This window comes from Cupressus sempervirens, chromosome 7 (genome assembly GCF_028749045.1).
Source record: "Cupressus sempervirens isolate cs-2001-9-10 chromosome 7, ASM2874904v1, whole genome shotgun sequence".
Lineage (NCBI taxonomy): Eukaryota > Viridiplantae > Streptophyta > Pinopsida > Cupressales > Cupressaceae > Cupressus > Cupressus sempervirens.
Window position 1 is genome coordinate 744,210,857 of NC_143124.1, and position 72,089 is coordinate 744,282,945.

General features: G+C 34.7%; 1 protein-coding gene and 1 long non-coding RNA gene across 3 annotated transcripts; one reads left to right on the forward strand and one right to left on the reverse strand.

Moving 5' to 3' along the window:
- Positions 1-23,347: 23,347 nt before the first annotated feature.
- Positions 23,348-37,920, reverse strand: LOC149549410 (PRA1 family protein B1-like). Of its 2 annotated transcripts, none has more exons than XM_089792794.1 (2): positions 37,210-37,920; positions 23,348-23,733 (listed from the first exon to the last, which is right to left on the reverse strand). In XM_089792794.1, exon 1 carries the CDS (start codon positions 37,867-37,869, stop codon positions 37,222-37,224), a length of 648 nt encoding a protein of 215 aa, XP_089648920.1. In that variant the 5' UTR covers positions 37,870-37,920; the 3' UTR covers positions 23,348-23,733; positions 37,210-37,221. The 2 variants fall into 2 exon arrangements, with proteins under 2 accessions (XP_089648920.1, XP_089648921.1); XM_089792795.1 differs by lacking the exon at positions 23,348-23,733 and adding an exon at positions 24,177-24,662.
- Positions 37,921-44,198: 6,278 nt separating this feature from the next.
- Positions 44,199-44,765, forward strand: LOC149549411 (uncharacterized). The gene is made up of 2 exons (XR_016354470.1): positions 44,199-44,272; positions 44,422-44,765. It is a non-coding gene; the product is annotated as an uncharacterized LOC149549411 (long non-coding RNA).
- The last annotated feature ends 27,324 nt before the right edge of the window (positions 44,766-72,089 follow it).

Consider the following 72,089-nt stretch of genomic DNA (forward strand, 5'->3'; position numbering starts at 1 on the left):
GATTAGTATAAATTTTGTGAAGAGAAGCAAGTGACATATCAAATATTGAAGATATTAGCAGGGAGCAAGAGGTTATTATATCTATCTTTTTGTATCAAGGAATTGCATTGTAAGTTACATGTTTGGAAAATGGGCTTATCTTGTACATCATTTTGAATATGTATATGTACCAACTCCTAACAAGGTTAAGGCTTCTGACAAGGCTTATGTCCTCTAACAAGGACCAAGACACTATACATATGTAATAGACTCCTGATAGGGTCAATATTTTTAACCAAATACTTTTGATTAGTGGATCATTTTGTGGGTGCCATCTCCACCGGGGTTTTTCCTTGGCTAGAGTTTCCCTAGTTAACAAATATGGTGTTATGATTTTTCTTATTGCATGGTTATGTTTACTATTCAGCATTGTTAGTTTACTTTCATATGCAAGTTATAAGGTAATTAATAATATCCAATTTTGGGCTATAGTTTGTAGAATATTGATTGACCCTCCTACCCCTCAACGTATTCCCTATTTCTAAAAAAAGTAGAATCATAGGCTTCCATTCAAAATAATTTAATGACATGAGAATGATAGTTATTGAAAATTCAATTCTTGAGAACTCTAATCTTCATTTCTTGCAAACAAAAAAAATGCACTTCTCCTTTCTAGTAACTAAGTCTGATACCATGTAGAATTTTTTTTTTTAACATAGATCTAGCTAGAATATAGAAGCCAAATTTGTAGGAAAGAACAGAGAAAAATAGAGTAACACATTGTGAAAAAAATGAATAATTCTAGAATGGAAAATAAAATTGAATGAATTACAATGATGGAATCCACCATATATAACAATACATTACGGTGATGATGTTAATAACTAACATCAAGTTTTGTTCATGATCAATGCATGAAATCATGCAGTTACAAAGAAATTTATGCAATAGATTTCATGATAGATTGATGGATCCATAAAAAACCTTTCAAACTAAAGTGTCTCCAACACATCATCATTGTCAAGATTGAACTAAATTGATGGTTGGAATTAAAAACGCTAACACAAAGACACCAAGATTTAACATGGTTCACCCAAACCCTAGGCTACATCCACCAAATAGAAAATCCAATATTATTACGATCCAGTGATTACAATCCGTAATCCCTTACAGCTCAATACCACCGCAAGAACCAATTTTTGCATCACACCTTATGAAACAATCCCTAATCCTAAGCCCTTTTATACAAGTATTTTTCCCGCTTTAGGGTTAAAATTACTTGCAACATGTCGTCCATAAATTGGTGAATATAAACAATAGCCAATTGGAAAATATCCCTACACCTAAGAATGTGGGTGAGGTAAGATCATTTTATGATTTGGCTAATTTTTACAAGAAGTTTATAAGGAATTTCAATTCTGTTTATAATGCTATGACTAAGACAATGAGAGGAGATAAAAAAGAATTCAAGTGGACACATGGAGCTAATAATAGTTTTGATACTTTGAAATAAAAGGTTGTTGAGTTACCTGTATTGGCTTTGCCTAATTTCAATAAGGTGTTTCAAGTTGCATGTGATGTGAGTGGTAGTACAATAGGAGTTGTATTGAGTCAAGAAGGTAAACCTGTTGCTTGATTTAGTGAGAAGTTGAATGATGCTAAAAGGAAGTATTTTGTGTATGATCAAGAGTTTTATGGTATTGTTCAAGCTTTGAAGAAGTGGAGACATTATTTGATTCCTAAGGAGTTTGTGTTGTATACTAATCATAAAGCCTTATAGTACTTGGGAATTCAACATAAGTTGAATCAGAGACATATGAAGTGGGTTGAGTACTTGTAGAGTTTCACATTTGTGATTAAGCATAAGAGTGGAGCCACTAACTAAGTTGTTGATGAATTGAGTAGAAGATGTTCTTTGCTGACCAAGATGAAGGTTGAAGTTTTTGATTTTGATGAGATGGGGGAGTTGTATGGTATTGATCCTGATTTTTCTGAGATGTGGACAGAGTGTAGAGCACCTAGTTTAATAGAACAACCAAGTAAGTTCAGTGAATATTTTATTCAAGAAGGTATGTTGTTAAAGGGAATTCAGTTGTGTATTCCTAAGAGTTCTATGAGGTTTAATTTGATTAAGAAAAATCATAGTGGTGGATTGGTTGGACATTTTAGAATTGACAAGACATTGAGTCTGCTAAAAGATAAGTATTATTGGCCTCAGATGTATAAGGATGTTCAAAAATTTGTAAAGAGTTATGGAGTTTTTCAAGTTGCAAAAGGAGTAAGTCAAAATATTGGTTTGTATACACCTATTTCTGTTCTTGAAAAACCTTGGAGTAACATCAATATGGATTTTGTTATTGGATTGCCTAAGACAGTAAAGAGGTATGATTTTATATTTTTTGTTGTGGATTGATTTTCCAAGATGACTCATTTCATACCTTGTAAGAAGACATCAATTGTTAAGCGTGTTGTTAAGATTTTCTTTAAAGAGATTGTTAGATTGCATGGATTACCAAGAAGTATTATTTCTGACAGAGATGGTAAGTTTGTTGGTTACTTTTGAAAGAATTTGTGGAAAAAGATGGGTACTAAGTTGAAGTTTAGTTCTACACTCCATCCACCGATAGATGGACAGAAAAAGGTTGTGAATAGAAGTTTGGGTAATTTTCTAAGATGTTTAGTTGGATATAAGCCAAGTAATTAGGAGTTGGTATTACACAGGTTAAATTTGAATATAACAATTTCATGAATCGGAGCATAAGGAAACACTTTTTGTGATTGTTACTGCAATACAGCCTAAAAGGATATCAAATTTAAGAGATATTGTTGGTGAAGAGAAGAGAAGTGTTGCAGGGAAAGAGTTTGTTGATTTTATGAATTTTTTACATGAGGAAGCAAATTTAAGATTGGAACAAAGTAATCAAAAGTATAAGGAGAATGTTGATAAGTCTAGAAGTGATGCAAGAAAAGGATAAATAACTAGGGCCAAAGGCTCACCCAATTATCCAAACCACCCTGCAAGAGTTAACACAATGGAAGCAAACATAAGGAACAGTAGCCAAAGGAGGAAGAAGAGTGAAATATTTTTATTGATTCATCAAAACATCTTCATACATGCCCAGTTGTAAGGCCTTCTGAGTTATGGTCAATTACAAATACATTCACATTCAAGATCCAACTGCAAATTTTCACTTTCAGTTCCGCTCCCATTCCTTTTCCCAAAAACTTGCCTAACTCTAAACCTAAACACTCTATAGATACTTGCCAAACTGGCTTACAGATCATTCTAGAACATTACATAAGAGGAAGGCTGACTCAACAACGGTTTGGACACATCCCAAGAAGAGATCTTAACATAAATGTCGCAATTGAAATAAATCCTGCAAGTTGGCTCGCAAAAATTATGTCCAAATGATGTTGACACTAGGTAACTCGACAGATGAAGAGTCACTCAGCATACACTGGGTAACTCGGCACATGAAGGAATTGCTACAGTAACTCAGCACATGAAGGAATTGCTAGGCACATAAAGGAATTGCTACAATAGCTTGGCACATGAAGGAATTTTTAGGCACATGAAGGAATTGCCACAATAACTAGGCACACGAAGGAATTGCTAGGCACAACACATGAAGGAATTTCTAGGCACAAGGAATTGCTAGGCACCAACTTGCAAAATGAACAAAAATGAGCAGGATAACAAGGCAACCTAGGATGCTCCTGCATTAGACAACTGGGGTTGAAAGAAATGATTCTCTTGAATCATTGAGATGTCACAACTTGAGCTAAATCCAACTCAAATTGAGAAATCCATGAAGCATCTTCAATAGGTTTTTTCTTCCACTCTACCAAATATTCATAGTAATCTTTTCCTCTTGTGCTCTTGCCAACTCTCTAATCCAATATCTATTCAACTTGTTCAATCTGCTTCTTAGGATAATCATCTAATACAACAACTTCATCCTCTGACTCATGATACTTATACAAATCAGAAATATTGAATATAGGAGATATCCATGTCATCAGGCAACTCAAATTCATAAGCATTACCACTATCAAACTTCTTCAAGATCTTACAAGGTCTAAATTTCTTCAACTTCAAGATCTTACAAGGTCCAAATTTCTTCAACTTCAACTTACTGTATGTTCCAACTTGGAATTTTTCTTTCTTCAGATGAACCATCACCTCATGACCAACTTGAAAATAATGGTGTCTTCTAGACTAATCAACGTTCTCCTTATACTTTTGATTACTTTGTTCCAACCTCAACTTCACTTCCTTATGTAAAGACTTCATAAAATTAGCAAATTCTTCTCCTGCAGCACTTCTCTTTTCTTCACCAGCAACATCTCTCAAATCTGATATACCTCTAGGATGCATTCCAGTAATAATCTCAAAAGTTATTTTCCCTATACTCCTATTCACAGAATTATTATATACAAATTTAGCTTGTGCCAATACTATCTCCTAATTACTTGGTTTATTCCCAACTAAACATCTTAGCAAATTACCCAAGCCTTTATTCGCAACCTTTGTTTGTCCATCTGTTTGTGGATGGAATGTAGAGCTAAACTTCAATTCAGTATCCATCTTCTTCCACAAAGTCTTCCAAAAATAACCAACAAACTTACTATCAGAAATAGTGCTTCTTGGTAATCCATGCAATCTCACAATCTCTTTAAAAAAATATTCAGCAACATCCTCAACATCTGATGTCTTCTTACATGGTATAAAATGAGTTATCTTAAAAAATCTGTCCACTACAACACATATGGAATCGTACCTCTTCACTATCTTAGGTAATCCAAAAACAAAATCCATACTGATGTCACTCCAAAGTTTCTCAGGAACAGTAATAGGTGTATACAAACCAGTATTTTGACTCACTCCTTTCGCAACTTGACAAACTCCACAACTCTTTACAAATTTTTGAACATCCTTATACATTTGTGGCCAATAATACTTCTCTTTCAGCAAACTCCATGTCTTATCAATTTCAAAATGTCCAGCCAATCCACCACTATGCTTTTCCTTAATCAGATTCAACCTCATAGAACTTCTAAGAATACACAACTGAGTATCTTTCAACAACATACATTCTTGAATGAAATATTCATCATACTTACTTATGTGATCTTTTAGATTTGGTGCTCTGCACTCTCTCCATGCCTCAAAAAAATCAAAATCAGCATCATACAACTCTTTCATTTCATCAAAACCAAGAACTTCAACCTTCATTTCAGTCAACAAATAATGTCTTCTATTCAATGCATCAGTAAATTTTTTAGGAACTCCACTCTTAATAACAAATGTGAAACTTTTCAAGTACTCAACCCACTTCATATGTCTCTAATTTAATTTATGTTGACTTCCCAAGTATTGTAAATCTTTATGATCATTATATAACACAAACTCCTTAGGAATCAAATAATGTCTTCACTTCTTCAATGATTGAACAATAGCATAAAACTCTTGATCATACACAAAATACTTCCTTTTAGCATCATTCAACTTTTCACTAAAGAAAACAATAGGTTTACCTTCTTAACTTAATATAGCTCCTACTACATTACCACTTGCATCACATTCAACTTGAAATACTTTGTTGAAATCAGGCAAAGCCAATACAGGTAATTTAGCAACATTTTGTTTCAAAGTGATGCAGGAGCATCTTGCATGGGAAAATTATTGAAAAAAAAAAAATCTGGAGGAGAGACAAAGTGACGAAAATTAGAGGAGAAATAATTTTTTTAAAAAGGGGAAAAAAAGGAGAAAAGAAAGGAAAAGGGGATTTCTATTTTCGAGGTGCATAGGTGGCATAATAGAAAAAATAAAAAATAAATGGTTGTCATTCCATTTATCAAGGTGTGTGGGAAGAATTCTAGAAAGTTATGAATATTGTAGAAGGTTATGGAAAAGTTGTAGAAGGTTGTGGATATTGTGTAGGTGAAATTCTAGAAGGTTGTGGATAAGTCATGCATGGGGTGGTAAGTGCCTATTTAAGCAAGGCATATGAGCATTTCTAATCAAGCTTGAGGAGTAGAAGCTCAAGAAGGTGAAAGCTTGAGAAGTGGAAGCTTGAGAAGGAGAAGCTCGGGAAGTAGAAGCTTTGGAAGGAAAGCTTGGAAAGGTGAAAGTTTTGGAAGGTGAAGCTTGGAAAGCTTGGAAGGCTTCAAGGTGTGAAAGAGAAAGAGGAAGTGAAGAGTGAGTTTTCCTAAGTCTGTGGAAAGAGTTCCGAATGTGAGGCAGTTTACAGCAGGATTATGGTGGAGTTGTGAGTGTAGACAGAGTGCCAAATGTGAGGCAGTTTACGCTTGGATCTTGGATAAAGTTGGAGAAGAGCTAGTGACTGTGGTTTAGAAATAAGGAGGTTGCTTGGTGGCTTGCGAGCACAAGTTGAGATCTTGGAGGTTTCTACCAAAGTGTGGATCTGGACTAGCTTGGATTTGGATTGGATCTTGAGAGATCTTGCAGAAATGTTATTGTAATTGCTATTGGATTTTTCAAGTATAATAAAATTGCTTGGGAAGTATTTTGTTATCTCTTTGTCTTCATATTGTTGCATTTTTTGTTGTGAGTTGGTAAGGGTGGTGTGGCCCTTCGTCAGTGGTATCAGAGTGTACCTTCATCACAAAGTCTCAAAACTCTTATCAGTTCCATGTGTCCACTTGAATTCATTTTTATTTCCCCTCATTGTCTTAGTCATAGCATTACAAATAGCACTGAAATTTTTTATAAACTTTCTGTAAAAACTAGCCAAACCACAAAATGATCTTATGTCACCCACATTCTCAAATGTAGGCCATTTTAAAATTGCTTTAACCTTCTTAGGATCCTTCTTCAATCCATCAGCTAAAATCATAAATCCTAAATACACAATTTACTCTTGCATAAAAGAACATTTTTTTAGATTAATCAACAACTTTTCCTCTTTCAACCTCTACAATGCTTGTCTAATATGCTCAAGATGTTCTTCCTTAGTCTTATTGAATATCAGAATGTCATCCAAATAAATAATCACAAACTTTCCCAAAATTCTTTTAAAAACTTTATTCATCAACCTCATGAAAGTACTAGGTGCATTAGTCAAACCAAAAGGCATAACCAACCATTCCTAAAAACCATCTTTTGTCTTGAAAGCAGTCTTCCATTCATCACCTTCTCTGATTCTGATCTAATGATAGTCACTCTTCAAATCAATCATGGTAAAATACTTTGCTCCTCTCAAACAATCCATTATGTCATCCATCCTTGGCATAGGAAACGTATATTTCACTATTATCTTGTTAATGGCTCTGGAATCAGTACACATTCTCTATTCTCCATTCTTTTTAGGTGCTAATATAGTAGGTACAGCACATGGACTCAAGCTCTCTCTAATCAAACCTTTTTGCAATAGCTCATGCACTTGTCTATTAAGTTCTTCATTCTTTGCAGGTGTCAATCTATATGGTGCTTTGTTTGGCAAACTAGCTCTAGGAATTAGATCCATACAATGACTTCTACTTATTACTAGAGGTAAACCATCAGGAATATCATCAACAATAATGTCTTTATACTCATTGAGCAATTCTATAATTTTTACTGGTACTCGGCTATCACCATATGTTGTCACTCGGTCATTACTAGTTTTTGTTGCTCGGTCATTACTACCAACACATGGTCCTCTAGGAATTATGAAAAAATAGACTTGATTCTTCTTCACTTCCTTTTCAAATTGTTTCCCATTAACCATGCAAACTTTTATTATAGTGCAAATAACCTCAACTAGACTTTTAATCAAAGACAACAATATTTTCTTATTCCCATTCACCCAAAGAGTATATTGATTCAATCTTCCATCATGTACAGCATATCTATCATATTGCCAAGGTCTACCTAACAAAATATGGCAACAATCCATAAGAATAATATCACACAAAACTTCATCAAAGTAATGTCCAATCTTGAACTTCACAAGGCATTTCTCACTTACCAATATCTTAGACTCATCTTTGATCCATGAAACATGATAGGGTTTAGGATGCTTCAACCTCTACAATTGCCACTTTGTAACCAACTCTTTTGATGCCAAATTTGTAAAACTTCCACTGTCAATTATCACTTTGCACCATTTTCCAGCCATCTTTCATCTTGTTTTGAAAAGACTTCTCCTTAAAATAGGTTCCTCATCACTTCCCTTATTACATAAGATTCTTCTCACCATCAAATTTTCTCCAGCCTCAGATCCACTTGGTGAACCCTCATCATCTCCTTGAATCACAACATTTCTATTATTCTGCCCACTTTCAAAAGATCTATGCCCTTCATTGCCACATCTAAAACAATTATCATAAAATCCACCTCTAGAATAAGAATTACCTCTTCCTTGGTAAGAATTACCACTTTTCCATTCGGTCTTGCCTTTGTCATCATTCTTCCATTCATATTTGTCTTTATCATGCACAAAATTGTTAGATATGCCACCTTCACCATAAGATCTACCTCTGCCTCTCTAGAATCTAGCACCTCTACCTCTTTGTCTTTGTTCATGCTTCTTTGTAAAGATCTCCTCAATTTTCAAGGCATATTGATATGCATCTTCTACACTTTCCAACTTCATAAAACTTATTTCATCTTGAATTTCAAATCTCAATCCATTTATGTACCTTGCAATTTTTTCGACATCATCATCCACATGTCCAAATCTAATGTCCAATCTATAGAATTCCTCGGTATAATCTTTCACAGTCATATCTTTTTGTTTTCAAATTTTGCATCTTTCTCAACAAGCTAACTTGGTAATTAGAAGGAAGGAATTTTTTCTTTACCTTGTTCACCATCTTTGGCCAAGTTCTGATCTTCTTCTTTCCTCTCCTTTGTCTATTAGTTTGCAAGTGCTCCCACCATAGTGATGCATGACCTTTCAACCTCATGACTGCAATCTTCACCTTTTTATTATTACGAGTGTCTTCATACTCAAAGAACTTCTCCATATCATAGATTCAATCCAATAGAGCATTGGTATCCAATTTTCTATCATAAGGAACAACTTCTACAGCAAGCTTTGAATTTTCCCTAGACAACACTCGCAACAATCTTTCCTCATCTTGATCTTCTTCAAATTTTGGATTATGGTTTGTTGTTGTTGCTTCATCATCACTTACATCATCAAGATGTGCTCCTCTCCTCTAGGTTGTCTCTGGCATCTAATTTGGCTGCAATTTGTCTCAACTGATCCAATATAGCATTATCAACATTGTTTCCTCTACCATGAACCATCTTCACAAATCAAGTTCCTACAAGATCATAACCCTCTATAAGTTATAGGTCAAATCCACAAATTTGCAATCCTACAACCAAATCTAAATCAAGGTTCTACACGATCCAATCTCCACAAGGATGAACCTCAGGCTTTGATACCAACTGATCTAGGCAAAGGGATGAATAACTAAGGCCAAAGGCACACCCAACTATCCAAACTACCCTGCAAGAGTTAACACAACGGAAGCAAACACAAGGAACAGCAACCAAAGGAGGAAGAAGAGTCAAATACTTTTATTGATTCATCAAAATATCTTCATACATGCCCAATTGTAAGTCCTTTTCAGTTATAGCCAATTACAAATACATTCACATTCAACATCCAACTACAAATTCTCACTTTCAGTTCTGCTCCCAATCCTTTTTCCAAAAACTTGCTAAACTCTAAGCCTAAACACTCTATATATACTTGCCAAAATGGCTTATAGATCATTCTAGAACATTACATAAGAGGAAGGCCGACCCAAAAATGGTCTAGACACATCCCAAGAAAAGATCTTAACATAAATGTCACGATTGAAATAAATCCCGCAAGTCAGCTCACAGAAATTATGTCCAAATGATGTTGACACTCGACATACACTAGGTAACTCGGCACATGAAGGAATTGCTAGGCATATCACATGAAGGAATTGCTAGGCACATGAAGGGATTGCTAGGCACCAACTTGTAGAATGAACAAAAATGAGCAGGATAACAAGGTAACCCAGGATGCTCCTGCGTCAAGAAGACGTCATATTTTTGAAGATGGTGATGAGGTGATGGTTCATTTGAAGAAAGGAAGATTTTTTGTTGGAACATACAGTGAGTTGAAGATGAAGAAGTTTGTACCTTGTAAGATCTTGAGAAAGTTTGACAATGGTAATGCTTATGAAGTTGAGTTACCTGATGACATGGATATCTCTTATATTCAATGTTGTTGATCTATAGGAATATCATGAATCAGATGATGAAGTTGTATTATATAATTATCCTAAGAAGCAGATTGAACAAGTTGAACAAATATTGGATCATAAAGTTGGTAAGAGCGCAAGAGGAAAAGATTACTATGAGTATTTGGTAAAGTGGAAGAATAGACCCGTTGAAGATACTACATGTATTTCCCAATCTGAGTTGGATTAAACTCAGGTTGTGACATCTCAATGATTTAGGAGAATCATTTTTTCAACCATAGTTGTCTAATGCAAGAGCATCTTGGGTTTCATTTCTATCCTACATTTTTTTGAGTTCCTTAGTTGCTGCCGAGTTGCAATGCCTTGCATTATTGAGTTCCTTTGGTTGTTGAGTTCATAGTTGATGTTGAGTTCACAGTTGATGTCAAGTTCCTTTGGTTGTTGATTTTGTTTGATTGTTGAGTTTGCCAAGTTACAACACTTTGTTTGGTCCTTCGTTTACTGATTTGTCTGTGTGCAATTTCTTGTTGGAACCAACATTTGCATTCAATTTTTTGATAGGTATTTGTTGAAAGCTTACTTGTGGCTTGTTTTCGCATTTAATGTAAGGATTTAATTAGTTATTATTTGCAACAGGTCGACTTGTGGTCATGCATGTATTTAAAGGGGTCTTTGGTAGAGTTTAAGGGTATAAAGTTAGAGGGAGGTAGCGTGGGAAGAGCATAAGCAAGTTGGGAATGCAAAGTTTATCATTGTGGATCAAATTTGAATTGTAATGTTGGTCGTAACCCATAAGGCCTTACAATTGGGCATGTATTTGTTATTTTAATGAATCTATAAGGCATTTGGTTCTTCTATTTCCTCTGGTGGTTTTTATTTGTGTTTGTTTTTCGTTGTGTTACACTTGCAAGCGATTTGGATAGTTGGGTGTGCCTTTGGCCCTAGTTATCTCATCCCTCCCTGCATCACAAATTGTAATGCTATCTTCTATTATTATCAAAATGTGAATGGCTAAGATTAGTTTCATCTGTAGCATATATATTGTATCAAGTTCAAATTGTCTGAGAAAAATAGAGGAAAAAATGCTAGTTAAAAATGGATATAGATTTTTCCCCAATATCTAATTCTTAACCTTAATTGCATTTAGTTCAGCATATAAATAGTTTTAGATCATCACGAGGTCTCTCTAAAAACTTGACCTGGTGATAGTTAAGGCAGTTATAAAAACTAGCAATGTATGGAGGATAGATGTCCCCATAGTTCAAACATATCAAGAAACATAAAACAAAGCCAAATTAAATGGGAAAGTCACCTCCTACTTCGTCAGCTTGGTCATCCTCTCCAATGGTCTCATGTGTCAACTTCCAGCTCCAGAACACATTCTCTAATTTGTGGATGGTACTTGTACTTGGGTTTTTTAAACTTAGGATCCTTATCTTCCATGTGTCCTTGTCCTGTCTCATCTTTAGAAGCGGATTTGCATAATTGGGAAGGTGAGTTGTACACAAACTAAGAATCAACTCCACCTATGCAACCTTAGTAAAAATATGACACCATAAAATTAACTTCTTTCTTGATTGCTTTCATGGTGGCTTTGAAAGCCTTGACAACTATTTCTTAATCTAAAGTTCCCTTCTCATAATGTGGTAGCCCAGTTGGATTGAAATTTTAATATCTTTAATTAGATTATCATACATACCTTTTGTTAGTAAACAGATTTCTCCTTCAACAATAATGAAATAAATTGACTCATAAATGCCCAGAAAGAAGAACAAACAAAACTAATAGTTGGATGAATTATGATAGGTTGATAACTCTCCTCTGAATTGAGAGGTATAGCTCCCTCATTAAAAGATTTACAATGAATTGAATAATAGGATGTATCTTTAACCTGAAGATACTAAGGGTTTCTGACATTCATTCATAGACATGAAATGAATGTGATTTCTAGATTTATAAGTTAAAATAAAGAGAGAAAGATCAGCAAATAGCCACACAACCATTCATTCAATCCTTCTTTAAATTGCAAAAAAAATAAAGGAAAATATTATTTACTCTACAAACTATAAGCGACCACAGGACTGCATCCAAAACATGAAAGAAGTGACCACATGATTAGTATCAATCCAAGAAAGATATCTTCAAACCACAAGACCTACTAAATATAAAGTTTTCTTCGTTTTACACACAAAACAAAAGAAACTACACAATTTCCCTGTCCCTATGATTACAATCAACATTTGTAGTAAAAGCAAATATTCTTCCCCATTTCCCTCTTACAAAACAAAACATATGCCCCCTTCCTGATAGCCACACGACATGCGGAAAAGAAGCCCCTGTAGCATCATTCAGTTTCATATTTAACCTTTTCCTTTCCCATAACCTTTCAGTTACCAATATAACTGATTCTTGAAATTCCTTCTAACCATTCCTTCCCCTTTGATATTCCTCGTCTTTCCCTCCTTTATGAACATCATCTCTGGTCGATAACAAAGATGTCAGTCAACATTTGGAAAGTGATTAAATATTTGTCTTTCGCTTATCTTGTGTGATTGATACTTTTACAAATGTTAAAAGTTTTTTTCACCATCAATTTGAAAGGCAAATATAGTTAGGGGTAAAGGATTGGCATTTGAAATTATAACATGTTCTAAACTCAATTTGGGGGTGAAGACTTTATCAATATCTTTGACATACTGACGGCAGCTCCTATGCTTCACCATCACTATGAATACAACTCCCACCTGCAATTTCCATATTTGTGCCATTTTATTGCAACAAGTGTTACAAATACGATTAGTGATACTCACGCTATTGACACCCGAGCACATAATCATTAGTTATCATTGTCAATGGGTGGCATTCTACCAAAAAAATTGTGGGTTATGTCTTTATGACCTCTGAAATATGCAAAAGACACTTGTTTGTACCCGTCTACGAATGCTCCATTTCTTTCTTCCAAACAAAAATCCTTCACACCATGTGGCAGGAGTACATGAGGGTCGGTGGTCTTCTGAATCGGTCTTTTTGTCATACAGTTCACATGCACTATCTGTGCCCGTGTATTTTGATTAGACACTTAGTGCTATGACTAGGATTATGTCACTTCTAGCCCTCCACGCTTATCACCTCATGCAAGTGGCATTGTCGACATTGGAATCGATCAATGGGAACGGTTTGGTGTTGCACTGTGTTCATCATCGAACTCCTTTACCAAGGTTCTCATGCATCTTTGTTATCGAGAGTATTACCTATGCCATCATTCAAGCATTATGTCAAGTCGTGCGGCCCCACCAAGTTTCTACCTTCAATTTTGAGGAACCGCATACATATTACACGTATCTTTATAATTAAGGGCTCCAACTTTGGAAAAATAGACTATGTGTGAAATAGTTGATATGGCTTTATAATTAAGGGCTCCAACTTTGGAAAAATAGACTATGTGTGAAATAGTTGATATGGCTTGAAATGTATGATGTATGCCCAATGACCCTTAACTCTCCAAACCATGCTTCATGCTGCAGATATGCATGTTCTAGATCTATCTCAATTAATCCACCATGGTATCTACAGGCATTGATCACTACTTGAAACATGTCACTATGAAAGAATTCCTCTTGGTCATTCCATTAATGGAGATGTTGATCATGCTCTATTTTGACATCTGTACTTTCATAGGTTGATGATTGTTGAATGTAAGAGACTTGAATTGGCAAGTTGCAAATTTCAGGAGGAGGCTTGATACTTTTGTGTATAACATTGGTATGCCCAACTTCTATGTTTCAAAGAGTTACTAGCCTTCAAAACATTTTATAGAATTCTTCATTTTATTACCATTTGAGTTCTTTGTCTCCATATAATTAAATGAAATAGATGGACGACTTGAACACTGGCTTTCTGGCTCATGGATGATCCTTGAATTGTTATGAGCCAGAATGAAGTATTTGAATCTCGAGGCCCAACACATACCTTGAAATCGATGAATTGCTAGCTCTGAACTTCAAACTCTGAACATTTGAACCTGAACTATGTGACCCCTTTGAACCATTATTTCTACATTGAACCTCTGAACATGTGAATTTTGAACTTTGAACTTCGAGGTTCAAAGTTCAAGTTCAACATAACCTCAAAACACCACCCTCTTTACAAGTCAAGATTTACAATGTCATCACTAGCAATAAAAAATCACCAAAGATTCTTCTTATGGGGAAATGTTGAAGGTTAAAACTCGGCTACAAAAGTATGGTAACAGTTGGCTCTGACTAGGGATGTGGGTCATAAGGGACATGAAGAATCCAGCAAGCTTTGGTAAAGACCACAATCATATCCATTGGGAAATAGAGTCATGGGTAAAATAGAGATCAAAGGGACTACTTGCGGAGAGGGGAAGAGCATGAGGATAAGGAAGACCAAGCACCCAAGCACCCAAACCACTAACACCACAAAAGTGAAACTAAAACCAAAACAAACAAACAAAGCAAAACAAACCAACAAAACTAAACACCACCAAAAACTCAGAGAGCAACAAGCTATTTACATGTATATGCAGGTGAGAAGAACTCACCATAGGAATTAGAGCTAAGGAAAACTTACACAAAGCTATTTACCAATTGAGAGAAGAAAGATCCCTTTCGGAACAATGGGCAACTCTCAAATGAAATAACTTGATGTAACCTACAGATGGCGACCTCCTTATTGCTGCAAGTTGAGTTGGAATGCGTGGAAGAGCCTCGTGAACCAATGCTCAACTCCAAATAACCATAATTCATCATAGACCTCTACCTTTACTTGTCTCCATTGTGTAACTCTCTAGACCATCTTCAATTGGTGGCTAAAAAAAATTAGGCTCAAGGATCTTCACAGAGAAATTCATTTCATCTATATTGTTAGTATTCGTGAAAACCTGACTTTTGGAAAGACTTTCAGTATTAGCAGCATACTTAGAATGGGGAAATGCTTCATCTAGCATAGGATCAACATGAAATAGGTAGGCTTCATCAAATTTTGTTGCTACTACTTATAGAAAATATTTCATCCAAGCCAAATGTATCAATCAAGTAAGCATTTAGATTTTACCTTTGGAATCTTCATACTTGATCATTGATAGGAGTTCTTCAACAATTTCTTCCTTATTCAAAGAATCATTATCACTTGCAGCTGCTAGATTTGGAAATTTTCTATTTAAAACAGAGAAATGAGGACTTATATGTGGAGCTTTCAAAGAAGAAACCCTTTCTTTATTGAACGAGAAGGGTGAGGGAGCATCTTATCTAATATCCACTAATGTGCTTGCTAATATATCTGATGGTTCTTTAGACTATATTATCTTGGAAACTTGGCATTCTCCTCGCATGTTATTTGTCTTAGCACTTTCTATCCCAAGAGAAAAGAGACTATCATTCTCATCCAAAGATGATAGTTGTAATAGAGGGTTGTCTATGTGTTCATAAGATTCTATTGGTGGCTATAAAGGGTTGGGCCCGCTCTAGGTAACCTTATCCTTTAGTGCTATGCACATTTTCTCTACCTTGCTTGTTGTTGCATCTGAACTTGAAAACTCCTTGACCAGGTGGGCTGCATCATTATTATCCAAGAATTTACCTTTGGAATCTTCTTTCTTGATTGCTAACAAGAACCCTTCGATAATCTCATCTTCATTCAAAGAATCACCATCCAACTGAATTGTAGATGCTTGAGCATGCTCAAGCTTATTTCCATCACATAATACTGCATACATATCAACTTTTTCTTTTGGTATTAAACTTATGGAATCCAAAGGACTAATATTTTCATATTGCATGAGTGGCTAAAAATATTATTTTTTGAGTTGGTGAGAGGAAGAAGAAATACCAAAACTTTTATCCTTAGGAAGAGGAATGGACTCAGGAAGATTTCCTCCACTTATGCATTCAAACCTTGTTGATGTTTGATAGTCATGAGGCTACACCTTTTCTTTTTTGGTGGTGATGAGCATCTTCTTTGTAGTTTCATCTTCACCACAAGCCTGACCAAAAGAAAGTGGAAGAGCATAATCAAGAAGGTCAAAAATATTATTATCTTTAAAGGAGAAAGATTCCAGAATATGATCATTATAGATTTTTATGCAAAGAGGGTAGTTTGCATCACTAACTTTGTATTGTGGAAGTAGAAAAGAATCACATGCAATATTCTCTTCCAAGCGTATTGTGTTTTCAGAACCTCGCTGATTTGGATTCACCAATGCTTGTTCTTCGTGAGTTTTAGAGATTTCTTTTTAAACCTCTTTCTCATTCATAACAAGGTAGTTGTATGAGAGGGATGAGACTTGAATAATTGGGGCCTCAATTTCATCCATTTCTAGCTCTTTTTGAAGTTGTTGTACTCTTTTCTTATATTATTCCAAGTCTTTCAGTTTGTGGACCCTATGACACAAGCTCCTCCATAGCAAGGTAGAAGTATGATCATCTTCAAGGCTAAGATTAGTTTTCATAGCATGTGAAATACTCTCTTTGCAGTGCTTCCAGAAATCTCGCAACACTTTTTTATTGATCTTGTTGATGTCCAAGATGGTAGGGTTGGGTCTTTTCTTCTTTAAGAGCTTTCTTCCAGGCATGGTCGTTATATGCCAGTCTCCTATACACAGAGACAAAATAAAAACCAAGAAACCAAGAGACAGACACTAAATCCTTGTTTTCGGTCCCCACTAAAGTAGCCAAAAATATGTTAGTAAACAGATTTGTTCTTCAACAATAATGAAATAAATTGACTCTTAACTGCCCAAAAAGAAGACCAAACAGAACTAATAGTTGGATGAATTATTATAGGCTAATAACTCTCCCCTAAATTGAGAGGTACAACTCCCTCATTGAAAGATTTACAATGAATTGAATAATAAGATGTACCTTTAACTTGAAGATATTAAAGATTTCTGACATTCATTCATAGACATGAAATGAATGTGATTGCTAGATTTATATGTTAGAATAAAGAGAGAAAGATTAGCAAATAGCCACACGACCATTCATTCAAACCTTCTTTAAATTGCAGAGAAGATGAAGGAAAATGTTATTTACAAACTATAAGTGACCACAAAATTGCATCCAAAACACGAAAGATGTGATCGCACAATCAGTATCAATCCTAGAAAAGATATCTTCGGACCACAAGACCTGATAAATATAAACTTCTCTTCATTTTATACACAAAACAAAAGAAACCACACAATTTCCCTGTCCTTGTGATTACAATCAACATTTGTAGAAAAATCAAATACTCTTCCCCATTTTCCTGTTACAAAATAGAACATATGCCTCTTTCCTGGCAACCACACGACATGCGAAAAAGAAGCCCTTGTAGCATCATTCAGTTTCCTATTTAACCTTTTCCTTGCCTGTAACCTTTCAATAGGTGTGCATGCTTTGTTTTTTCCTTTTCATTGGCCACACTTAGTGGTTTCTTGGTTTGCCTCGATGTTGATTTTTTCCTTGTTCTTCTATTTGTGGTTTCACTTATTTTTGGTGCCCCCTTGCTTCTTTATTCATTTACACTTTTATATATTTTTATATTTTCTCTTACAGTCTTTTTTATTTATATTTTTGCATGTTTTGAGTGGATTACTCCAACCAATGCTCTTTAGTCTCTTTGATGAGGACCCCTAAATCCACTCAGTTATTTCAAAATTGCCAACACTCAAATCTACACAATCTCCCTTAGGTTTGTAGTGGTGAATTTTAGTAGTAACTTCCGCTCTTTTTGTGTTGGTGAACATCCTAGCAATATTCTTGGTCCTGGGAGTTTTGATAGCATCTTTAATGGGAATAGATACAAGGATGTGCTTCTTGGCTATGGAATCATATAACTAATTTGGTACCGCTTCTTAGGTCTCTTTAATAGATGTGTCCTTAATCGGACTTTAGTATTAAATCAAGTTCTATAGACGATAGATTGGTCACTAGCTCGTTCACAATTCCCCACTTGCACCTGCTTTCCCAACTTCATGATCAACTAAGAGAGATTTATTAGCTATAAGTGAAAGTTGTGAGCACTTCTTGAGTACTTTTGATTGTGCGCTATGTGCTTTTTCTTTTCTCTTTTGTTTCAACCACACACTTAGTGTGTTGTACAATGGACTTAATCCTTTGTGTGATATCAGCCTCTTCATCTTTGGTCCAATCTATAGTAGGCAAAGTTACTTATTTCTACTTCAAGTACTATGGTTCAACAACTTTAAACCATCCTCCTGCAACCCATATAAGTTCAACTTTAATTGAAAGGATCTAATTTGAGATATGGATAACCTAGAATGATATCTTCTATCTACTTCTCTCTCATAGAGGCTATCTTCCCAAATATCTTCAATATGAAGGGAAGATATTATCTGTCCGTCTAATTCCAATGTTGTTCTTGCGAACCCTTTAATGTCAAAACCTCCTCTTCCCTCATAGAACTTGAAATCAAAAGTGCACAAATCAAAACTAATGTTGATTACATCTTTCATTGAATCGCATGAAAGCTTACCCTGTTTGTTAGGGAAGATGGTCTCCCATTTTTCTTCAAGAAGGTATCTATTTACCACAAAGGTTAGTTGTCTACATACTTCAAGTAGTACAAAACAATCAACAGAGTACCTAGGTATCTTGTGGGTTCATCATCAAAACCTCTTATTCTAATATAGGTGAACCTAGGGAATTGAATATATACACTAGCATAGGTTTGAACCAGTTGGTGAGTATTAGGGGACACCCTTTGCTCTAACAAGCTAGCCAATTCAAATGACAACTTTCTCGTGACCCTTAAGTAATCGGCAAGGACACATTTTTTCTCAACAAGGGACAATAATCATAGATGACAATGTCACTGCTCCAAGGTTCATGGGGGGTTGCTATCAAAATTTGTACACGAGATAAACAATACATCAAGTAAGACAACATGAAAAAGTCCTTAACTATTTGAGCAAGCTTTAGTTGTTCCCTTAACGCACTTGCAATTAACTCCTCCCAATCTATGTATTACTTCCCATCCAAAATAATTTCTATATACCCAAACATCCAGTCCTCAAAAAGATAAGCCTCAACAAACCTCTTAACCTTGTGCAAAAGCACCATCAACTTTTTGATTAAGAAAAACAAGTTTTGAAGGGTGCCTAAAACCCTATACAAATCTAAAGATTTTCAATAAGCACAGATGCAAAAGTACTACAGACAAAAGAGGAACTGCTCACCCCCCAAACAAAGGGTAAGCACGGTGACAGAAAAGCCTATCACCAACCAAAACCAATCATCCAGCTAGGAGGCCAAAAACGAAACTAAGAGATCGGCCTCCAAAAAACCAGTCACTTCAAGGGAGCTTACGATTTGCCCTTCGATTTAGAGCCTCCCTTGCACGACCGGAGGTTCATTTCTAAAGGAGGAGCAGAGGGCTTAGATTTATTTCTTTTTACCGCAATCCAACCATCCTCCACCTTTGCTGCCTCAGCAATCCAATCCCTAGAAGAAGCTAAACAGTGGAAACCAGGGGAAGCAGAAGCACCAACATTCTCCCTAGGAGAGCTCGTAGACGACTGTCCCCCAACAGGACCAAGAAGAGCATCTGCTGATACAAAGGCAAGGGCAGGAGAGGGAATAGGGTCCAAACCAGAAGTCCGAACTTCCTCCGCTACCACTAGCACTGAATATTTGTCAGCAAGGGGATTATCCGCAGGGGGAAAGTCATCCACAAGTTCCAAGGGGCGCATCCATAGACTTAAGCACTGTATAGTGCTCAGAAGAGGCCCCTGACCACCAAAAAGGTGGTCCCCTTGATCTGGTCTTCACAGCAGCACAATGAGCAGCAATGTGGCCTGTGATATGACATTTTCTACAATGAAAAGGGATACCTTTGTAATCCAACATTTGGATCCAAGAGCCCCTCAAGGAGTTCAAACAAATCTTCTAATGGAAGGCCCTTTGAAACATCCATCTCTACAAGAATTCATGCACACATCAAATGGAGAACATCAGAAGTGTTTGAGTCCACATATAAAAAATCACCGATAGCATCCCCAATAGTTTTGAAAACAAAATCTAGCCAAAGATGCATCAGGAGATTCGGAAGTCAGACCCAGATAGAAACCTTGTTAAAGGATTCTGTAAGCAGATCAAAATCCATATGCCACAGTTTGGCCATAAGTGGATATTTGTCCTGCCATGAAAAATTATCATCACACATAATAGTCTTCCTATCTTTAGCACTTCCAAACTTAATTATGAAGAATACTTTAGCATTCGAAAAGATGTGGACACCATGGTCTAAAATTGGTACCCAATGCTTGGAGATCCAAGCATGAAGATCAGCAAGAGAGGGCCAAAAACCCCGAAAGCAAAAAATAGCGACAAGAGAAGAGAACTCTTCTGCCATATTGAAAATATCATCAACTGTTTCTGGGTCTAAAAAAACCCTTATAGGGTTTGAAACACTTACAAGGGAAATTTCATAGAGACGAGAAGGCCCAGAAAGACTACCATGAGGGACAGCACCATGCACGTCGGCTTCAAAGGCAGCCACGTCAGCAAAAGTCCTACCCCCAAAAGACACAAAAGAGGCCAGCCCAAGAGGCCAGCCCAAGAGACCCTGCAGCACCTAGACGAGCACCCAAAGGAAGAGGGGCAGAAGGAGCAGAATGAGCACCGACAGGAAATGCGAGCAAACAAACCCTACCCCCACAGAAACTGACGTTGCAACAAATGAATCTACAACATGCTCAAGGGCTCACACAGCTGCAATAATTTATTTGGTTGGAGCGCGCCCAAATGCAGGAGAAGCGGCCACACCACACCCTCCACACCAAGCTTGACAGCATCCCCTAGAGCATCAGAAGAACTCGCAGCAAGAGCAGACACGGGAACAACAGAGGATCCCGTGGCAGGAGCAAACCCATTTTGAAATCGCCCTTGGGTGGGAATAGGAACGCGAGTTGGAACAGGGCCACGAGTGGGAGCCATAAAACACTCTTCACAAAAGCACCACCAAGTTGTGTATATAGGGTTTCATGTGATCCTTGATCAAACTTTTGGGCAAACATGAACCTCCCTTCTAGAATATATGTCCAAGACATAGCTATGTCACTACGATTTTTCTCAAGAACTTCGTTAAACACGACTAAGGATTAAGTGGGGGTATAATCAAAGAAGGTTTCATTGGGGAATTTGAAGACTAACATGATAGTTTCTCGATTAGTGTAGAGCTACACTTCGTCATCTTTCCCCCTAGAACATTTTGACCTGATGTCATAATGTCTTATGCATTCCAGAACTAATTCAAGGCTTATAACAGTTGGTGGAAAGGTCATGGTTGACAATAGACCACCGTCAAGAATCTCATTGTAATGGGGTGTATCTACTCAATTACACAAATGGGTCAAGATGGCTTCTAAATTTACTCCTTTACAGTTTGTATCTATAATTAGGTACCCCTTACACTTCCTACCATGACCACTACCAAAAGAATTTAGAGCTGACCTCTACCAAAAAAATGTACTTCTATACAAATAAACTACAGGAAAACAATATTGCGTAGGGCCGTACGAAATTTACCTTGAATTACTCGAATAAACTCTAGAAAATCGCCTTGAACCTTTGTATTTCACCTCTTCAGTTGCCACCTTTGAAACTTAGCAAGTTGTCATCTTGAAAATGAGGCTTTTAATCTAATGAAATAATTAATGGCAAATCTAGAGGCACGGAAAGAAAGATTTGCATGTTGAGAAGTTTATATTATGTATGTGTCATTCTGTTGCAGATCACTTTTTACTCAGTTTTGTCGTCTCTTCAGTTTTTTTATGTTTTTCTATGAATATGTTATTGAGATCTTTTTTATGTCTTGCCTTCAAAAACCAAACCACATCTTTTGGAATTTAAATGAGCAGATCATCTAGGGGGTTCTTCATTGATGTTAAGTTCCACAGGAAAATGATCCGCTCTGGAAATTAACTTAATCTAGATAGCAAATTGAAAGGAGGAACACATCCAATTATCAGAGAATTGAACCTACCTCAGATTGTGACACAAGGTTCGTGAAGAAATCTACCTGAGATTGTGTCACCCTTCCTAGGCCTCTCCTAAATTCTCACTCGGGTCAAAGATTGCATTCACATTTGCCAACATGTACTTCTCTAGAACAATTTCTATGTCACAATTAATTAAGTGTATCCCAAAGGCTTCCTTGTCTGGAATTTTTATATGGCCTTATTATTGTATACGCAGAGAATGCGATCAGATGAGAGGCTTTACAGCTGGTAACTTCATCCAGTATAGATTGATGTTTAGGGGTTTGATCAAAATTTTATTGAGCTAGCAGTTCACCCCAAGACCTCCAAATCCAGGGCCATTGAATATGTCATTCTACACTTTGTAGTGTCCGACAAAAGTTTCAAATTCTTTGGAAGAAAGCTTGGATTCTTGAAATAGATCCAAGTGAAAGCTTGGATTCTTGTAATAGATCTAATTGAGATTTTGCTCCGTGGGCTACGCATCCTAGCCCAATTTTGTTCAAGGATATTCCCCTTGCCCTTTTTACCTTGCCAGGCCCCCAAGTTTTCTCTCATCAGCTCTCGGTTGTAGCTCTCCTCAGACGATCGTTTTCTTGAACCTTGTCAAATTATTATTTCTTTGGTATCCACCTTGTTGCAAGAGTTCGCACACAACCGGCCTCGGAATGCACTCAGCTTCCACGTCACATTCTAAAAACATATTCTTTTCTTCAATTTCTATATTTTGAACCCATACCCACAGTCACACGTACATGATGTAGTCTCCATCGCCCATTTCAATTTTTACTTGATGATTCATTATTTTATTAATAATGTTATATTTAACTGTAATAGTTAGTAACCTAAGATCCTGATTTCTACCAACGCATCTGTATACCAGGACACTTTCCTTTCAGTTAGTCACACAATTGCATTTAATAGAAATGAGAGGCTGCATAATATGAAGCGTTCAAGTTTTATTTCTTTGCAACATGACAATGTTTACAAAGCAAATTCTTGAAGCACGTGCAATGAAATCATGAAACCAATTCTCATTTATTTTCCAACAGAGTTGACAATTAAATACAAACTCTAATACAAGTAACGTACAACAATATGTATAATAACCATGCACTAACTCTTGAAACTAACAAAATGTATAACCAAAACAAACTCTTGAAACGAGAATTTAATAAAATTTAACAGAGATTAATCAAATTAAAGAATAGTCCTTACAACCCTCAAAGAAAAGCAATTTATTGAAATAATGGTCATGAAGTGAAATATCAATTTAACTGATAATATGAGTCCTACTTATGGCAGTCATACTTCTAACAAAACTCAGATCTTACAAGGGCAGTCTACACAGGTTACATTGAATGTGCCGTGTATCAGAATGTCTCAGTTTCCTGAACTGAAAATGTAAAGATTCATTTGCGTGTGGCATGTCCACAGAAATATCGCCTTGCTTTGCAATGCTTGTACTAGTAGATTGACTTCAATTTAACACCCACGTACCACAGCTCTGCCAAAAGGTAAGAGTGAATTGTGTATTTATAACACCTTGCTCCAAACTGCAAAATAGATCAGACTTCCATGTTAAAGAAATTAAAGCTTGCTTGTTCAAACATAAAGCAGTTGACACCTTTAATTCAATTTCATTTACCTCTACCATACTGGGCACGACACAAGCAATTAAATACCACAAAACAGAATACTGAAACCTGTTTGTTGGCTGTTACGCTATCTGTTAACATTTCAAGGTTTGATGCAACACACTAAAAAGTATAAAGCTTTGAAGGTAATATGTGCATCCAGTAATTTTGCAGAGCATTGATCTGTGACATTTTATGGGCACAAGCCTGCAGCTTTTTACGGGTACAGCTATGTTAAAAAGCGTCCAAAATAATTTTTAGCACAAAATATTTATTTTTTCCATTTTCAGGTCATCTTCCTTCAAATCACTATGAAGTTATAAACTCAAAGTCACAAAAGCCCTAAAATACAGATCTCAACATTACCAAAGAATTAACATATAGATTCATTAGGATATTGTCTAAGTTTACATTTTGGGTTTGGATTCGAGTTCATGTTTGAAGAACCGGTTCACCAGTACAACCAAATTTTAAAATCCAATTTGGGTCCACTGGCACAAACACACACAGATTTTATATATATAAATATATACCATCTCTTATGTATCAAAAAATTATTTTAAATACCTATAATTGCAACTATAGTTTCTATGCATTTTGCAGAAATCTTCATGAAATCCATCTTCTTGGACTTTATTCAACAATTTTACACAGCAGATGTATTTAATTCCCTTTACACCAAACTTGGAGAAACCCATTTGCATATAAGAATGGCATATCCTAACCATTAATAGAATTCCTCCTTGGTCCTATTTCCTTCGCAATTGCCATAATCACATTTTTAGAGCCCCTCAAACATAGATATAGGCATGTGAAATGAGCATCACAGAACACTCTGGTGCATTAATCTACAACATCAAACACATATTATTTCAAAAATCAGAAGTATGCTTAATAACGGAAAACAAAGCTCGCATACTGAAATTTTTAAGAAAATTTCCTACATAGAATAGTTTCTAGGTTCAACCTAAACCAGAAGAGAAAACCTACTCGGAGGAGAAGAATTTAGAATTCCACACCCATGTCCCAAAATAGTATATTACTTGTTGATTCTAATTTCATTAAAGGATAGCCAGAAATAGTAGCACCCACTTAAAGATATTCAACCATAAATTTGAACAAATGAAAAGGCTGCTCAAGTTATTTTTTGGTAGAAGAAACTACATATTATAGGATTGTCCGAAAAATAAATAATTGTGTCTGAATATGCCAAAACTCAAAAATTAAGTACTCAAGCTGACAATTTCTTTTAAAAATTCCTGCCAAAAATATTCTATGCTACTTTTTAAGCCAAACATGGGTAACCACACTTATTTTTGAACAAGCTACTTTCTATGACACAGTCAAGCTATGATCTGAAAATAGTTCAAGGTAGCACAGGGATGGGGGTACTTGGGTACTTAGGGTACAGGTACGGGTATGAATATTTTTCGAAGTAAGGGACATAGGTACTTGGGTACATCAAACCTTTTTTTATATAATTTAATATATTCTAGAAAAACCAAAATTATGAGTAGTGACAATGGTTTTTCAAAACAAGAACAGTGATAAAGTTTGTGAATGTAATGTATTGATTTCAGTTATAAATTTACAATATGTTTGAAATGATAATAATATATGATAAATGTTTAGATGCATAATGGAAAAGGCAGACTTTAAACATGAACAGGAAGAGCATAAATTATAGAACAATGCCATATTGCAAATGGTAAACTGCTGACTTGAACAGTGACAAAGTTTACTGCTAAAAAACATTGTATCATGTTTTTCTTCCACAAGGATGCATCTGAAGCCATCAATCTGCCATCCTCATACCCAATAGCATTTTGGTACAGTGGGACTGCAGGAGAAAATTATTAAAATCTTTGTAAATTTCCAAAACTTGCTTTAGTAACCATTAACACCATGGGGGCATTTGACATTCCCCACAATGTCACTTGACCAGGGACAGCCGAAATGCCCCAAAAACAAGGTTTTTTTTTTTTTGGTTTTATTATGCTTTTGGAATAAAATCATTCATAACATTGAAAAAACCTGTTATAATATGAAAGCATTAAAATTTTATAACAGTAGTGCAACATGACAACAATTATAACAGCATCAACAAACATATCTTGACAGCAGGATAACACCGATAACAAAGTGACAGCGGTGATTGCAGCAGCAGAGATAAACAGCAATGAATATATTAGGATTCAGATTAATAGATAATTATGTAAGATATATAAGAGTTAACACTAGACGCAATAGTTTGAATTGCATATGAAGTGTGTATTTTTGTGTAAGAGGTGCAGATAAAACAGAGTTTTTAATGTGGTCGGTATGCAGGGTTCTGCACACATCATCCACCGTCAATTTAACAGTGACATCTTATATTGCTGATATCATATTAATCTGTAGAAATCTCTCTAACACACACACGCACACACACTCGTTATTAAACATGTCCCATGCCATTCCCCTGCCAGAGTTTTTTAATGTAGTTGCTGTCAATTAATTCGTAGAAATCTCTCACACACACACACAGACTGTGTCGTTCATAAACATGTGCCCCATGTCATTCCCCTGCCCCCATCACTAAAACACCATGTAACATGGAACAGTGAACAAAAACGGTGGATAAAGGAAAGATGTATGCTCAAGACCCCAAAAACAGTAGTGACAGAAAAGGATGGCCAAAGACCACCTAGAGTCTAAGCATCCCCAACCATCCCAGGTACAGCCAGCCATCCCCTACAGCCCATCCACAATATACACATTAAAAATTTGTGAAAAAAACAGTATGAACCTAATAAGACCTTTTAAGAGCTAAAAACTTAAGACTGCCTCATTTGCCATTGTAATTTTTGCAAGGAGATAAACAAAAAGGAACAGAGATGAGTATCAAGAGCATCAGAATTACATCCTTGAGTTTGAGGTGAGTTTATCACCTATTGATTATTTGTACAAATCCTTTTTAATTTGTTTTGTTTCTTTAGAAGTCTCATACAATTGAGATAACATTTTATAGTATTCTAACATTTTAACTTGTAGCTGTGCTTGCAACAGAGCACACTAAGTGGTAGTAAGGGTTAAAATGGTGAAGAGATTGAGATCCAACAAACAAGGCATGAAAAGATCCTAAGGGCTCTTTTGGGTGTGAATTGACATAGGTAAATAAGATATAAGTCTGACTCATATAACTCATTTGAATGCCTCTTCCACTCTTCTAAAATAACTGATGTGAAGGGCCCACTGAATCCTAGAAAATTTGCAACTGTGATGCAGGAGCATCTTGCATTGGAAAATTATTGGAAAAAAAAAAAAAAAAATTGAAAAAGAAAAAGGCAAAAATAAAATAAAAAATTTTTTAAAAAAAAAAATTCTGGAGGAGAGAGAAAAGTGACGAAAATTAGAAGAGAAATAATAAAAAAATAAAAAGGAGAAAAGAAAAGAAAAGAGGATTTTTATTTTCGAGGTGCATAGGTGGCATAAATAGAAAAATAAAAAAAAAAGTTGTCATTACATTAATCGAGGTGTGTAGGTGGCATCTTAGAAGCTTGTGGAAAGTTTCTTAAATCTTGCATTTACTATTTGTTGTGATCCATAAAAGAAATGTAATTTTCTAATTGGGCCACATGGTGGTGCTTAGTTGTAATTCTAGAAGGTTATGGAAGTTTTAGAAGGTTGTGGATATTGTGTAGGAGGAATTCTAGAAGGTTGTGGATAAGCGATGCATGGGGTGGTAAGTGCCTATTTAAGCAAGGCTTATTATCATTTGTAATCAAGTTCGAAAAATAGAAGCTCTTCAAGTGTAAGCTCTTGTAGTGAATTTTCAAGTATTAATGGATGCTTTATGAAGCATTTTTGTCATCTCTATCTTCATATTGTTTCATTCTTGATTGTGAGTGGGTAGAGTGGTGTGGCCCTCCATCAAGTGGTATCAGAGCAGGAGTTCCTGAGTGTACAAGCAGATTGCCGAAGTGTGAGGCAGTTTGTACCAGGACCTTGGTTGGGCAAAGTTTATCAGAGCTTGTGGATTGCAAATTCGTTGTCCTAGACTTGTGATGTGGTTCCTGATTGTTCGTGCGAGGTGGCAGGTTGCGATCTGACTTGCAAACAATTCAAGGTTGTCACAAGGAGTGTAGGAAGGATTTGTTGCAGAGGGTTTACGAAGATCTTGGGATATGGCTCCAAGAGGATTGGACCCTAAGATGATTGCGAAAATCCATGATATAGTGGAGAGGAATTTTTCTAAGATGTTTGCCCGGTTGGATGCTAAAGCTAAGAAGGTCAAGGTGGAAGAGGATGGTTTTGCTGATCAATTTGTGGAGCCTGATGCAGAACCTGCAGAGCAACTAGAGGTTGTTGCTGAAGATATTCCTAATGTTATTGATGTTGGGATCGAGATTGGTTTTCATGATCAATTGGTTGAATCTGAAATGGAGATTATGGAGCACTTGGAGGTGGATGATCCAGTTGTTGGAGGTGAGTTATGTATTGCAGAGCATCTTGTTGTGAGCAATGAGGTTGCTGGTGTTGAGAGTTTGGCATGTATTGATGGAGATCTACATGTTGGTGCTGATATGAAGTTTGTTGTTGCTGATGCGGGGTTTGTTGTTGCTGGTGTGGATTCACTAGTTGTTGATGTGAATGGGAGTTTGCTAATGAAGCATTATGTTCAGTTTGTTCCTGGGAATGAGCATGTTGATTGGATGGTTGAGATTCTAGTGTTTGATAGAGTAATGCAGATGTGGAGGATTTGCATGGTGGTTTTGTTGTCCCTATTGAGGTGGAAGCCTTTGGTGAAGATGAAGATGGTTGTAGATTTTCTTTTTGGCGTCCAAGTGTGGGACACACTTTTCTATCTACCGAGGGAGTCTGATGCAGGAGCATCTTGCATTGGAAAATTATTGGAAAAAAAAAAAAAAAAAAATTGAAAAAGAAAAAGGCAAAAATAAAATAAAAAAAATTTTTAAAAAAAAAAATTCTGGAGGAGAGAGAAAAGTGACGAAAATTAGAGGAGAAATAATAAAAAAATAAAAAGGAGAAAAGAAAGGAAAAGAGGATTTTTATTTTCGAGATGCATAGGTGGCATAAATAGAAAAAAAAAAAAAAATAGTTGTCATTACATTAATCGAGGTGTGTAGGTGGCATCTTAGAAGCTTGTGGAAAGTTTCTTAAATCTTGCATTTAATATTTGTTGTGATCCATAAAAGAAATGTAATTTTCTAATTGGGCCACATGGTGGTGCTTAGTTGTAATTCTAGAAGGTTATGGAAGTTTTAGAAGGTTGTGGATATTGTGTAGGAGGAATTCTAAAAGATTGTGGATAAGCCATGCATGGGGTGGTAAGTGCCTATTTAAGCAAGGCTTATTATCATTTGTAATCAAATTCGAAAAATAGAAGCTCTTCAAGTGTAAGCTCTTGTAGTGAATTTTCAAGTATTAATGGATGCTTTATGAAGCATTTTTGTCATCTCTATCTTCATATTGTTTCATTCTTGATTGTGAGTGGGTAGAGTGGTGTGGCCATCCATCAAACTGCTATATAGAAAAGCCAGAAAAAAAATATTAGGAGCAAAACAGATTAATTACACAATATGTGCAACAAGAATTATAGGGGCAGCAACACGTAGGATTACGGTCACCCTTAGTGTGTAGCTCAACAGAGGATAAAATGTTGTGAAAATATAAGAGTTATGATGGCTAACTTGATTTTTGGTGTGTAGCTCAATAAAGGATAAAATGTTGTGAAAATATAACCATAGTTATGATGGGTAAGGTGTCTAGGTTATTCCTGAAGGGTCATGGCACCAAATAGAGACCAAGTGATCAATATGCTTATACATAATGTCGCTGTTAAGATTCGAAAGCTTCTATCAAAGAAAAAAGAAGAGCTACTAATTTTTCCTTTTCTTATGCCAGTCCCATTTCATGTGAAATATTTTTCATGTTTCAAACAAATATTGGAAGCTACAAATATCATCTATTTCTATGGTCATCTGTCTCTATGGGGCCCCCAGACAAGATAAACTAGGTATCACCCTCCTAGGTAGAGAATTACTATAGAGTGATTTTGTTAATGATGAACGTAATAAGTGTTGAAGACCGTAGCTGCAATAGAGACCCTAATCTCTGATTTTGCTATATGTTGAAATTGAGATAATACCTCTGTATTGTGTCAATGGCTAGAGAGATATTTATACTAATATTTGAGATACTATTATATGAAGAGATGTGTCGTGTGAAGAGTCGTGTTTAGAAATACGAAGACTTGTACTTCGAAATTGAAGAGACCTTCGGTTGTGATTTGAAGAGTCTCTCAATTCTATATATTTGTGTGTGTGATTGCTTTGTGATATTGTATTAAGTGGAAAGCATTGTACTCGAAAATTTAGTATCAGTAAAAGAGATACTTTCTGGTGTGGCTGGGTTTTCCCCTTCAAGTTGAAGAGGTTTTCCCAGGATAAGTTCTTCAGTCTATTTCTGTTTGTTTCTGTGCTTTATTCCTTTGTGATATTGGTTATATTTCCATTTACTTGTTATTTATGTCTCTCTAATCCTAACAAATATCACAAGTTTCAGGAGGTGGGTCCTATATCCAGAACTATAATGTATGTGATTGTATAAAATCATTCAATAGCTCATATTTTCAAGTCAATCTTCATTTTATAAGACCTTCTAGTAAAGGAATGGAAATGAGCAAAAACAAAGATGGAAAGGGGTTTTCTAATGCAAAACTAGCACAGTATATAAAAGAAGAAGAAGAGGCTGATAAATTGGTTAGAAGATCAGAACAAACTTCTTATTGACCTACATCCGAAGAGAAAAATGAAATTACCCATTGAACCAGTTGTATCCTCCAAACACCCATTCTTGCAAGTCAAAATAACGAAAGAAAGAGAAGTAGAGCTTATCGGCCGCAAAAGAGATCTATTGGACACAGCATTTTCACATTCCCTCTATGTCAATGATCTTCCTTTCAACTTGGTGAGATCACCATATTGGAAGTAGATAGTGGTAGGCCATCAATAAAGCATTGGCTGATTACACAAGTCTAGAGCATACAAAGGTGTGTACCACTCTATTACAAAAAGAGAGGACTTCTAAAGAAAGATATCTTCAACCAATTAGAAATTCTTGAAAAACTGAGTGTTCCTATTGTATCCTATGTATGGAAAGATATAAGAAAATGTCCATTGATTAATGTGATTGTGGAGCTCCCCAGAGAGGCAATGTTTTTTAGGGCAGTTGATTGTGAAGGGGAAGTGAGAGATGCACAATTCATTTCGAAAATTGTCATTGAGGCCACATAGATGATGGGTAGTGAGAATGTTGATAAGTAGGAGATAATTTCCACAGCAAGTCACATTGTGATATTGCTATCATGATTTAATTGTGTGATTTTGAGTCAAACTCATTGATCCATGTTTCATGAGTAGTGATTCAACATGAATCCATCTCTAGTGAGAATGTTGTCGAGGTGATTACAGACAATGCAAAAAATTGTAGGGGTAAAAGTGCTTTAGTCAAGGGGCAAATAGATTTGATGCAACAAATATAATCATGAGGGAGGAGATACAAATGTTTGTGGCGAACCCTCTAATGTCACAATCGAAATTCAGATCATTCTCCGAATTGAAGTTGTGAAGGTAAATTGTAATTACTAATTACTAATTTTGTTTATTTAATTAATTTCTAATAAATTTTATGTCAAGTTAAATTATCAAATTGTATATAACTTGGCTTAATATTTATTGATATATTATTACTAACTTGCTTAAGTTGTTGAGACTCAATTTGCATCTCATTCTATTGTCTTCCTTTTATCAATGCATCTCACTTTGTTGTTATGAGACGAATTGTCATGGCGCAAGGGCAACTTGTCATGATGCAAGGGGCATATTTAGGTTCCAAAAAGTCAAGGCATTGGTCTTATATGACAGTTGGTAGGCTCATGTGCAATTTGTATTTCGGTTTCACCAAGCTTATCATGACTAAGCTTTTCTTTGTTGATGAAGATAAACCTTGTTTGGGAATGTCTATGATGACATGGACACAATGGTCGAGAAGATAAAACTTGCCATACAAACACATGAGAAAGACCCCATAGAATGTGATGCCATGTGTTGTAAAGAGGAAACATTCATCGTAACTGGGAAAAGATGGCCACCCCATTGCACCCCCTTGGATATGCCCCATCTCTAGACAGTACTATAGTGGGGAAATACTTGCTATACCAAATAGAGTAGCACTAGATGATGATGAAGAAGCTACTAATGGATACAAATTTTTGAAAAACTCTTCCAAGATGAAGCAATGCACCAAAACGTTGGAACAAAATTTGGCTTATTTGCCTCAAGAGTAAAAATTAGTCCAATTGCAATAAGAGACCAAAGTGACATAGAAGCTATCACATTGTGTTACCTCTATAATCAGTCATTCAAACATCTAAAACCTCTTACAATCAAGGTCATCTCACAAGTAAGTTTTTTATATTTTGCTTACCACTTGTATTCTATAATTTAGTGCTTAACATTCTTTAATTTGTTTTTCATTTTTATTTTAAATTTTATGAACATTGTCCAAATTGCAAATTCTTCTACAACTGAACAGAATTGGAGGAAATACTCCTTTACCCACTCCAAGAAATGTTCTTGGTTTGGCTCAAAAGGAGCTAAAGACTCCATTTACATTAATACCAACTTTAGTCTGTTGTCACATAAAGAGGGTTAATACAAGGAAGGGGCAGCCAAGCTTTCCTAAGTGTGCCAACTTCAATGCACCAATTCAAGACCTTACTAGAGCCACTACAATCATAACTGATGATGAAGATGATAACATAACAACACATCGTGAATATAAAACAAGTGGAACCAGTTTGTGTTCACACAATTTGGAACTTGCAACAATTGAAGATGAAGGCTTTTTTTAGGGTTCCTTATGATTCTTATTAGTGAATCTTGAATCCTGATTGATGAACACTTGATCATGAACTTAAATTTTGATTTTGTGATTGTAATTATTTTTTGATTTGCATTAAAATTGTGAACATAGACACACATACGATATGACTTATTAGTTATTTCAATTTGAATATTGGTCAACTATCAATTTGGCATTTAATTTTTATCTTGATCAATGATGAAGTATCATATTATCGAATGATTTGGTTTGGTATATTTCTTGCATTTATTTGCATATACACACACACACACAAATCCAAACCCCCAAAAAATCATGCATCCATGCACCCTATTCTTGCCTCACATCTGTATATGCAACTAAATCGAAAACTTAGTTAAAAATACACCTTTTTGAACCAAAATTTTGAAAGACATTGGAAGCTAGATCAAATGTAGGCAGTTGTGGTAGAACCTACAAACATAAAAATGCTCATTTGCTGAAATCACAATTCATTCATTCTCTTATTGACTTTTTCAAAGAGATCCTCAAACCTATGGAGACAAGATATGACAACATTTCATCTTGTTAGAGCGGATGGTCGACTTTATGGAGGCATTGTAATTGATGATGCTTAATGATGAGCGGGGTGGGTCATCAAAGGCCAACACAATTGTTGGAAAGGCACAAACAAAACATCCTCAATGATAATTATTGGTCCATTTTGAGGTGAATTGCAAAATTATTAAATCAAAACAAGAATTGCATACATTTTACTTTAAGTTTAGAAAAATTATGATTTTAATTTCAAATCACAATTGAGTTTAATTCTTTTGTGAATATTTTGTTTGCAAAAATACATTTACTCGTATACATCACCAACCATGCAAGTGATTACATATGCTGTTAAAAATTTATGTGAATAAGATAACTTAGTGCGACTGTTCTGTTTCACGCACAGTTATCTATGTTTTCATATTTTATTTGAAGTTTCATGCTCAATATAAAGCACTATGAAATGATACAAACATGCAATGAATGTACAGTGAAATTCAAAAATATGAACTAACATGAACATAGATACATTTCCTACTAATCTGAAACACTACACAGCAAGAACAGACCATACAACATGACACAGCAATATGAGAAAATGTCCAGGGTTAAAACCCCGGAAGAGGAAAACCAATAAAAAAGATCCTTTTAAAAAAAATGAACTTCACAAAAGTTATTAAAGTAGTGAAACCAGCATCTAAAAGACTCATGACTACTGAGCTCTGATACTCAACTCCGAGCTTGTGATATAAATCAACCCCCAAGAGTCCAATGCCTTTTGCGCTGTATATGAACACCAGTCTTAGTTCATTGTAGTCATCCTCCAGCTATGTCAATAGAAGCTGTTAATAACACCTCACACCAAAGTTATATTTTCTGCAGAAGGTGCTGTCTCTTCTCTTTTCTTCAATTCATATATGGCTCAGGACCACACCTCTCCTTTTCTTCTTAATCGCTTACATGCCTAAGGCCCTAAACACAAATCTAAGAGATTCAGATGGCCAAGAGTAAGTCCAAACAAACAGTTAAGAATTGTTTTCCAACACTAATGGTTTTATCAGGCAGTCACATGAATTTCAAAGAATGGCCACATTAGAATGCAAATATACTTGCATGAAAGAGGAGGGGGGGCACATTACCCTTTGGGAAGTTATAGGCATACAATAATTTTGAAAGGCACTTTTCAAGGTTGCATGGGTACTCGTACCCACGTACCCAAGTACCGGGTACACATATCCCACGTACTGGGTACTCGGTGGAGAGCATCATAGCTAAGGACCTTGATTAAGATTCTGATTTTTTTTTTTTGGTTTTTTGTTTTTGTATTAGCTTCTTGTTTATCAAACTTAATTCAATACCAAATCAGTTTGAAACTTTGATACTCATTAACAATAAACTTTATCACTGTTCAAGTTAAAAGTTTATCATTTGCAATATGTCATTGTCATATGGTTTAGGATCTTCTTGTTCATGTTTAAAGTCTGCCTTCTTTGTTATGCATCTAAGCATTTATCATGTATTATTATTTCAAACATATGAAACTGAAAACAGTACATTACATTTGCAAACTTTATCACTGTTCTTGTTTTGAAAAACCATTGTCATGACTCATAAAATCAGATTTTTTATAAATATAGAAGTGTAATTTTTAAGAAGTTTGACATACCCAAGTACCTCCGTCCCCAATTATGAAAAATACTTTAAACATTCAGCAATAGCATATTTATATATATATATATATATATATATATATATATATATATATATATATATATATATATATATATATTTGACTTATGGCTTATATTTTCAAATTTCTTGTTTTGAATGCTCAATGTCATGACTCATGACAGATATTTTGATTTTTATATTTTCTATAAAATATTAATTATATAGAAAAAATTAGGCTTACACACGTACCCCCGTCCCCTATTTTGAAAAATATGCGTACCCGTACCCGCTCCCGTACCCGTTCCCGTTCCCGTACCCACGTACCCATGCAACCTTGGCACTTTCCAAAGGTAACATTTCACTTCCACATATGCTAATACAAACTCCCATCATCTTGAGAATAATAATGATAGTTTTAACAACATTCTTAGCCAAATGACGCAAGCTATTCATAAGAAGCATCCTAATTTAACACTACATGAGAAGCATATTAGGCCCATTGTGACACAACACTGGAGCACAATGAAAACATCTCTTCATAAGGCAGCCTTTGCTCCAAATCCCAAATGGTATGCTACTATGCACTACTAGCTGACTGGGAGCCTCCTTGGAATGAAGGTCTTTCAAAAGATGTAAAGCTCTCTAACAAGATGAAAGGGTTCATGAACATCCTTCAAAAGATGTAAAGCTTTGACCAGGCAATTCGTCTCCAATCACAATGGATTATCATTCTCAATCTTTGAATTCTAGCATTCAATAAAGCAAAGGTAAAGTCAGATACAGATAGATTAGCACAATACAACCCTACTTGATGGTGGCCATGACATAGATGCCATGATGATGAAGATGCTTTTCATTTACCTCTTTACACATATTGCTAGTTCCTCTACCATGATAAGGAATGGGTCCATATACAACTTCAACCAATCTATCAAGTTATCAACAATTGGAAAGTTACTGGATATGCATGAAGCCTTGCAACTTCAGGATTGACAAACTTAGTATTGTCAAACTCGATCACGTGGTGGGATATTGATCCCAAAGGTGCCACATGGATAGCTGTTGAGACGCTCATTAGAAGCAAGCTGGTGTACCATTAAATAAGCTAGTACCTCACATTACTATTATGTGTAATCAAGACTCTATTATGTGTAATCAAGACTCTAGTCCTCATTTACCTAACGACAATTAATTGTAAATGTAAACCTAGGTCTCTGTCATTTTGTATTACCAAAATAGAGCCTTTAGGCAATTTGTTATAATTTTCATATAATATACGCACATTGTCAGTGAAAGCAAAGCAATTGTGCTTATTGTTTAGTAGCAGAACCGCATCTGGGCACAAACTGCCCTACCCTGCCCTACCCTACCCTACTATAACAAGGGCAAGGGCAAGAGCAAGGGCAAGGGCAGGTCGACGCTCAGTCAAAATGTAGAGAGCGTCAGGCAGGAGGCCGCTACCCATAGAATAGTAGGGGAATAAGAGAATAATAGGGCATCTCGATTCCCAAGACTTTCTAAGAATATCTTTATATGCCCTATCCTTAGCCCATGCTTTTATTTTTCTGCTCTTGAGAAGTAACATGAACGGGAAAAGAATTAAGCGTATGTCGGAAAACAATCAGAACAACTTTTTGAATATCTCTTTAATAAATGGGAAACGGCAAGGAAAAGTGTAGGTTGTAATTGCTCATCATTACTTGAGGGAATTCGAGTGCAATGCTAACCAGATTTAGAATAAGTCTGCCTAAATCTTTTTTTAAAAATTCATTTCAGTCCAGTTTCCTTCAAATTTACCATAAATTTTACATGAGGCCCTAAAATATACAGAATGCCCAGTAAAACCATTTATTCAGTTGGACGCGCATTTGTGTGAAACAGATCTTGGTGCAATTACATGCATTGAGATATATGTTACAATAGACATCATCTTAGAAGCCTGTTTTCAGGTTATTAAACACAAAGTGCACAGATACAGGAATAACAAAACATACAAAATTAAATTTAAGAAACCCTCATCTTAGTAAGAGGGTTTCCGTATTTAATCCGATTTCTAAAAATTTCCCCAAACGGCCAACTAGATAGATCCCAAACATAGATCTGGGCATCTGATGCGGAGATCTTACTATTCTTGATATAACTTTAAAAATGGCCGCGCATCGTTCCTAGGGGAAAATCATTTTTTCAATTCGTATGTATCATGCAGGAAAGAAATTCAACTAAAAAATCTACAAAGCACCCTAAGCATGATTTCCCTTAAAACGAAAGGGGGCATGAATATACCTAAAGCATATCTCAGACATGGCTGACAATGGATGGCTGAGGAGCCCCACCGCCGAGGAAAGAAAGGAAGCCAACCGCCGGTTCCTGCTCGTCCAGGAACAAATCTTCAGGAACCCTGAAAGCCCCATGCGCGCAAACAATAGCCAATCCGACCATGAGAGCCGAAATAAGCAGTGAGCCAACGCTGGTCAAGAAGACTATAACAATGGTAAGCACGGACATGATGCCAAGCACCTCCTTGTCGCCGTACGTTCTGTTTAACACCACCAAGGGCTCGGTCCTGAACAGATAAAGAAAGATCCACCCGCCTAACAGGACGGCAAGGAGAAACAGAGAAACTGGGTGAGAAACGAGGCTGAAAGCGAGGACACCAGAGAGGAGGATCATGTAATTGATGCGGAAATAAGTCCAATTCTTGCGGATTCTGGTGGTAGCCTCCGAGAGGGACTCTGGCTTTGCAAGGGAGTTGCGATCCACGAGCTCCAGCCATGGCCGCCGTTGCGCCAACGCGTTACGGGCGCCCTCTGAGAGCCGGCCAAAAAAGGCACGGGCTGCCGGCGTTGCTGTTAGTACTCCTGCTCCTCCTCCTCCTCCTCCTCCTGTAGCCGCCGCCTGCCCTGATGGGGCTGATATGGGAAGCGTACTCTGAGTTCCTGCCATTCTCTTGGATCAGATCGCCACACCTATGCCCAATCTGCTATTCGATTCGATGAATTATGCACTCTTTTCCTCGATTTGATATATAACTTCAACCCAAAGAATACGCGTAACGTTGAAGACCGGGAATTGCGAGACCTTTTATCGGCTGATTACCTACGATTGGGAACCATTGGTGGTTAGCGCGGAGTAATGGAAAAACGTAAAATAAACGTAACATTTTCGACGAGGGGTCGAGAACGTTTATATGTAGGGTAGGGGAGCTTTTACGAGTGTGGAATGCCACGTCTCCTCCTAGTTAAACAGTCATATAAACTTTTTTATTTATTGTTATTGCTATTGCTATATGGTATGTGTCACTGAGTTGGGATAGAGGTGATCATTACTAAAATTATGATTTTTTCTTTAAGGAGAAAAGAAAAGCATATCACATTCATGTTTGAAGGCAAACTGTTGGAAATTGTGAAAGAATACAAATATATTGGGATTGATTTCCATTATAAATTCAGTTGGGAGACTTCTAGAGCGAAAAGGATTCAAGGGGCCTGGAAAGCTTCATTTTTACCCCAGAATAGATGTAGGACAGCAGAACTAGGAGACTAGAAAACCAAGAGAACTCTCTTTGGTTTGTTGGTCACACAGGTGGTTCTTTATGGCTACGAAGTGTAAGAGGTGGCGTGTCAAAATGGGGGTGGAGACAAATAGAGAGAATTCAGAAACAATTAATCACAAGCAATCTCAAAGTCAAGAGTTTTGTGCCTTATAAAATTCTTATGGTTGAGGTCGAGGCTTTTTTGTTAGAGGTTTCGAAGGTAATCCAGTTACTTAGTTACTTATAGAAATTAAAAACATGCAGGATCATCGTTGGTCGAAAACTATGAAAAGAGAGGTTCTTAACCGAAAGAAGAAAACATGGATAAAGCAAAACATTAAATGTTTAGCTAAATGGAACATCAAGTTACAAGATTGTTTGAACACAAATGCGAACATAAGAAAATTTCTCAGAGGGAAGTTTCACAATGCCATGGGGTAAAAGCACAAAGCTCTGTCACCATTTGTGATATCTTGTACCGTTTCGGCCGGAACGGTTTCGGCCGTAACAGATCCGGTCGTACACACGTGGTGGTTACGCGTGCCTACGTGGCACGTACTGTTTTGGCCGAAACCGATTCGGTTGAAAGTGTTCCGGCCGAAACTCCGAGTCGCAATAAAACCCGACGCAAACCTCTAGCGGCTATCATTGTTACTGTTGCGGTTCCTGAATGTTTGGAGAGGGGGTTAAGGGTTTCGGCCGTAACTGGTTGGTGGTTTTTTCCTCCCCATTTTTTAATAGTTTTTAAACATATTTTTTGATTAATAGATGTTAATCATACTTAAAATAGTTGTTTTTTACATATTTTGTGAGTGAAATGCTTTAAATTGTTTATTTTTTAATATGTTTAAATTATTTTAATTATTTTATATTATTTTATAATGGTATTTAAATTAATTTGTTAGCAAAAATGTAGTTAAACATGAGATAAAAACGTAGAAAAACATTAATTAAAAGTATAGAAAAATATTAGGAAAAACATTAGGGTAAAATATAGAAAAACATTAGTTAAAAGTGTAGAAAAACATTAGGTTAAAATATAGAAAAACATTAGGTTAAAATTTAGAAAAACATTAGGAAAAACATTAGATTAAAATATAGAAAAATATTAGGTTAAAATTTAGAAAAACATTAGGAAAAACATTAGGTTAAAATATAGAAAAATATTAGGTTATGAGGTAAACATGTAAAAAAATATTAGTACAAAATGTAGCAAACTTTTATGGAACATTATTCAATTTCTAACATAACCTGATGGATCTAGAGGTGAAACAATAAGATCTTATGGTGAAATTAATTTTGACATTAAATACACCTTCTAACATAACCTTATATTAACTACAATCATAACCCATACCACATTCTAACCATAACATAGGCCCTCTACTAACCGAATGAACCACACTTAGATATTGATGATGTTCATTTTAACAACTAGTTATTGTTAGGTAATAATGATTCTTACATTACCAAATGACACATAACGACCTCCTGATACATTTCTAGGTATTTTTATCCATATATATGTTAAGGGGACCTAGGGACTCCTACTAGGTCATTACGTCTGTTATAGGTTGTAATAGGTATTCTTATGTTTACTAGCACATAATAGGTATTGTCAGGTAATAATGAGTCTTACATTACCAAACAACACATTACTCAAGATCACTTATGTCAACTGCATTTTTCAATATGTTATCCATACATGTGTGTCTTAAGGGGACATAGGAGTCATAATAGGTCATACTATTTTTTATAGGTTCTAATAAATCTTAATATGTATTATTTGGATATAATAGGTCTTATTAGGTCTGTTATAGGTTGTAATAGGTATTCATATGTTTACTAGCACATAATAGGTATTATCAGGTAATAATGAGTCTTACATTACCAAACAACACATTACTCAAGATCACTTATGTCAACTGCGTTTTTCAATATGTTATCCATACATGTGTGTCTTAAGGGGACATAGGAGTCATAATAGGTCATACTATTTTTTATAGGTTCTAATAAATCTTAATATGTATTATTAGGATATAATAGGTCTTATTAGGTAATGATGATTCTTACATTACCATATGACACATAACGACCTCATGATACATTTTTAGACCTATTTTTATCCATATATATGTTAAGGGGGCCTAGGGACTCCTACTAGGTCATTACGTCTGTTATAGGTTGTAATAGGTATTCATATGTTTATTAGCACATAATAGGTATTGTCAGGTAATAATGAGTCTTACATTACCAAACAACACATTACTTGATCACTTATGTCAACTGCGTTTTTCAATACGTTATCCATACATGTGTGTCTTAAGGGGACATAGGAGTCGTAATCGGTCATACTATTTTTTATAGGTTCTAATAAATCTTAATATGTATTGTTAGGATATAATAGGTCTTATTAGGTAATGATGATTCTTACATTACCAAATGACACATAACGACCTCATGATACATTTTTAGGTATTTTTATCCATATATATGTTAAGGGGACCTAGGGACTCCTACTAGGTCATTACGTCTGTTATAGGTTGTAATAGGTATTCATATGTTTACTAGCACATAATAGGTATTGTCAGATAATAATGAGTCTTACATTACCAAACAACACATTACTTGATCACTTATGTCAACTGTGTTTTTCAATACGTTATCCATACATGTGTGTCTTAAGGGGACATAGGAGTCGTAATAGGTCATACTATTTTTTATAGGTTCTAATAAATCTTAATATGTATTATTAGGATATAATAGATCTTATTAGGTAATGATGATTCTTACATTACCAAATGACACATAACGACCTCATGATACATTTTTAGGTATTTTTATCCATATATATGTTAAGGGGACCTAGGGACTCCTACTAGGTCATTACGTCTGTTATAGGTTGTAATAGGTATTCATATGTTTACTAGCACATAATAGGTATTGTTAGGTAATAATGAGTCTTACATTACCAAACAACACATTAAGATCACTTATGTCAACTGCATTTTTCAATACGTTATTCATACATGTGTGTCTTAAGGGGACATAGGAGTCGTAATAGGTCATACTATTTTTTATAGGTTCTAATAACTCTTAATATGTATTATTAGGATATAATAGGTCTTATTAGGTAATGATGATTCTTACATTATCAAATGACACATAACGACCTCATGATACATTTCTAGGTATTTTTATCCATATATATGTTAAGGGGACCTAGGGACTCCTACTAGGTCATTACGTCTATTATAGGTTGTAATAGGTATTCATATGTTTACTAGCACATAATAGGTATTGTCAGGTAATAATGAATCTTACATTACCAAACAACACATTAAGATCACTTATGTCAACTGTGTTTTTCAATACGTTATCCATACATGTGTGTCTTAAGGGGACATAAGAGTCGTAATAGGTCATACTATTTTTTTTAGGTTCTAATAACTCTTAATATGTATTATTAGGATATAATAGATCTTATTAGGTAATGATGATTCTTACATTATCAAATGACACATAACGACCTCATGATACATTTCTAGGTATTTTTATCCATATATATGTTAAGGAGACCTAGGGACGCCTACTAGGTCATTACGTCTGTTATAGGTTGTAATAGGTATTCATATGTTTAAACTAGCACATAATAGACTGACCTTACTATCAACCTTAATAAAACTATATCCCATTTACTTTATTAACATTCTTAACTCTAATTCAAACTACTAAATTAAGTCATGAGTTCTAAATTGTAAATTAACATTTGCTAACTAAACTCATTTACTTATCTAGTAACAAATTTTTCTATCCCTATGTCCTAACTCTCATCTACACTCCCCATAATCATCAAAGCATTTACATCAAAATTTAGATTTTAGTCAAGAATTATATTTTTTTATTGCATGTATGTACATGTGTGCACTTAGTTATCATTTAATCGAGAAATTTTATTTTATTTTTATTGCATATACATGTACATGTACAAATATTTATTTTTCACATTTGCATTAGCACGTTACAATGTACATTAGATATGGTCTCTAAGATAATTTGTTTTAAAATACATATGTATGTTACATGATTGTTCATTTAGCACCATACATTTAATGTTGTGTATTTATATGTACATGTGTTTCAAATTAAATTTAACTTTTGATTATTTTAATTTAAATAGACTTGTATGTTTATATTTGTATATATATGCATGTGCAGATCTCTAGATATTTATCACTCAGATTGTAGCTTCACATTCATATTCTCATATTTATTTTCATATATACATTATGGCATCCGGTTCTGGGGATCGTGCTCCTACATCCTCAGGGGATGCCAGTGTTCGTGGTGGGGGTTAGAGTGTTAAGTCTGGTACAGCACGTAGATCGACCTCCACACATGATAGACAACAGTTATTTAGAGATACAGTGGCGAGATTATCTCGTGCTATGCAGGTTTTGGATACCTCGCTTTCCTCTTCTACCACCCTCCCTAATAGGGAGAAGGTCATAGCGATGCGAGAGGAGTTATTTCGTATGATTCAGACAGTTGAATCATACAACCCTTTTGATGATATGAGCATTGAGACATTTTATTCTTCTTTATCTCACAGTGTCACTGGCACTATGAAGTACATACAGATTGATACTGAGGTTTCCACCGGCATGGTGAAAACTATGTTTCCATCTTATGCAGATCGTCGCAGAGTCAGAGGCTACTCTGCGACAAAGTATATTGATCCACTCGTTGCACCATTGATGTATCCTCGTTGGTTGGCTACTCATCATAGATGGCCACAGAAGGATGAGTTCCCCCTATATTTCTGCAAACAATTGTTTGCAGAATTTCATTTACACTATGATGTTGACTATACAGATTATCCAGGGCATGTTGGGCAGGGTCAAGGGAGACTTTCTAATAGATTTAGACCTGCGGACACTCCTGCGCCCATTAACAAATGGGCAATGGTGGGTCCAAACCTTTTGGTTATGCCGAGAGGTTCACAGATGGCTACTGCAGGTGAGAGTGTTCCTAATGACACAATTAGGACATAGATTTTTTCGAGCATCGCCACCGTCGCCACACAGTTACACGAGATTTCTTCTGATTGATGTAGTCGATATATGCTACGATCTCGAGGTACTACTCCCACAGCTGCATCATCTAGCACACCTGTTGATGATGATTATGGAGTTGCAGGCATACCTTCTCCTGTAGACATTTTTGCAGTCTTAGAGGTGGATGCATTGCATCGTTTGGCATCATATTTAGCATCTGATCTTTTAGATGCATATCGAGCATTATCTACACTCTCAGAGATTCCACTTTGTGACATGAGCTCTCAGATTAGACATATTTTGTCACGTACAGCAGTCCCAGAGGATTCACAAAGGCAGGAGGACATTCCTGCACCTTCTACTACTCATACTGCTACACAGGCCCAGGCTACAACACCAGCCCCAGCTACTCAGGACCCTACAACACCCCCCCCCACTCAGGATCTCAGTGGCACCATACAGCCTGGTCTATTTACTTCCATGCTTTCAGATCAGGGCCGCACTATTGACTTGGATGCTGATACTATTTTTTCATTACATGATTCAGATATCAGTTAGATCGACAGAGCATTACATAATGCTACGGTAAATATCTCTATATGTTTAGATTTATTTTTATTATAGTAAATAATATGTCTATATGTTTAAATTAATGTATATGTGTGTTTTTGTGTATGTGTTATAGGGTTTGAGTGATAGTATGTTACGTTTTGCTGATCTGCAGACACTGACAGATCCTACACGTCGTGAGTCCCAAGTATGTTACAATATATATATATATATATATATATATATATATATATATATATTTTTTTTTTTTTTTTTTTTGATTTATATACATGTAGATCTTGATATAATTTGTCTGTACACATAATTAAATGGCTCACTTGTTATCATTTGACACAGGGTTCAGATGCAGCTGATAGACCCTTTTGGGGACAAGGCCCAGGATCAGGAGGGGGGATGTAGCTGATTAGATCATATGTGGCCTTTTATTTTATTACACACATGTTATGTCTAGATACATATTTATATGGACAGTTTGATGTTTTATATGTTATTTCCAGATGCATACATTTTATATCCAGACACTTTGATGTCTTATATGTTATTTTCAGATACATGGTTTATATGGACACTTTGATGTTTTATATGTTATTTCTAGATACGTGTTTATATCATGGACACTAAATGATGTTTTATATGTTATTTCCAGATACATGTTTATATGGAGATTTTGATGTTTTATATATGTTATTTCTAGACATTTGATCTACATGATCTATTTTTATACATTTAATATGGGTACATTATATTCTCCAGATATATGCACGTGTATGTTATTGATCTTTTTATGTAGACGTCTATTTTATTGATCTTTTGATGTATTCATCTTTTATGTAACTTATGTATGTGTTATGCACATGTTTCTATATGTTATTCATATTTTCAATATTCAAGTTTACATGTATATGTATAGTTATTCATCTTAATGCCTTAATCTAAGTGTAATTAACTATATAATTTTAATGGTCGATGTACATAACAATATAACATATATTTAATGACATGTCTTAATTAACTGTATAATTAACTATATTTAGTCTAATTATATTTAATGTAGATCATGTATTAACTATATTTAACCTAATTAACTATAACTAACTATATTTAATCTAATTAACTATATTTAATCTAATTATATTTAATGTCTTAATAATTAACTCTATTTAATGACTTAATTAACTATATTTAATGACATACATTCTTAATTAACTATAATCAACAGCATTTAATTAATAAAATATAATGTACATGTAATATGTAACATAGTTCATATAGCATATACATGTAAGAACATAACGATTATATACAAACATAAAGAATGTATCATATAAGAATATATAAAGATTATATGTACATACAAATACTAAAAAGGTTGTCTTAAGAGGAGGTCCTAAGAGACCTGGTCTTAAATGAGATATCCATGTCAAATTTAAATAAAAATAACAATACATGTCTAATTTTGCATATACAAGATAAATGATCCAATGTACAAAAATTTATATAAAACAAATATCCTATCAATATTAAATATGAAAGTATAAGAGTTATACATGCATAACTCAACTAGAGCTCCACAATAAGTACATAGGTAAACTAGAGCTCCACAAACAATGTATTGTTAGGATCCTCTCTACTTTTTATTATCTCTAGAAGTTTTTCATGTTTTCAATAGGCAATTTCCACTTTTGATTTCCACGACGTCCTTTTCTTTGTACTGCTTCAAATTGTAATTTGGTTGCTATAACATGGTTACTATATTGTAAAACCTTTTCTCCAGGCTTGTATTCAATAAATTCAATACCACTACCAATTACCCTTGTTTGTTGATAATATGTTCCTTCAATAACAACTGATCCAATTGGATATGACTGTTCATCAGCATCTATAGTTCCTTCTAGCAACTTGTGTTTTGCTTTTGTGCATCTTAAAAGATAATAGTCCACATTTTCTGCATTATCTGGTAAGGCTTGAACTGCAAAAATATCTCTTGCATGTATATAAAAAGAGAAATATAAATTAATTTTAAAACAAATATACATGTATATTAATTTATATATATGTATATATGCACACAAACCTGCCACAACTAAATCAGAAATGCGCTCATAATCAGCTGAATATACAGGATCATGAATGTCAATGTCAATGTCAACATCTTCAAAAGGAGGCTTTCTAACTATCTCCTTCAAATCCCAATGTGAAACATATCCATTCTCAATATTTCCACATGCACTCACTACATTGTCCTTAATGCAGTCATCACAAAAACATGTTTTCTCTCTTACTTTAAGTACTGGAGGTTTATGGTTTCCTGTAGTCATCACTTGATGTAAACTTCTAATTCTAGGAATCATTTGACAATTGTAAGGATTAGATCGATCTATATCTGTTACAAATACAAAAACTAATTGTCATATTTCAAAATAAATATTTAATTAAAAACTCAACTTGATTTGAAAAAGACATTAAAAATAAATATAACTTAGTTCATCTTTCACCTCCCAAAAGTAATGCTTATTGTATTCAGTATCTCGAGTAGCAAAATGAACTTTGCACCACTCAACAATTTGATTTGCGCTCTCTATCCTATTCCCTGTATGTACATAAAATATGCATGTATATATAAAATTTAAAATATATGCTATTAGAGTATTAAACATGTACATTTAAAAAATGCATATATTTACCTGCAAGTTCATGTTGTCGAAGCGCACGTTTTATACATGCTCCTGCTCCATCATGCTCCCCTTTTCCGTGTCCACTTTCAAAGAAATTTCATAAAAACTTAACATTGGTTCTAGCATGTTGCATTGCTAACCAATTAAATGCTTTTGCAGATTTGAATTGTCCCGTGAACGTGAAACATGATAAGTATCTACAATTATCCAAGTACATATATTAAATAGAAATAGACATGTCCAAATAAATACAAGTTAAAATAAAGTTAAATAAATGTGTAACTATTTCGTATATACTAACCTGCACATCCATCAGACCAAATCCAGTGCTCTGAAACATTTATTCCATGATTTCTGAGATCTTCAGAGAACATTGCAAAACAATGAGCCACATAACTCCTGTCATGAACTTTATCATCACTAATATAGAAATGAACCTCTTTGATGATGATGCGTTCATTTTCATCCAATATTTCTATCTGATCCACCTCAAATTGTGCATGTCTATAGGTCACTTGCACAAATATTGCAACTTGTTCAGAATGATAATATTGGCTTTGGAGCTGTGTATGAGGTGCAAATGTATAATTCTCAAAAAAATCTACAATTGAAAGTATACAACCAAGTGGAAAACAATTTTTGGAATCACGAAACTATTTAGCTTGCCATCGTGCACCATGACAATGTTGGATATGTGGATATATCAATGGACGGAACTTGGCCATGAACTCATCATAATGCAATTCACTCTCCTTCAATACAATTTTTCTGGATTCATCCCCTCTATTATTTTGGTATGTCTCATATTCATATCTCATCCATGAAACTGGTGTGGATTCATTAATATTCTCAACTTGCATAATTTGAGAAAATTTGTGTAAATCTGCACAAACTTCACACTGATTTTTGATGCATTGCACTTTGAATTCATCTGAATCTTCTAATTTATCACATAATATGGACCTCACAAATTGTGTTGTACTGCTAGGGATGACCAAATTAGGATCAAGTATTGCCATAAATTTTTTAAATGATTGCAAGTGTAGACCAAATTCAACATGATTTCTACAACAACAAGTTTCTCGCATCTTATTTATGCGTACAAAGGAAGGACGTAAACTCTCAAACATTCTCTGACATATTTTGACATTTGAAAATTCTTGTTTGAATGCTTCAAAAAGTTCACTTTGAGTTATATCTATGAAATGTTTTGGATGTTCAATTTTGGCCCCTGTTTCTTGATCTTTAATTTGTATAGTATCACGCCTGTTGGAAGAAACACGAGAATGTGTGGTCCAAAATTCAATAACTTTTCTTTTTACTACTTTAGAAATCTTGTCTTTTCGAGGAACTCTACAAATATTCACCCAATTATTCTCAATGTTATCATCTAGCATATTTCTCCTCTTGATGTATCTCTGGACAGTTCTTCTAGATATATGTAATACATCAGAAATTGCACGTACCTGTTTTCTATGTGTCAATTTTCTACTAGATGTAGTAGTCATCAATGCTTTACGTGCATTACTCAAATCACCTCCTCGAGTTGTGTTGTCAATTTTGTTATAAGCATTTTGCAAATTTTCAACTATTGTTTTATTAATATTATGAGCATGTCTTTTCCTGTTATCAACACCCAACAACTCTAAGACAGGTCTCATATCTCTTCTCCTAAATAACTTGACAAATAATTGTGCCTGTCCAAATAGTTTTTTATCCTTGAAATATTCATCCCGCATGTTCTGACAATGCTTTTTGATAGTGTTATCATTTATCATATCTTTAGATGGAATTTGGTTAAAAAGTAGTTCTTCATCTAAATCCATCAAATTTTTTATGCTTTCTAATTTGTCTCTATCAATAGAACTGCCAATTTCTTCCTCTTCATTACTTTCATTTTCTTCATGAATCTCATCATGTTCAGGAATTTCAGTAGGTTGGTTTTGAGCATGTTTTGTATGGCCTTTCATTTTGTCATCTCTTTTTCTATCATATTTCCTTGATCTTTTCCTTTTACTACCCATTGAATAATTCAACCTATAGAAAAAAAAAAAAAAAGATTTCACTAAATATCAGCTAATGGTTCAATATATAATACATAAAAATAAAAATAATTAGAAGAGAAAAAAAGCACCTTCAAAATATTCGATCCTTTGCAATATTGATTAAATCTGCAAAACAGTTGTTGAAAATTGCTTCAAAATTAATTGTTTTTTGCAAATCTTCTTCCAATTTTCGTTGTCCTTGTATATTTAATTATTTAAAAAAGATAAAACAATATTTTTTTATATCAAAAAGTCACACTAACCACTAGCGGTTTCTCAAGCCGACTGGGGGTTTCGGCCGAAACGGTTACGGCCGAAAGGGTTTCGGCCGTAACAGTCTATGTGGCAGCCAAACAAGCAAAAATCAAAACTTCTGTAACCATCTCACTTTGAAGGCCAATTTGACCTACTAAATTGAAGTATTTTTTAAAACTAAAAATATACTTTTGTAGTTCTCGGAGTCACGATTATGATTGTATAGTTTTTTTAAAGTTTTGATTATGAATAATATGTTATAATTTAAAAATATTACAAGTAGGTATCTTAAGATTCAGGAAGATGTCTATTCAAAAATAAGAAAAAAATAATAAATCATGTTAATTTTTTTTTTTTTTAATGGTACATTAGAGGAGAGAGTCTTCTTCAAGAATATGTAATTTAAAAAAAAAAAAAATGTAGATTTGATGGAAAAAGTTTGACAAGAGAAAAAAATTGTCTATTTCTGATAACTTTGACTTTGACCAGTTATAACTTCAAAAATATTAGCCGAATTTCAATTTTTCTTTTTCGGTGCACCAGGTATACATGTTAACTCTGACATATTCCAAAATCAAACCAAAATATGAACATTTGCATATATTTGTTTGATGGGAAAAAAACTCTATATTTTTAGTATTTTTAAAAAATTAAAAACTACACTTTAAAAATTCAAAAAATAATAAAATTTTCGCTCAATTTTTTTAAAAAAAATTATAGACATAAACTTCATCCAATTTTACACATTTCATTAGTTTACATCATCTTCAAATTCTAAGCACAAATGCCATTTTTATTTCGTTAAAGTTGAAGACTTTAAATTTTGATATCACTTCTCCTTTATAAAAGGTGACACAGGTTTGTGCTTTTACCCCATGTGGAACAATAATAATATGAGTAGAAAAAAAGCCTGTTATATTAAACAATTTAAATCAACCGAGGAACTTGGCGAAAAAGCGTACCTTGGGGTTGCTATTAAAGGAAAGGCAAGGTTAATGGCATAGTTAAGGACGGGATCTCATCACCTCAGGTGCAAGACAGGAAGATGGAAGAGGTCCAAATAGACTTAGGAGCAAAGAATTTGCATATTTTGCAGGTTTGGAGCAATTGAAACAGAATGGTATTTTCTCTTTGAATGCGCGACATATGACAACATATGATCTCTCTATGATGTCATCTTGATGGTAGACAACATGCATAGTTTATTTGAAAGGGATAAGATAAAGCATATTGTTAGTTTTTTGGTTAAGATACATACCAAAAGATTAGAAATTGAAAAGAATTTAGAAATTATCTAGTGTGGTTGTTCTTCGGTCCCTTAGACTACTCTAGTCTCATGGCCGTCATTAAAAGGCATTCATTCATTCATTGAAGGTGTCAAAAATTCTACATTTCAATGTAGTAATCAATATGTGTGGGCAAACACCCATTGTAACATTTTGTAAGAATTTTCCTTAAGGCAAAATGACACCAAGATCAAGAAGCTTAAGCACTAACACAATACGAATCAATAATGGATGATCATAATAACAATAATGAGAATGGATATCATATCAATACACACTAGAAGTACTTGTATATAAAGGCATCTAGAATGATTAGGAGTCAGCAAAGTGATAAGCCTCACAACTAACCACATGTCCACCAAGAATGAATTATCCTCCATTGAGCACAGGAGTTTGTGTGATGATGAGAGGATAAGTTTAAATAGGTGTATCTTGTAAAGAGATGTTGTAGACACCATGTGCTTAAATAAGTTGCTAACTCATGTGTTGTCAACAAGACAACTCATATGACTATGCATATTCCTAAGTAAACTTAAGAAAAGTGTAATAATAATTAATTATTTACACTAACACCCCCCCTTAAGTGCAACTTAGGGGAATGCACTTAAGCTCACAAAGCTAAATGCAAGATGCAATGTGGGTCCCGGCTACTAGACCATGTTAGGTACCCATGATGCAATGCTCTACATACAATGTGATGCAATCTCTCTCAAAACGGAGAAAGAGGGAAAACCTCATGGGAAAAACCTCCTCCAAAAAGAGAGATGAAGTAGTACAAGATGCATGCAAGGATGGAGTAATCAAGACCCCCCTAGTATGACATACATTATGCATATACAAGCATATATCCCCCATAAGAAAAAATACATGATGGTATTCCCCCATATTGAATAATCTCCTACAAGGATGTCATGAAGACAAAAAAGTATCCAATGCCTACAAACGACATTTCTCCCTTTAGGAAGAAGATACACCAAGTATAGGTGCAAGTATACTTCCCATTGTGGATAGGAAGATGGATGAGGAATCCATATGTAGTATGCTATGGATGTTGCTTCTGAAGTTTGCTCATATGTTGACAAGTCCTTGATGAATGTAGAGGCCACAAGCCAATCTGGTGGATGCCCAAAAGAAGGTGGCAAACAAGGTAACATGTCCATATATGAAAGTGAATCAAACTCCAAAGACAAGGAATCATCCTTATAGGAAGATATGGGAAGAGAAGCAATGTAGCCTCCCCTCAATGATGAATGCACACCCATGAAAGAAGTTCCTTGATGACTGAAGAAGTTGCACCATGAAAACTGAATGATGTTCCTCCTCGTAGGAAGAAGTGGTACCATAGGTGTAGTAGAGAATGCTCCCCAACTAGTAGGAAGAATCCTCAAAAGATATGATGTCTGAGGAAATTGAAATACAATCTCCAAAGACTGATGCATCTCCTTGGAAGTAAAAGAGTCCTCCTCCAACTGATGAAAAGAAGTGTCCATAATCATGTCAGTCTTAAAAGAAAGATCAAGTGGTTGAGGGTCAGAGTGTTCCCTCACAACAAGTGAAGAAGAATTCTCCTCAACAAAGAGAATATGGACGTTATCAATAATGTCTCCCACATCTTCAATGTAAGACTCCACAAACAACACTACAATGTCTAGAAGGAAGTCATCCCATGAAGCTAAAATAGGAAGACATGGTATTTCCTACTGCACTGAATCAGGAGAATCTATAGCTAGAACTAGATCAATAGAAGCATCAGGAGGTATGATCTCAACTGGAGTTGTAGGTACCACAATTGCAGTGACGGGAGGTAGAATGCCCTATGGTAGTGGAGGGACTCGTGGATCTCCATATGCTTCCCAAAGACACATCCAAACATCATGAGGACTACTTATCTTACTAAGAGGAGCAAAAGATTCCTTACTCATACTGTTATACACAAAGCGAAGAAGAAGAGAAAGATGTCCCCAATTAGTATTAGGTGGAAATATCTTCAAATATAGATAAGGAAACACTGCCTTGTGTTCTCTTAGATGATCAATCATCAAAGTATTCCATTTCTGATAGTTCCTTTTTGTCAACTTGAATCTTAAACCAAAGTGACACTTTTGACATGACTCCATGAGATCAAATAATGTATGCACCCCCAAAATGCAAAAAAGGACCTATTTCTTAAAGTGATATTTTTGTCCACACAAGCCTATGATCTGATTATAGATCTGGAAAGTAGACAAAAAATAATACACTTTCAAAAAAAAGGGAACATAAATATGTGTCCAAACGAGCTTGCATAGAGCATTTGAAGTTGCAAAATGTAGGATTGGATAGGTACAATCACCAAAAAATAATTTTTTAGAAAAATTTGTGCACCAAAACCAAAAAATAATAGCACCAATGAAAAATTTAGGAAATTCTAACCCAAATAAAAAAAAATTGCACCTTATTTGGAGTTTGAATAACTAAGATATGGCCTCCCAAAGTTGGATTGTCAAATCAAAACTGCATATGGTAAGAGGTCTACCCTGATGACGTTAGAAAAATGCTGTGTTAAATTTGATGTCCAAACAGCTGTCATGGTAGTACAATTTGGCCTTCCAGTGATAGTCAAATAGGCATCAAATGTATGCTTGCAAATTGATGATATCAGCAAAATTGGGCATGGCTAGTTGACGTGGTAGTTTGTACTATACAGATTGTTGGCGTGGTAGATGACATCAATAGTGTACATGGTAGTACGATTGGATGATGTGACAGTTGAATATACTACTGAAGTGATGTCTGCATGGTGACCAGATCAGAGGTTGATGTGGCGGTTGAGTCACCTTCTCCAACATGGCGTGCTTGATGTGGTGGTCAGAGATCTGCATTGACGGCAACAGCAGAGCACTTGGCAGTGTCGAAAGAGATTGGCCAGTGGTCTACAAAGGAGGAGCTAATGGAAATAGTTGGCCAGCGAAGGAGGAGTGTCAGTCACCTATAGTGGGTGTGGGATTATTAATCCCACATGTATCGTGTGACAAACTTTGATGTGTTTAAAACCACAGTCATGGGAAGTAAAGTGACTTGTAAGTCATGTTGAACACTGGTTGCAATTCACGGTGGTTAAGTCGGTTGTGATGTGAAAGCTGGTTGTGATTTGGAATATGTCAGCTACAATGTGAAATATGCCGGTTGTGGGCTGTCAGGGTTTGACCGCCCAGTTTGCTTGAAAAAAATGCTCTCCTACTGGCCTAAAAGGCCAATTTTTTCACAGAATTTTAGATATAAAATGCAAATTTGAAAAGAAAAAATGCGGAGACACAAAAAAAAATTTAGATATGAAAAATTAATTGCATAGATCTAACGAGATCATACCAATTTTGCAAATTGGGCCTTCGGGTTCCAGTTTGTAAAAAAAATTGTCTTAGATTTGACTATGGCCTAGGGTAGGCAAATTTATAGTCAAAATTCACCAAATCGATGCTTCGGATGCAATGGTGAGGTTTGCATTAGCTCTAGATGCTCCCAATAACTACATATACTCTGGATCTAAATTGTGGCCCTCTGAGAGGTGAAGAAAAAATGGTCTCCAATGGCTATATGAAGAGATCTCCTATCACTCTGATACCATGTAAGAATTTGCCTTAGGGTAAAATGACACCAAGATCAAGAAGCTTAAGAACTAGCACAATATGGATCAATAATGGATGATCATAATAACAATAATGAGAATGGATATCATATCAATACACACTAGAAGTGTCTGTATATAAAGGCATCTAGAATGACTAGAAGTCAGCAAAGTGATAAGCCTCACAACTAAGCACATGTCCACCAAGAGTGGATTATCCTCCATTAAGCACAAGAATTTGTGTGATGATGAGAGGATAAGTTTACATAGGTGTATCTCATAAAGAGATGTTGTAGACACCATGTGCTCAAATAAGTTGCTAACTCCCATGTTGTCAACAAGACAACTCATATGACTATGCATATTCCTAAGTAAACTTAAGTAAAGTGTAATAATAATTATTTATTTACACTAACACATTCAAAGTGGTTTTCCTTTTGAGGCTCTTGAAGGATAAGGCAAATTAGGTCTTTTGTATAGTGTTTTATCTATTGTTGTGTGGTTCTATTGGGATTTTTTGGCATGACCTAGCTCTCCAAGTTTTGGGCTTGCCTTAATGTAACCTTGTTTAGTTTTAAAAAAATTTCTAGTAGGTTTAGGATTAATCTTTATATTACAATCTTAATGATAGATAATGTTATGATCATGGTTAATGATAAGGATTAGTCTCTATATTACAATATTAATGATAGATAATGTTATGAACATGGTTAATGATAAGTTAGATAAGTACTTTAACTGGTTAAGTAGGTTTTATGAGGATGAGTTTTTGATATTACATGTTGGGGTTGTGATTGTGTTGGTTACTATGTAGTTGGTTATTTATTGTTAATAGGTTTTTCATTATTTTGTTCTTAAGGGTCACCCCCCTTATTTTGGTTGTTTTAATATAAAAAATATTCAAAGTGGTTCTTGTGGCACACCACAACTCTACCACCCTTGTTGTAATTTGAAGTCATTTATCACTTACCCTATATACTCTTCTTTGAAGTGGCATTAACTCCACATCCATTTCTCTTATGCATGTGGCATTGTGTGTAAATTTGAAGCATTCATCTATTTAATGCATTTGCCTCCTCCCTAAAAAAAATTTAATCCAACAAATATAACATAAATTAAGGTTTTGACAGGGGACATTACATTAGCAATCTCATTTTTGTATCTTTTGGTTTGCATTTGAAGACAAATATTTGTTTCATTGTGAATTATCTACGACACTCATGTTAACTTTCGCCATTTATCTTTATTTGTAATTATAGACTTGCAACATTGATGGTCACCCCACCTACACAAGTAGATTGTTTTGTTGGGTTGCCTTCAACCCAAGCAGCGATTCAATCCTTATTAAGACACACTAGTCTCTAATTTTCATTTTCTTGATTTTATTTTTAGTGTTTTTTGGTTTCATTTCAGTATATAACTAAGATGTTCTCTATGGTTGTGGATGCTTCTCTACTTTGATTTCTTCCTTGGTGATTTATATATGAATAGGGTGTTTATGAACACTAAAATCTTTGTTCATAAATACACACAATTGTGAATCAAATTGTAATATTCGGTTCAAGCATTAGTAGCATTTTATTGTTTAATTTATTAATGTTTTAATGATATGGGAATAGATTTTCCCAGTTATAATGTTAGTTGTTTGTACATGGATTTTTTTCTATGATAATTTTTTTATAATTCTATTGTATGTTCAGAATGTGAGCATTGGCAAGAAATTTAGGTTTTCTAAGATAAGACATGTTAGTTTATGGCATTACCAAAAAAAGGAGGAATTATTAAAAAAAATCAATGTTTAGTTTTCTTGGTTATTTTGAATTTTGAATTTTGAATTTAATTCCTCTTCTTCAAAATGTTTTGTTTGTTTTGACATAGACAAATGCATAAGTTATAATGTCTACTAATTAAATTATAAGTTGACTTTTGTTTATATTTTTGGTAGTCCTCATATCGTCATTTTTCTCATTACCCAAATTATGGCAATTAAAATGTTAATCGTAACATCATTTCATTTATGGGAATTATGACGATTTATTTGATCTCATGCTTGGCCTAATTTGTCTTTTACTTTTATAAAGCTACAATATATACATGTGTCTTACTTAAGGGTAAGTGCACAAAGATGGGAGACCAAAAAGCTACCACATTCTTCTCCCCACCCCACACCCACACATACCCCCCCCCCTCCCAACCTCCCACAAAAAAAGAAGATAATTGTAAGAAGACAATTGTACGCACTAGGGCTTTAATTGCCCAAGAATTAGGCTTGGGAAATCTAATCCATAGTGTGTGCACATCTTAATGTATACGCCCAATCTAAAGTTCCTAAATGAACACAAATGTGTAAAAAAAACTTTTGAATAGGCAAGTAAAATCCAACAAGCCCTTCTAGGTCAATTTCAGCATTAGGATAATACATAAAATATACAATTTAAGTTCTTTTCTTATATTTAAGTTATATTTTAAGTATATACTTTTAGGATGTCTGAGAGTGGTTTTAACTTTGTTAGGATAAACCACGGACAAAAATAAAAACTATATGCAAATATAATTAATAACAAATTAATAGATCACACAGAAATGAACACAAGGCACCAAGATTTAATGTGGTTCACCCAATCCCTAGGCTACGTCCACCAAACAGCAAGTCTGATCTTATTACAATCCAATGATTACAACCTGATTACAATCCGTAATCCCTTACAGCTCAATATCGCCGCAAGAACCAATTTTGCATCACAACATAATGAAAATACCTAACCCTAAACCCTTTTATACAAGTATTCATTTTAGGGTTACAACATGTCAGCCATATGTCGGCCATAATATGTCGGTTACCATGTTGGCCACGGCCCAAAAAAAAAAATTCTGTACAATACTTTCCTGATCAGTCACCATAATCTAACAAACTTCATAGGATTCAAGGTAAAGATTATGGATTTTGAGGATTTTAAGAAATTCCAAACTTAGTTGAATTTCAAGAATCGTCGCATTATCTTCAACATAACTCTTAGTAGACTACTTTGTAATGAAAGCTACCTACAAAAATGTCTTCCTAATGCCAAGTTGTTAGGTAAATTAGAAAAAGTAAATCTAAATACAAAGATGTGTAAGAAAATGAGGATGTGAAAATACCATGCACACAAAATAATCCCAGGAAACCAAATTTATGAAGGAAACCTTTTTGGGAAAAACCCACCACTGAAAAACCCGAGTGACTTCTTTGTATTACAATAAACAAAGTTGCATACAATCCATGTAATAGATTCTTCACAGGCTCAATTTATGTTACAATCAACCAAACATTTCACCATTTCAACCTACAATTCCTAATGAGTCTCGTAGACATTTATACAATCTACAATTCATTATAAAATTTGGTATGTCAATTGTAACTTTACAAAATGATCAACTAACTCTACCTCACACCATATCAAAATTACCATTGTACTAGAACTGGCATCTACTAGAACTACCACCATATTGACATTGTATTAGAACTCCTAGTATACTAGGACATACCCCAACTAGCATCATATGGCATTGTATTGAGTCTCACCATAAGCCAGATTGAGTTTTACTATACATGAGTTGTTGTGTCATCTGACATACATGTACAGTGCCTCATCATATGATGGTCACTCATACATCCCTCAACGTACACTGAGCACTGTATAGACTATGTATGAGTCACACCTTGCAATCTCCCACTCAACGAAGTACATAATGATATTCATGGAGTTTCTTAACATAGCTACCTCAAGGTATACTACATGGTTTCAAAATTAATGAGCATATGCAACCTCTAGTGTGTAGTCTCAAGAATCAAAGAAATATGTTCCACATATACACTAAGAAGCTCCCATTGCACATGTAATATTTGTGTGATATGAATCCATTCAACAACATCACATAAAAGTTCTCTCTTGAATTGAACACCTCGAATGCACCTTGATAACTTTCTCCAGAGTGGATTGCCAATAGAACTTGTGGATTATGAAATTAAGTGAGTAAGCCTCCTTTTATACCATATTTAAGATCCAAATTGAAAGGTCTGACTATACTAGGTTGGATGGAAATAAAAAACCCCAAAAATGAGCCTAAAACCCCTAAAATAAAAATCCTTGGGTATAGGATTACCTCAACCTATACCAAGTATAGATCAACCTCAACCTATACTAGGTATATGTCAACCTTGACCTATAAAAAAGAGACATTTTGTATGTGTATCATCTCTAGGGTATCAAAAGTAGAAAAAAATGGTAAAAAACAAATAGAAATTTGAGGAAAGTGTGGCAAATCAAGCATAATTGCATCCATGTTGTAGCATATCACTACAATGGGGCCTAAGAAGTCTTTGATCTTCCAGATTAATGGGTGCTAACTTTTACGATGATACATTTAGCCCCCACTTTAGTAGGAGTATGATTTGAACTCATACTCATGATAATGTAGACCAAATGTATGAGATGGTCTTATCAAAAAATTGAAGGGACAAAGAAACATCAAGCCCCCAAAAACCTTGAGTCTTCTCCGAGGGAAAAATTATGACAAGATAGACATCACTTAAAAAAGGAAAACTAAAAAAGGGTGTGATTTTCTTGGCCAATGAGAATGTTTTTTATTAACGAAGAGACATTTTGTATGTGTATCATCTCTAGGGTATCAAAATTAGAAAAAAATGGTAAAAAACAAATAGAAATTTGAGGAAAGTGTGGAAAAATTGAGCATAATTGCATCCATGTTCTAGCATATCACTACAATGGGTCCTAAGAAGTCTTTGATCTTCCAAATTAATGGGTGCTAACTTTTAAGATGATACATTTAGCCCCCACCTTAGCAGGAGTATGATTTGAACTCATACTCATGATAATGTAGACCAAATGTATGAGATGGTCTTATCAAAAAATTGAAGGGACAAAGAAACATCAAGCCCCCAAAAAGCTTGAATCTTCTCTAAGGGAAAAATTATGACAAGATAGACATCACTAAAAAAAGGAAAACAAAAAAGGGTGCGATTTTCTTGGCCAATGAGAATGTTTTTTATTATTAATAAGAACACAAAAAAGAAAATTACAAAAAGAGCTAACATTGATAGCCTATCGATTTTGTGTGTATGCTAGTCGACCCATCAAGGATTCATCCTTAAGGATTTCTTGATCCAAAAAGGGAATCTAACATAAGTGATATGGGCTTAAGGATTGGTATGTCCAAAATAGATAATAAAAAAGGATACAAATGTAGGGATTAGGACTTAAGGATTTTTAGTAATCCAATAATGGATCCAAAATGTAGGGATCAAGCCTTTAGGATTGGTTTTCCATAAGGTATACAAAATGTATAAGCTCAACAAATATTGTGTGTGTGTGTGTGCATGAGCGCGCGCGCGCGCGCGTGTGTGTGTGAAATGTGAGTGGAGTGTATGCCCCTAAATTAAAGCTATTACAAATGCCTTAACAAGAGAAATGACTTTAATTGAGCGTACATGCATCCACTAGAGACATTCCACTATGAAATTCCTCCAAGAAAGGACACATCAAGGATAATGAGCACATGACAAAAAAGAGAGCATACAAGAGATTTACCAACTCTAGGGTCAATGTGATCATATGATAATATATGAAATATTATGTCTAAATAAAGTTTCACCATTCCACAAAAGAAGTAGAACTACAATAGAATAGAAGAAAGACATGTAAGAGTTATAAAGAAAAGTATTTTGGGTTGACATCATAGAGACCAAAAATAATTCGGTGCTACCATTTTGCATCATCCTAAGCATACTAGACAAATGCATATTTATAGATAATGAAACATGTACGCCACAACAAGGAATAACATATAAAAGAAGAGAGGTACAAATTGGAGAATTATAATGACATGTTATATTCCTTTATCACCTTGTTCCAACAAAGCAGATCACGAGTATTTTAAAGAAATATAGACTAAAAAAATATAACAAGTGTTTAGAGGGAAATTGGAACTAATGAATTAAACAATTCAAGCTAGATGAGATGAATTCATTAGTTGAACACTTTTACTCTAAGCCATTCAATACAAGAGAAAGAGGGGATTCCAAACATAACTCTCGATATAACTCAAGTTAGATTAGAACAACCCAAATAGGATGAAGGGATGCTAATACTAAATTTAAACTACATTAAAGAAGTGCACTAACAAGTCCTCTTTCATGAAACATTCATTAACTTTGGGTATGCACTATGAATGTAAATTGAAGATTAACTAGATTTATAATATGTAGGTAATCAGTCCAATTAAAGTATGAAAATAGATATATGATATGAGATAAAAATAAGTGTGGAAATCTGAACTTAAAATGTGCAAAGGAAAATGATTTTCTACTCGAAGAATTGTGGATCTAAAACTACTAGAGGAAAACTAACCACTGATCTAGAATTAGAAGAGAAAACCTAAAAAATCCTTAAAATATTAGATCTCTAGGAACGAGTTGATTTGGTTGACATCTATTGGTAGTTTTATGTTCTCAGAGCACATAAACAAATTTGACCTAGATTTTTCTAGAAGATCTTTACTAATAGTTTCTGAATTTGAATTCACAATTTTGATAACCTATTCCCACACATAAGAAAAATGATTTTTTTTTGGGAGGGGGGGAGGGATTAATATGGTCAAACCCTAGATTGAGGAATCAATCTTGAAACTAAAATGATAATACTAATGAAGGAAATGATAGAAAATAGTAGACTTGAATCTAACAATAGGAAATACAATTACCTTTGTAGATGCAATTGTATTTAGTATGTCATCAAGTATGCAAATGTAATAGCCTTGACTCAAATAAACTAAAAGAAAAGCATATAACTCAAAACCTCTTGATAATTGTTTTAATATGCCTTGATGAATACTTGAACGAATGAATGGAAAATCTCCCCTCAAAAGCCAAACTCCACTACCAATTTGAAGGAAGAAGCATAATGCAAGAAAGAAAATCTCTTGATGTCATGCACATGTGTATGTTTGCTCTTGATAATGGATGGATTGATTGGTGATGAAAATAAAATGCTCAAGCTTCCTTCTATACTATTTTTTGAGATTAAAAATAAAGTAAAATGACTAGGAAACAAAATAAAATAACTTAAACACTCGAGACACTTTGGGCCCCAGGACCTAAATCCCTTTAGGTATAGGTTGACCTGGTTGACCTATACTAGTCTAGGTCCATTGGGTCTACCTATACCTGAGGGTGTCTTGGGAAAAGGGGACCCCAAGGTCTCGAAGAAAGTGCATAAAGAATGCGAAAATAATAATAGCAATAGAATAAATGACCAAAATGATAATAAAATAGCACCTAAAGGGCCATGAATAGAAATGACAGATGACCTGGAAATTTGAACAATGTTGGAAGAAAAAATTGGGTCCAAAGCCACACTAAGGAGGGACAAAAGGTCTCAAAATAAAGTGTTTCCATTTTAAGACAATACAACAAGCAAATACACATAAAATCCATTGCACAAGAGGAGCTAATCAAGCATATTGTTGTATTGTCTTAAATTGGAAGCACCCCCAATTTAATGAAGGTTTGGCACCTATTTAATACAAGTTCATCAATTTACTCTTCTCTTTCATCTCTTCTTCTTTCTTTTGTTCTTCTCCCTAGGTGGAACCGGGGTGAAACCTAATGCATCCTCTTTAAAGCTCCTATTTTCATAGTGTTAAGGTCAAGATAGGATTTATTTTCCCTAGGTCTCTCCTTTTCATTCATTCATCCACTTGGAATTTGCTTCATGCACAAAAATAGGATTTCTTTGAAATCTGGACCTAATTTCAAAATTTTGAGACCTATTTTGGAGCCCTAAGATAGTCCTGGGGCTTTTTCCTCTTTATCATTAGTGGCAAGTTTCACCCCTAATCAATCAAGCACAAATTTCACCCCTAATCAATCTAGGGTGAATTTCATCCCTAATCAACCAAGGGTAAATTTCACACCTAATCAATTAGTGGCAAATTTTGGCTCTAATGGGTGCAATCAGGGGCAAATTTCACACTGGATGAGGCCCTATTTTGGGTATTTTCTTCATATCTCATGTTTCAGGGTGGTCGAGTACTTTTAATTCATAGGTTGGTTAGCCTGTGGAAGTTAGTCAATTCTGAGCTCTATATAAACCCTTCCATTTCCTCATTTTTACATCATGCCTTCACAAGTTCAAGCATTCTCTCTCAAGCTCTCAAGTTCTCAAGAGTTCTTCAAGAATTCAAGGCATTCAAGCTTCTCCATTGAATATCAAGGATTCATGCATCCAAGATATTGAAGGAGTTTATGCAAGATCTATCATTACAACATTCCAAATCTCCCTTTACATATTGAAATTCCTTCGTTGCATCTTCTACATTCACCCCCTCAAGATCTATATTATGTTGGCAATTTGGCTCAGGTAAATAATATAAGGTTGTCAATTATGGCAACATATACTCAATATAAAGTAAGAAAAGTATGAAGATACAACTTTGGCAGTTAGACATAGAAAATTGTTTGAGTATTATGCAGTTTATCTGGCAAGACAATTAGAGTTTTGTTTAATGCAATTCATAGAGACATCATTTGCTCATGTACAATTACTTGGTGATAGTACAACATGTTAGGGTATTGTACCTAAGAGCATGATGTATAGTACAGACAAAGTTATGATAGTTTTTCTAGATATAGTAGTAAGCCAACAAAACATGACAAAAATAAGGAATCGAGTATTTTATGTTAAGGAATTATTTTTGTTTATCAAAATAATTACTTGACTAATTAGGGATGGCATCCTAAATGTTAACTATAAGTGGGCAAAGTATAACTTTGTATATTGGGACATGTATGGAAGCATGAAGGTCGACAGTATAGAATATTATGAAATATTATGGTATAAAGGAAAGTTTTTAAATGTGGAGTTTAGTGTGGTTATTGTGATACGTGTGTGACTACTTTATGATGCACACTTGATGGTAAAGAAGTATAAAGAAAAAGTATGAAAAGTTGACATAGAGAGCTATAAAGATCATATCATATATTGAAGACATCAACAATTGTAGAGATGTTTTTGTATGTACACTTTTGTATACTAAATATTATTGTATATTGCATGTTTGAGAAGTGGTCTTAGCTTGTATACATTATGTAATTGAAATAAAAACTCCTAACAAGGTTGAGGCTTCCAACAAGGCCTAGTCCTCTAACAAGGACCAAGACACTATACAAATGTAATAGACTCCTAACAGGGTGAATATATTTCACAAGATAATTTTGATTAGTGGATCATTTTGTGGGTACCATCCTCACTGGGGTTTTCCCTAGTTAACAAAACATAGTGTTATTTATTGCATTGCTTTGTAGCTATGTTTATTGTTCATATTAATTAGTTTATTTGTTTAAGCAAGTTCTAAGATTGTTAATGATATCCATAATTGGGAAAAAGTTTGTGAAACATTGATCCACCCCCCTCTCATTATTTCCTATTTATAAAAATAGATATCAGAGTATAGTTTCTCAAAAGAGGCCTAACAACTTGAGGAAGATCTCTATGCATATATCAGTTACAAAAGAACCTAGAAGAAACTTTTGAACAATTTGATGTACTTACAATTGATGAGAGAGATACTTTGAAAGACTATTATGGAAATGTTAAGGATTACATTGAGAATTTCAAGGACAAGATAGAAAAAATTAGATCCAAGAAAGAATCTAAAGATCATATCAAGGATAGTGATGAAGTTTAAAGGCTTAAGAAAGAGAATGAGATTCTAAAGCTCGAGCTAGAGATTACAAATCTTAAATTGATCTTGAAGGATGGTGAGAAGAATATCAAATCAAAATTAAGATAATCAAAACTTGCAAATATGACATCTAAACTTGAATCATCGAAGTTGCAATATACAATACTTGAGAAGTACAATGTGATTGTGAAAGGAGAACTTACAAAATCTAAGCTACATCTTGAGAAGTTATATTTAAGTTGTGGGAAGCTTGATGAGAAGATCTATATGTAGAGACATTCCTATGATAAGATTGGTCTTAGATACTATGGAGGAGAATCATATAAGATATTTGAAGCTATTAAGGAACCAGATCTTGTAATCCAACAACCTAAACCACAACAAGAAGATCAGAACAAGGTTGAGTCAAGTCAATCTGAAGATGTACCTAAAGAAGTTGAACCACCTAAATAAGTAAGAAGATAATCTATTGGAATGTGTTATGCATGCAATGAATTTGGTCATAGAAAGGACTATACATGTTAGTATACTAACCCTATTTCTGATTATAGTTATAACTATTATGCTTTTGGACATAAAGCTAGTGAATGTAGGAAACCTAGACTTAACAACAATAATGGTAGAATGTTTAGAGGTACTAACCCTATTGATAATAGACCTATTGGAGGAACCAATGCTTTAAGGAATGGTATCATGTGTTATAATTTTAACAACTTTGGACATATTTCTACATATTGTAGACTATAGATCTGATGCAAGGAAGGGATGGAATAACTAGGGCCACTGGCACACCCAGCTATCCAAACCACCCTCTAAGAGTTAACACAAAGGAAGCAAACACAAAGAACAACAACCAAAGGAGGGAGAAGAGTGAAATACTTTTATAGATTCATCAGAATATCTTCATACATGCCCAGCTGTAAGGCCTTCTAGGCTATGGCCAAATACAAATACTTTCACATTCAAAGATCCAACAACAAATTCGCACTTTCCAGTTTTACTCTGCAATCCTCTATGAAAACTACTTAATTCTAAGCCTAAACACCCTATATATACTTACCAAAATGACCTACAGATTATTCTAGAAAATTACACAAGAGGAAGGCCAACCCAACAATGGTCTAGACACATCCCAAGAAAAGATCTTAACATAAATATCGTGATTGAAATAAATTTTGCAAGTTGGTTCATAGAAATCATGTCCAAATGTTAGCACTCAACATAAACAAGAAAAATCAACACATGAAGGGTCACTCGGCATACATTGGGTAACTCAGCACATGAAGAGTCACTCAACATACACTGGGTAACTCAGTAGCAACTAGCACTCAACATCAACTGGAACTCGGTAGCAACTGGAACTCAATAACAACTAGAAATTGGAACTTGGTAATAACTGGAACTTGGCAGCAATTGGCACTTTGTAGTAAGTAGAACTCGGTAGCAACTAGCACTTGGTAGTAATTGGAACTCAGCAGCAACTGACACTCGCTAGTAATTGGAACTCGATAGCAACTGGCAGAATGAACAAAAAGTGTAGGATTACAAGGAAACCCAGGATGCTCCTACATCAAAATTAACTAGTCATGGGCTAGATATAGAAACAATGTGATAGCATGTTAGATTTGTAACAAATTAGGACATGTAGCAAGATTTTGTAGAATGAAAAATATGACAACACCAAACAACATGAGGTACAACATGATAAACTTAAATTTTAGAAGAAATGTGAACAATGTTAGAAGGAATAAAAACTAGAAAGAGAATTTAAAAGAGCATGTAGAAGAGCTTAATGAGATATTTGTTAAAGAAAAGGACCCAACAAGTTCATATGTCATGATAAAAAAATAGTCAAGTGAAACACCTAAGAATAGGATGAAGTCAATTATTGTTGCTAACTAACCCTTGTCTATTTGAGCAACTTATTTCATAAAGGGATAAACATTAGAAAATTATGTGTACCTTAAGAGAAAAAAATGGAAGTTGTGTAGTTAATGTTGTTGGAAGTATAAGAGGAGTAACTAAGAGGGGAGGAGTGAATCAGTTACTACTAAAATAAATCCCAGATCCCTTGGATGTCAAATAAAATTTAGACTGATAAAATTGATTACTGTCGATACTTAGTAAGCATACAAAAATTAATGTAACTCAGTCAATGAAGAGTGTGTTTAACTTTAGCAAATCTTAAGATATTATTAGTAATTTACTTGCAAGCATGAAAGAAATAACATGAACACACATGACACCAAGTTTTAATGTGGAAACCCAATTTGGGAAAAACCACCAAATGTAACTAATTACTATTTTTCACTCTTCTGAAGTGAGCCCTGTTAGGAACCAACCATGTTAAAGGTTACAAAACACACTATTAGGTGTGATCCTGTTAAAGGATTTTATCACCTTGTTAGGAGTGGCCTTGTAAGAGGTCTTGAAACAATTCAATGGAATTGCCACCTTCTTAGAGGATTTACAAATGGCTATTAAACCAATTCTATTAAGAGATTCTAAATCACTGCTACATGATTAGATAGTAACAATGAAATAACTTGATTGTGATGCAACTGAATTGTTGATTACAGATCTCTATTCTGACTTTATACTTGATCCTTAGTGATCGAATAACACTTTTCTGCTCCATAAGGATACTTGCTTATCCTTCAAGTTTGCTTCCTCTTTTTTTATCTCTTGTAACTCATTCAACTTGCATATTTTGAAATCACCAAATTGACCTTTTATTTATACCTTCCAAATTGTCAAGTTGGCTCAAACTTAAATTAGAATAACCAATATTCATTACCATAGTCTGCTAGAATCAATAGGTAAAATAATTAAGCTTTACATGCCAAAATAACAAGATCGTTTGGTAGCTGACCCAGCTCGGTAGAAATTGATTTTGAAACGGTTTCCTATGTTAACTAATAGAAGCTTGGTTAACACTGTGAACTTACAAAATTCCTTTGGTAACTAAGTGAACTTGATTAATACTAGCTTTGTTCAACTTTCCCTTTGTTAACTTAGTGAGCTCAATTAACACTCTTTTTTGCATAACTTCCTTCAATGCTTGAGTGAGCTCGATAGATACTGCCTTCTATTCATAGTAGACTCAGGAATGCTCGGTAGACTAGAAAAACTATCTTCACTGACCAAGTGAACTCGACATGCACAGACTGTCAATTGATATGATATTTGTGTAATATCAAAGACAACACACAATTGCTCAATTGTATCCAACAATCTCCCTCTTTGGCATTGATAGCAACACAACATGTCATAGTACAATGAAATTTTGAGAACAAGACTCCCTCTATCAAAAAGTTTCTCCCTCTTTGATTTTACACAGATAACTTCTCCTATAGGATTCTCCCTCTATGAATTACAAAATTTCAAAAAGATATGACAGTAAACTTCTCCCTCTTTGACAACACATGCCAAAGACAATTCTAATTAGTGTCAATGTACCTTGAGTATAGATTCATCTGCAATATGTCCTTGTCAATAGTGCATCAACTGATTGATTGTCAATAGGTTCTGGTTGATGCATTCACTAAAATTCATTTAGTGAATTTCATACAAGGGAATGACCCCTAGCTTACCTCTTAGATACAAAAATGCATCCTTAGGTAATGGCTTGGTGAATATATCTACAATTTGTTCTTTTGTATGCACATATTCCAATCTGATTTCTTTGTCCTGTACTAATTCTCTTACAAAGTGATATTTTATAGCAATGTGCTTTGTTTTGGAATGCATCACTAGATTCTTTGATATGTTGATTGCACTGGTATTATCACAATACATGACTATTGGCTCTTTGATTTCAACCTTCATTCCTTCCAACAATTGTTTGAACCAAACAATGTTAGAGCAATTTACTGTTGTTGCTACATATTCTGCTTCTGATGTGGATTGAGATGTGTAGCTTTGCTTCTTGCTTGTCCAAGATACCAATCTTTTACCAAGAAAGAATGCTCCACCACTAGTGCTTTTTATGTCATCAATATTTCCTACCCAATCAACATCAATAAATACTTTTAAGTCAAGATTGCCTCCAAGTTTGTACCATAAGCCATAGTCTTCAGTACCTTTCAGATATCTTAAGATTCTTTTTATTGCCATCATGTGGTTTTCTTTGGGTTTTGCTGAGAATCTTGCCACTATCCCAATTGCTAAGGCAACATCAAGCCTTGTATGTACTACATACTATAATTTCTCAATCATTGATCTATATAAGGTCTGATCTACTTCTTTGGAGTCATCATCTTTGGTAAGCTTAATTTCGGTACACATGGGAGTTCCAACTAGTTTTGAATCCTCTATTCCAAATTTCTTGAGTATCTCTTTGATATACTTAGATTGAGTGATATAGATACCTTTTCTGTTCTACTGTATCTGCAATCCAACAAAGAATTTTATTTCACCAAACATGGAAATTTCAAATTCTTTATACATTTGTTCTAAAAATGCTTTGCATAAGTCATCATTCCTTGTAAATAGAGTATCATCCACAAATATTTCTGCCAACATAATCTTCTTATCTGGTCCTTCCTTGATGTACAAACTACTATTATCAATTGTTCTTTGAAAACCAATCTGTATCAAATAATTATGTAATCTTTCATACTAGGCTTTAGGAGCTTTTTTTAGACCATATAGGGCTTCATGTAATTTGTAGACCATGCCTCTTTTATCTAGATCAACAAGACCTTATGTCTGTTCAATGTAGACTTCCTCATCAAGAATTCCATTTAAGAATGTAGATTTAACATCCATATGATATACTTTGAATCCTCTATGAGCTTCATAAGCCAGTAAAGTCCTAACACCTTCTAGTCTTGCAATAGGGGCAAAAGTTTCACCATAATCAATAACTTCTTCTTGAGAATAGCCTTTACATACCAATCTTGCTTTGTTTCTTGACACTTTTCCATCTTCATTCAGCTTATTTCTAAGTACCCATTTTGTACCAATCACATTTTTATCTTTGGGCCCAGGAATAAGAGTCCAAGTTTTATTCTTTTCTATTCATTCTATTTCTTCATTCATAGCCTCAATCCAACTTTCATTTTCTAGGGCATCCTTAACACTTCTAGGTTCAAATTTAGCAAGTAAATGTGTACCTTTTAGTTTGCTTCTTGTCATTGTTCCATCTAATTTGTCTTCAATGATTTGATCAGGTGCATGATGCTTTTTGACATATTTAGCCAATATAGGTTCTTTGACTTTTGAATGAATTGTACTATCTTCATTTTGAATCTCAACTTCTAACTTAGGTCCTTCTATTTGTGGCTTGGGTCCTTCAGACACGGTATGCACTAAATCAGTAGTCTCTAAATGTGACTCGGGTCCCTATGACTCAATTTGCACTTCCTACAACTCGGTAACTATTGGAGACTTGGAGAGCTCGAGAGATGAAATCTCCTTTTTGTCAAATGTGTTTGGTAATGTATCAAGTTCATAGTAGACAAATCTTCTGTAATCTTCTGGCTCATTTTTGCTTTCTTCTTCACTCTTTTCTACAAACTCTTCAATTCTCACATGTGCACTTTCTATGATTTTGTGAGTGGATAAATTTAGACATTTGTATCCTTTACTTCTATAGGAATATCCTAGAAATATATGTTCATCACCTTTTACATCAAATTTTCCTTTTTTAGATTCTTTTAGAATATAACATTTGCTGCCAAATACTTTCAAGTAACTTACATTGGGGTTATAGCCATACCATAGTTCATAGGGATTTTTGTTTGAGTCCTTCTTCAGCTAAACTCAATTCAAAGTATGAACTATAGTGTTGATAGCTTCCTTCCAGTATTTGATAGCAACATTCTTCTCAATCTTTAGTGTCCTTGCACAATCCATGATGGATCTATTTCTTCTTTCAGCTATTCCATTCTACTCAGGAGTACCAGGGGCTGATACTTGTCTTTTGATTCCTCTTTCAATGTAGAATTTTTTGAATTCGTTTAAGATAAATTCACCACCTCTATCTAATCTTAAGAATTTCAATCTTTTTCCAGTTTCTTTTTCTACTCTAGCCAAATACCATCTAAATTTTTCAAAAGCTTCTAATTTTTCTTTTAGGTACATAACAGTCATCATTCTAGAATAGTTATCAACAAAAAGAATGAAATTTTTTTCTCCACTGTAAGTTTCTATTCCAATGGGTCCACATAAATTAGTATGCACAATTTCCAATACATCTTCTAACTGATAGTTTTTGTTCTTAAAACTAGTCTTTCCCATTTTACCAATTTGGCAATTTTTGCATAATCCAACATTAGGTTTCTTCAAACTAGGGATACCTCTTACTCTTCTGAGTTTGCTTATCTTGACCATATTATCAAAGTTTACATGACATATTCCTCTGCGCCATAACCAACTCTCTTCTACTTGAGCAATTAAGCATGAGAAATCACCAAGATCAAGATAAAATAGGTTACCTTGCCTGATCCAATTAGATTTCCTTTGTTATCCAGCAGTCTTGCCTTGCCATTTATGAAATCTACCTTGAATCCAATGTTGTTTAGCTATGCCACACTTAGTAAATTATGTTTTAGTCCTTCAACTCAATAGGCATTGTCACATACAAGTTCATTGGTTTAAGAGATACAAACTTTTCCTTTTATGCAATAAGGTTCATTGTTTCCAAACCTTACACTACCTCCATCATAGTGTTCAAAATGTTCAAAATTAGTTTTATCTCTTGTCATATGGTGAGAACATCCAGTATCTATGATCCACGTGTCATTTTTAGTAACATGAGAGACAAGTGCCATCTTATCTCCTTCATCATTAGATTCATCTTTTACAACAATATACACTATTTCATCTTCATTGTTATCAAAATCTTTAGCCATAAAACAAGTTTTCTTACCTTTGTCTTTGTAGGATTTATGAACTTTGAATTCCTTCTTTCCTTTGCACTTGTGGTTTTTCTTCTCTTCCTTCCTTTCTTTGTTTGGACACCTAGCAACAATATAACCAATTTCTTCACAAGAGAAATAGATTAAAGGAATTTTACCTTTGTACTGTCCTCTACTCCTAGAATATTTCTTTGCAAGTAGGACTTCAACAATTTCAAGATCACTATCTAAAATTTCTTTAGTTTCTTCCTCACTTTTTGATTGATTTGTCTTTTATTTTCTTGCCCTTTTCTTTGAGTGAGATTTTAGCTTCAAATGCAAACTCAATATTCTTGGAAGCAAGACCATAGTTGTCAAATTTGTCTAATTCAAAAGCTGCCAATCTTCCTACTAGGGCATCCAAACCTATCTTGTTATTTGGATCACATCTCTTTTCTTGAATAGCAAATACTCTAATTGCATAGATGGGAAGCAAAGTTTTGAGTATTTTACTTACACTAGTTTCTTCTTTGATTTCTCCTCCAGATGCTTTGATTGCACTAAAACTGGCCTTAGTTCTTTCCACATATTTTGCAACATTTTCATCTTCTCTCATTCTCATTTGATCAAACTGTCCTCTAAGGCTTTCTACTTTGGCTCTTCTTACATTGTCATCTCCTCCATAGATTTCTTTCAGTTTGTTCCACATATCAAAAACAGTTTTACAGTCTTTAACCTCATCAAATTCAACATAACTGAGAGAAGATGCAATATCAATCATCATGTTGTTATGGTTCTTCTTCTCAGTAATATCTTCAACTAATAATGTTCCAGTGGGAGTTTTGTATTCTTCACCAAGATATTTGCATCTTGAGTCACTGATGGTAGCTAAATGAAGCCTCATAAGTCCTTGCCATGCTGCAAAGTTGTCTCTGTTCAGCTTTAGAATCTCTCTCTTGTAAGACATCCTAATCTTTAGCTTAGGTACTTGAAACCTTCTCTCCAAGCACCAAAATCTCTAATACCAATTGTTGGAAATATAAGAGTAACTAAGAGGGGAGGAGTGAATCACTTACTACTAAAATAAATCCCAGATCCCTTGGATGTCAAATAAAATTCAAACTAATAAAACTGATTACTGCTAATACTCGATAAGCATACATAAATTACTGTAACTCGATAAATGCAGAGTGTGTTTAACTTTAGCAACTCTTAAGATATTATTAGTACTTTATTTGCAAGCATGAAAGAAACAACATGAACACATATGACACCAGGATTTAATGTGGAAACCCAATTTGGGAAAAACCACCAAATGTAACTAGTTACTATTTTTCACTCTTCTAAAGTGAGCCCTATTAGGAGCCCACCTTGTTAAAGGTTATAAAACACACTGTTAGGTGTGACCCTATTAAAGGATTTGATCACCCCGTTAAGAGTGGCCTTGTAAGAGGTCTTGAAGAAATTCAATGGAATTACCACCATGTTAGAGGATTTACAAATGGTTGTTAAACCAACTTTGTTAAGAGATTTTAGATCACTGCTAAAATAATTAG

Excerpts from the sequence above, each read along its gene's own strand:
- LOC149549410 (XM_089792794.1), bottom strand. The coding sequence starts at position 37,869 with ATGGCAGGAACTCAGAGTACGCTTCCCATATCAGCCCCATCAGGGCAG.